Genomic DNA, 71,915 nt, shown 5'->3' on the forward strand with positions numbered 1-71,915 from the left:
CCCAGGAAACCCTGCCCCTCTCTTCTTTGAACACCTATCCTCTGGTGAATCACATTGGGCTGACCCAAGCACGAAAAAATACCAGGTTGGGTTCTCTCCAGCCTGGCACAATCATGCTTTTCTTCTTCCCTGTCTAGGACCCCACCAATGGCTACTACAGTGTCAACACCTTCAAGGAGCACCACTCTACCCCCACCATCTCCCTATCCAGCTGCCAGCCTGACCTACGCCCTGCCGGAAAACAACGAGTGCCCACAGGCATGTCCTTCACCAACATCTACAGCACCCTGAGTGGCCAGAGTCGACTCTATGACTATGGGCAGAGATTTGTGCTGGGCATGGGTAGCTCATCCATTGAGCTGTGTGAGCGTGAGTTCCAGAGAGGATCACTCAGTGACAGCAGCTCCTTTCTGGACACACAGTGCGACAGCAGCGTCAGCAGCAGTGGCAAGCAGGATGGCTATGTGCAGTTTGACAAGGCCAGCAAGGCCTCTGCCTCTTCTTCCCACCACTCCCAGTCCTCCTCCCAGAACTCGGATCCCAGCCGACCTCTGCAGCGGAGGATGCAGACTCACGTCTGAAGGAACCAGACCCATGGGAAAGGGATTGGGGAGGGAGAATAGGGCGCCCTGATGTCCAAGGGGACTGTGGGTACCATGGAGGGGACACCAGGACTAGCTGATCCCTAGGACAGCATCATCCCCCCCCCCACCATCCCACTTCAAAGCTCTAATCAAGCACAAATCTCTCTCCCTGACCATGGCATGGGAAATAATGGACAAAGAGCATAGCTGAAGGCATAGAGCCCAATGCTGGACAACCTCCTGCCCCCAGCCCATTTCCCGGTGACCCCAGCTCTGCTGCCTTCTCTTCCCACAGGTACTGGTAGCAGCTACCACTTTGCTTTAATGAAACTGGTGTCCATTCTTGGGGCTCTATCCCCCAGGTACCCATATTTCCCCATTCTTTGTTCCTGTACCCCTCTGCAGTCTTGGGGAAATCAGGAATCTCTTCCTAGCACTGTCACCCCAAGTACTCCATATCTTTCCCTGCTGTTCATAGCTACTACTTTGGAGACTGGGAAGTCAACAGCAGTCCTGAGTGGGATGCACCCCCTCAACCAACTTGGTAGGGATCCCCCCATTTCTGTTTCGTGTTTTGTGTCCATATTATTGCAATTCTGTCTTTGGACTCAACATCCCTGGATTCTGAGGCAGGGGCTGACCCACTTGGAGGCTGATGGTACTGAGAGGGAGGAGGAGGGAGAATTTCTGCACTGAAAGTAGCCCCTGCCAAAACCCACCCCTCCTTCTGTAACACAGAACCTCTCTGCGCTCCCCATTGCTTTGTGTACCCCCATAGCACAACTGGAGTTAATATAAGAGGTGTGAGAGCTTCTCTGGTCAGGATTCTTTCAATGGAAAAGTGGTGAAGGGTATTGTGAAAATGATTACATGATTACAAAGGGAACTGATTTGGGAAAAGAGTCAGGATACTGAGTGAGTGGACAGGAAGATCTGGGCATGGAATATTTCTCAGTCTCCTCCACTCTGTGGGAGTGGAGTACAGTCTGACTCTCACTCCATTTGGTTCAGGGGGATGACTATACCTTGCTCATTCTCTGTTCTTCCTGAGATCCTCAGCAGCTGGTCCATGAAAAGTGACGCCACGTCTGCAGAGCAGTCTATGTCCTTCTGCCCTGGATATATCTCAGCTTGCAGTCAGGGGCAGTGGAGCTGGGACAGAGGAGAGTAGCAGCCCCACAAGAACATGACACAGCTCAGAGAAACAGGGAGAGCTCTGGGATCCAAAAGAGGAAGCTCCCTCTCCTTTTTCAGATAGTAGAACACCCAGTATCCTGCCCCTCACGCCTTTGTTCCAGGAACAGTACTGCCAGCCACTGTGCTAAGTGCAGAGGATACAAAGGAAGGCAAAAGACATCCCTTATCTCAAGAAGTTTGCACTCTAATGGAGAGACAAGGTGCAAGCAATTATGTCCAAACAAGATAAACTGGCGGCACTAGAAAGTACTTGAAAACAGCCTCGAGGCAGAGATAGAAGGAGAGATAAGAAAGCCTAGAGGAGGAAAAAAAGACAATATAGAAGGAAAAGGCCCAGAGGGACTGTGGAGAAGCCAATAAATCAGAGCTGTCCAACTCCTCTGGACTATTCGTCAGTCACCTTTCCCAGCAGTCTCAACACCAGTTTGCTCAAGGCTTAAACATCAGCTCTTCTTGAGCAAACCGCACAAAAAGTTGAGGATAGAAGATGATTTGAGCCTTATTTATATCTCCCAAACAAGTTAGTGGGAAGCACAAGGGTGGGAAAAGGAAGAGCTAAAAAAAAAAAGGCAGGGGGGAGGGGAAAGAGGGGGCCAGTGGGCAGTCCTGGATCATTCTTCCGGGGGGCCACCCACATCCTCTAATGTGGATGGAAGCCCTGAAGTCACACATTCCAATATAGGGTGAACAAGGAGCATGCCTCCCCTCCTAAGCCACTCGTATCTCAGCTGGCAGTTGAACGAAGCATGCTCCATAAAGATTGAGTCCCACTGTGACCTCCAAAAGACAAGTCTGTCAGGAAACAAAGGCCTGCAACTGCCACCCAGCACCACGGCTACAATAGGGTCTTGCTGCCAGCCTAGCACCTCCTCACTGGATTCGAGGTGCTGGAGAGGTGTTAAGCTCCCTTTTCCCAGGCTTGCCTCCAATATAGTAAGTCTGTGGCTATTTCTACCATTTCTTTGTGTTTCCTAGAATAGCAGGCTGCAACTCTCCCATGAATGTCATACCAAATCCCTTAGCACCTGGGGCTTGGAGCTCACTGTACTTGAAGAAGTCCAGTGAAGCCATAGGGATAGAGGATGCCTCTGTGCTTCCTGCGTGAAGAAAGACACATAGGCAGGTAGGGAACAGTATTCCATTGAGATTCTGATAGATCTGGAGGTTTCCTTCTGCTTTGTACCCCAGATTTTTCTTGGGCTTCTCCAGAGCCCCTAACCATTGCCACTATCTTACCTGGCTTCTGGGGCCACTCTGCTCCACCCTCACCACCACTACCAAATAATATAAACACCTTCCCTTAGTTCAGAAGAGACAAAGGCCAGAATTTTCTTAAAGGCTTAGAAACTAAGGGAAATTGAAATAACTTACAAAAACATAGAATTGATAAGTTTAGATATCTTATCCTAAGATAACTTCAGTCTAAACCCACAGATGAACTTAAATGTCACAGCCTAAGGGGTACACCTAACTCCATTTCCTGCTCCTTGCCTCAACTCTGAGGAATCTTTAATTGAGACTGGCCCCTGCCTATCTGGCTCCCAAAGAGTCTTCCCTCAATGATCCTGTAAATACCTTTGTTGCCCTTCGCCAAGAGGTTTCTATGGCTACTGGAATCAATCAGTATTTATTGAGCACTTGCTATATGCCAGGCATTATTTGAGGCGCTGGAGAGAAAAAGACAAAAATAAAACAGTCCCTGCCTTCAAGGAGCTTATATTCTATGGAGGGAGACAATATGTATATAAATAAACATTTAAAACAAATGTAAAATTAAAGACAAGTTAAATTTGGGAAGTGGGCACTAGCAACGGGACAGGGAGGGAGTTTCAGGGGAAAAAAATTTTAAATAGAAGGTATTACCGTAGCAAAGTTTTGAAGAAAATAAGGTATTCTAAGAGGTGAGAGATGGGAGCTCATTCCAGGCAAGAACAGCCAACACAAAGGCACAAAAATAGGGTTATATGTAAGGAACAGGAAGAAAAGAGTTTGGCTGGACCATAGAGTGCAGGAAGGGGAAGGTTGGAAAGGTAGATTAGGGACAAGCTAAAAAGAGGAGCTTAAATTTGATCCATGAGGCAATGGGTAGTCACTGGAGTTTATTGAATAAGAAGGTGACACAGTCAGACCTGTGCTTTTTTAAAAAAAATCAGGTTAGCAGCTGAGTGGAGTACGGTTGGGCAGTTGAGAGACTTGAGGCAGGGAAAGACTAATTAGGAAACCACTGCAATAGTCCAAGCAAGAGGTGATTAGGATCTGAATGAAAGTGGTGGCCAAGTGTGTAAAGAGAAGAGGACAGATGTGAGAGATGCCTTGGAGGTAGAAATAGCAACATATGGCAACTGATTGGCTATGTGAAGTGAGGGACATTGAGGAAGCTTCAAACCTAGGTAACTATAAGGATGATGGTGACCTTGACAGAAATAGAGAAGTTTAGAAAGGTGTGGTTTGAGGGGAAAAGATAATGAGTTCTGTCTGTACATACTGAGTTTGAGATGCCAACAGGACATCCAGTTTGTAATGTCCAATAGCAGCTGCAGATGAATAACTTAAGCTCAGAAGAGCAATTACATCAAAATATGTAGATTTGGGAGCCATCTATGAGAACTGATGAAGTCACCAATTGAGAGAATGTGGAGAAAGAATAGAAGACAGCCTAGTACAAAGTCTTGGGGCACATTCACAGTAAAGAGCTGTACTATGTGTGAAGAACATGCAAGGGAAACTAAGGATAAACTTTCAGACAGGTAGGAGAACCAAAAGAGAGCCTTGTGATGAAAACCCAGAAGGGGGAGAGTATTCTGGGAAGAAAGGGTAATCAGCCACATCAAATACTGCTGAAAGAAGGATGAAGGCTGTGAAAAGGTAATCAGATTTAGATCTGGTTAGATAAGGTTGGAAGCCCAATTGCAGTGGGCTGAGAAGCAAATGAGAGGAGAGGAAGTGGAAACCATGTGTGTAGAGAACTTTTTATAGCATTTTGGCTATAAAAGGGAAGAGAGAAGATAGTTTGTGTGGATGGTAGGGCCTAAGTGACTTTTTTTTTTCTTCAGGATGGATGAGATTTAGGCATGTTGCTATTTAGGAGGACCTATTATTGATTTTGACCCACTTTTTCTGTCCAGAATTTATATGGAGCATTCTCTCCAGGCTAGTTCTACCTTTAAGTAAAGTTAGACTTAATTTACTTCTTTTTCTTCTTGAGAGGCAGCATAATCATAATGGAATGAACACCAAACTTAAAATACAAGCACCTGGGTTTGACTCCTGGTTCTGCTACTGACCACCTGTGTGACTTTAGTAACCTCTCTGGTCCTCACAGTTTCCTCATCTGTAAAATCAGGGACTAAGTAACCTTTGAGGTCCCTTCCACTTCTAAATCTGTTATCCTAAGTAGGAACTGGTTCTAGACTTCCCATGAAGTCATTAAAATCATTCCTAGTACATTTGAGTCCATCTGCCAATATTCAAAACCAACTGGGGTTTTTTTCCCCCTGTTTTAAGAACCACCCTCCCATTGGTACATTCCATTAAGTTCTGGTTTTGATCCAGAATACACTGCTCAAAGCTGAGATTGGCAGAAGAGACACATTCTCAACTCAATGAGCATTCATGCCTTTCCCGGCCCAAGTCAGTTTCTCTTTGATGACTCCTCCTCAAGGGCCTTCTCTCAAAAGGAGATCTTCAAGTTTTCCAGTATCACATATACTTTATACAGTAATGGACACACCAAGAATAAGAGTCTAGTTTCCTCATAAGGCCCTACATGAAAACATCACTTTATGTCCATCCATTTTTTAATTTCTTGGAGATTACTTACAATAAGAGGAACTATCAAGAATTCTTGTTTTCACTTAGGATATCCAGAAGTACTGTGGTCCTTATCACACTGTTTGTGATATTTGTCATAACTGCAATAGGATTGACCTTCCATGACACTTTCCCAAATTCTTTCTAGGCATTATGCCTTCTTAGAGTTGCTGCCACTAGGTAGGCGGAAAGTGATGTTTTGTTTTGTGGAGAATACGACAAGCAATTAATTTCTTTCCTAGCTAGGTCCACACTTAAATGTGCCTTTTCTATAAAAATAAGTCATTATCATATATAGCATGAATATTTAGGTTGCCTAATCATCTACACTTATTGTTAAAATTAAGCTAACATGCCATTTGGAGTAAGATGTAAGGAAATATCAATTCTTAGGTATACACTGGTACATTTTCTCTAATATCCATTTGACTATATCAGACTTTATTGATATATGTTTAAAGCCTTTAAATTGTCTTACTTAAATTGCTTGTTGGAATTAAGGCAAACCTCTTGAAGCTTGGGGTAGTAAAACTTCCTGACAAGAAAGAGTCACTAATAGCCTAGCATCCTCTTTTGCCTGGTGCTCTTCTCTCATTAAATATCTAATTTCTGATAAGTCTTCAAATTCTTTCCTTTATAATCATATTTTTCCATCTTTCCAAAGGTTTGAAACAAATTTGAAAAAAAGGTCACATTATTCTTTCTTCTAGTCAGGATATGGATAAACTGAAGAACTAAATTTTTTATGTAGGGAACATCTACCCGATTCCCTTTCTATTTGCTAACTTTCACTTATCGTCATCCTTTCCGAGGACTGTCATTAGCAGACAATGAAAGTTTGCACTGCTGCAGACCCTGCAATTTGATAGACTGCTTCATTTAAAAAATCATCTACTTAAACAGAATTTCCTTAAATATACCTTTTGGTCTTTTCCTCCTTTTCGAGCCATTTAAAGATAGATCATAAATCATAGAATTTTATACATTGAGTCTATGTCTGTCTCTATTCTTGCTTCTGTGTTCCCATGCTCTCTTCTCTGAAACAATGAACTCAAAGAACTCACCTGGTTTCTCTCCCTAAGGGAGGAGGATATGAAAACATTCAACCCTGGGACTAGAATCTTGAGTTTCCAAAAGGAAAAGAGTAAGGCAATCTGCTAGTCAATAAAGCCAGACTTGGTTCCCAGTCTTCCTTAACCTGAGATTTACCTAACACCCTCCACAACCTCCATATGTGTTGTCACTTTGGCCACTACCACATCAGGGTCCCAGGGGTGGCTCAGATTCCCTTAGTTATCATGACCTTGAGATAAACTAACTTCTCCCAGAATTCAATCTACACTAAGTTTGTCGTTTGTTTGTTTGTTTGTTTTTTTAAAAGCTTCTAGGGGCAGCTAGGTGGCACAGTGGATAGAGCACCAGCCCTGGAATCAGGAGGACCTGAGTTCAAATCCAGCCTCAGATACTTGACACTTACTAGCTGTGTGACCCTAACCCTGATTGTGTCACCAAAAAGAAAAAAAACAATTAAAAGTTTCTAAAGTAAATTAAAACAAAGTAAAAAAGCAAAGGATCAAGAGTTGTAGATCTAAGAAGCACCTAGCCCACATTCCTATTCTTGAATAACCTTGCCCTCCCCCCCACAAAAAAAACCCTTTTTCAATTCTTAAGGAATTTATCCCTCTTCTTATCCCTTTTCTTATTCCATCCATCACTTCTCCATTGCAGGGAGAATTTGGAGTAAGAGTTCCTCATATACCAGTCACTTAGATAATAGTATGTCTGAAAGGTATTTCCTAAGGGATATATTAAGACATGAATAAACACAACATGCTGAGGCAATATTTCTTCTCTCCCAGGAAAAAGGGCTGTTTCACCAGAGCAGGTGCCATACAACTGAAAATATCCTTCTCTATCAACTACATTGCCTCACCACCACCAGACACACAACACACACACACACAACACACACACACACACACAAGCCTGGAGTTTGCACTAATCCTTTGGAAGGGAGAGATATGGCAGTCGCTAGACTCAAGTTTAGATCACCATCCATGCTACCCTAACTCAAGTCACAGGTTTAACTTCTGGGAAAGTATAGATGAAAAGCTAAGAGTCTTGATAAAGCAAATAGACATTAACTTAGAACAGAGGCTTCTCCAAGATCTCTCTGAGGTTCACCCCTCCATCACTTTAGGAGCCTAAGTTGAGGTGACCCTCTCTACCAACCTTTGAAAATGAAGGTAGCAGAAGAAAAATTCCACATATTTTGATGTGACTCATCCATATGGATGAGATCACCCAACCTGAAGACCATCGCTCTAATTGCACAGGCAGGGGCAGCAGCTCAGGTGGTCTGGGCTGGAGTATCCTCTTCCAAGACAATTAAGAACTTGTGAAAACGTTGCCTGGATGTTTAAGTATAAACTTATGATGCTGCTATTGGAATCAGTGCTGTTTGGAGGAAGGCACCAAAGATGAAGCCACCCCAAAATAGACCTGGAACATAAATTTTGGAGAGACCTCTACACACATATTTTAATTACAAAATGAAGAGAGCTCTCATCTGCCTGCTTCATAGGGACTACTTTGACTTGGGTAGTACTTAAACCTATGGGGGAAAAAGAAAGGGGAGAAACATTAAAAAAAAAAAAAGGCAACTGAGCCAGTCTTTCTCTAACTTGTTCTGTTTGCACTTTCCCTAGGCAAACAAGATACAGAGTAATTGACTCTCAATAAATGTGAATATATTGCTTTTCCAATAAGTAGCTCATATTTGTCAGTTTAGAAAGTGAAAATAAAGTATTGTATGAAATTACAGCATTTGCTATACCTTAGAATGAGAATTTCCCTTGCTGATTAGTGGTTTAGTGATTAGCTTTTAAGCAGGTAGAGGTATCCCAAGCAACTCACTAGGTTGGGGGCTCTTAGCGTTCCTTCAAATTGTTGCTCTTCAGGTATTGCAGACCCTGCATGAGAAATGTCTGCTTTGAACGGAAAGAAACTCGGCCCTCTCTGGAAGCTTGAAATACCATAGGAGACCTACTTTTCAGAGTTCATAATCCCCTTTTTGCTTGTACAAGTTTTGGGATCATGAGACTATTTCAGTCTCCCCAGGCTGCTGTGGTTTCCCTCTTCTTTTTCCCCTTCTCATGAACAGATAGGTCTCCCAATTGGTTCAGAGAGAGAACTTACTTTCTCTGAATGATTTCACTTCAAAGTGATTTTTTTTTTCAAATCAGACTGCACGCAAGAAGCATAAGGAAATCCCCAGCACTGGACATATCCTGCAACCTCCAAATGCTCCCTATCAAGAAAAATCAGCTGACTGAGCAACAGCTTAACAGGAAACCCAACTATAGATATTTAACCACATCCCTAAACTCAACCAGAAATGAGGACATTTATTTTGGTGAAATACCAAGGAGATGCTAAACATAGTAAAAAAAAAAATTAATTCCAATTTTGTGATTGCAAACTCTTCTCCCACCCTCATCACTCCTAATAATTGTTGGGGGGTTTTATACTTTGTATGATGCTTTGTCTCTATTTTAAAAGCATGAGGCCTCAATGGATGGAGCACAGGACCTGGAGTCAGGAAGACCCAAGTTCAAATCCTACCTCAGACATTCACTAGTTAGCTTACTCATCTGTAAATAGGATAGCATCTACTGCCTAGGGTTGCCGTGAGAATTAAATGAGATAATTTGTAAAGCACTTTGCAAACCTTAAAGCACTATAAAAATGCTAGCTTATTATTGTTCTCCAAAAGCCCACAGAGGTGTTTCAAAGGCCTTGGCTTGAAAACATTGCTCAAGAGCACGCTTCTCACCTGATTATCATTGCACATGGATCATGTCACAGAGTCTCAGAGTTAGAAAGGATTCTTAGGCTATCTACTGCAATCGCTCTGTAACATATCTGAGAAGTAGCCAGGCGGCCTGTGTTTGAACACTTTCAGTGAGGAGGCCCGTACTACGCCAGGCAGCCCACGTGATTTTAGATAGCTCTAATCGGTTGAAAATTGTGTTTGTTTGTTCTTCCTTGAGCCAAGCCCTTCCCCTGCCTCTGCTGGTTCCACCCACTGTGCCTAGTTCTACCCAGCAGAAGTCTAATCCCAACATCCCTTCAAATATTCAAAAACAAGCCATCATTTGCCCCCAAAGTCGTCTCTTCTCCAGCTGTTTCAACTGATTCTCACGTCCACCATTTATGTCTCCCTCTTCTGAATGCTTCCCTGATCATCAATACATTTCTTAAAATGGGACACCCAGACCTGAACAGAATGCTCCATGTGTGGTCTGACCAGGGCCGAGCACATTGGGATTATCACTCCCACTCCCGGTCCTGGGCACTATGAATCTGTTAAGGAAGCTTGAGATCACATTACATTCCTGGTTGCCAGTTTTTTCACTGTTCCTCAATTCTTACACAACTTTAACATAACGGCTTTCTTTTAGAATCCTGTTGTTACTCAATGGCATTCATTTCATACCATACCTAAGTCTATTTTTTAATTGGACCTTCAAATCTGCCATACCTACTCCCTATGCCAATGATGTATGTTTATAATTACAGAATCATAGCATTGGGAGGGGTCTCTAACTGCTGGGCTGGAAAGAACCTTGCCAGTCATCTGATTGAAAACATGAAACCTGCCTAGAGCATCACTTCCAAAGTAGTCAGCCACCCTGTGCTCAAAATTTCCAGTGACCAGGAACTCACTGCTGTTTCTTTATCGAACTTTATTGCATTAAATTTCAGAGATACTTCCACCTCAGGCAACCCATTTCAATTCTGGGTAGCTCTAATTGCTAGGCAGTTTTGTTTTGTCTTTTCCTTATGTTGAGCTAAAATCTGCTTCTCTTATGCCCACTAACCTAGTTTTACCTTCTGGGGCCAAGCAGAGCAAATCTCATCCTTCTTTCACATACTAGTCCTTCAAATATTTAAAAACAGTGATCTGTCTAGCTGCTAATATTCTCCAGGCTAAATAGTCCCAGTGCCTTCAACCAATCTTCCATCCTCTCATAGCGTTATTTCTCTATCTTGGTCACCCTCCTCTGAATACATTCCATCCAGTAATGTTCCTTCTAAAATGTGGCAGCCAGAACTGGACACAGTTCTCCATAAGCAGTCTGGTCGCGCTGAGCGTTCAAGCCACTTCCTAAGCTTATCTACCATTCCCGGATTCTCAGCAAGGCCACCGCACCACACAGAGGCAAGCATCATTTCCAAGCACCAGTTCTGCCTCTCCTCCCACTAGGCTGGACACGGTCTTTGGGGACAAGCGGCATATTTTAGAAGGGCAAGTCTGGAGCGCAGTTTCAGCCATGAAAACTGAATCACAACAGGAGGCTATTACTACCACCCAAATGACTCTCTCCCCTAGGGATACTTTCCCCCTCCATTATTTCTCTTCTCCTACCACATTTTTGCCATTCAATTTACCCCTCCGCCGTCAGAGCAAAGCTGGGCTTGTGGATGCAGCAAGACAGGAATTAAGTGTACATTTTTATTGAATAGGCTGAGAATAAAGGGTGTCCACTGTAATAAAGGGAATGGGTGTGTTCCTTCCATCAGGAAAGGCTGCAGAAAGAGGGATGGGTCTGCTTCCAAAGAGAAGTCCTCCAGCTGCAGCAGCGAGGGTACGACCAGTAGCTCATGGGGCGAAGAGCACCCCAAGATGCACCTCCTTTCTCCCGGCGGGTAGCTGGGATGTGGGGAACCGCCCCAAAGCGAAGAAGCCCCTAACCTGGAGCCGAGACCCCCGCGAAGAGAGCCAAGCATTCGCCTTAATTTGAATGCTACCCACCCGGGGTAGGCGGAGAAGTAACCTCCTGCAGAAGCTGACCCCCAAGGAACGACGGGGAGAAGCCGCGCAAGCGCAGACCATCCAGGCTAGAGCTCTAACTGACACTCCTCCGCCTCCCCCACCACTCAAAGCCTGGTTAGCGCCCCCTCAATCTGAGCACGCATGCGTAATCATACTCCCCTCCTCCTCCCCCACCCTTCGCCTTAAGATCTCTAGGCCTTAGTTTCCTAAAACGTAAAATAAAGGGTTTGGACTAGATGCCCTCAAAAAACCCTTCCAGCTCCAAATCTATGGCCCCATTTCCCTCCTTACCCCTTCTTCCCCTCTCCAGCCCAGAAATGGAAAGGGGGAGCAATGTTCCCACAGCTCTTAGGAGAGAAGTCCTTTACAATCCTAACTCTCACCACTGGCACTGTGGGATCTGGGCAGAACATAGTCTAATTAATGCCAGACAAACTGGCAAGCGAGTCATTCCTGTAAGGCTAATTAACGGAATGGCAAAAGGGTTCACTAATCCCCAAGGCCCCCCAAATCTACTTTACATGACTGTGCATTGTAAAGCCACTGGAGGAGGCCCATTGTGACTCTGGCCTCAGGGTGCCACCCGTGCTTAATCTTCCATGGCACAGCAGACCTTCCAGGGGCACCTTGGACTCGGTCAGTGCTGACACAGCTGTGCCTTTCCTGCCTCAGGCCTAAGACTTGGAAGCTCACCCCAACAACAGATGGAAAAGGGAAGAAAAACCGTGACCCAAGTTAGCTACTTTGTGCTTCAACGTCTTTAGAACCGTTTGACCTTGACTTTTTTTGTAATTAGGGAGTAGGGTATAGATTTAAGATTTTATAGCTATAGGTAACTCCCTCCAGTAAAATGTGGAGAACCCTTCCACAGATGCCAGCTGGCTATCCTTTAAAATTTATCATGGTAGAAAGTTGCCTGGGGTTACTTAGTTTGTGACTTGTCCATGGTCACACAGGTAAGGTGCAAGTAGCACTGGTATTGGGGTCTTTTTGATGTTAAGTGCTAAAAGTCTATCTACTCCACTATTCTGCCCTTCCTTCTTACTCTGTCCTCAATGTCATTGATCTCTAAACCCTAATAGCATATCCAGTCTCCTGATCATCTTTGTCCTGGAAGCCTGCTTGGGTCCCTGGGTTCCAAGATATGACCGATCTAATTACCTTTCCTCCCTGGATGTACCCCCTACCCCTTTCCCTCTTATTCCCACCTGCCATACACTATGAATGGCAGGACTATGATTTCTAGGTGTATTCACAAGGGAAAGAGTGGAGTGAAAACTCCCTAGCAAACTTTTCTCTAGCTAAGGCTCCCCCAGGATCCAGCTCAGCTCTGTGCCTTTGGAGCATCCCACAAGAAAATGGTGTCTTTGTCCTGAAAGTGGAGGTTGGGGCTCTGTATCAAACTCTTTCTTCAGTTTATCACCTAAACTACATCTCAGCTATGCAATCATTCTTGAAAGGGGGCGGGAAGAAGAGACCTCGTAGAAGCTTCGACCATCTTCTTTCACTACAGATATGCTCATGCTTCTTCCCCCTCCCACTTCAGCCTGACTTAAGAAGCAGGGTCACAGCTTGGAGATGGCTCTTTGTGTGTGCATTTGTCATCGTCTTAGAAAGTGACTGACTATATTTGTAATTCCATCCATGCATATAGATGAATAGGAGCGTGTGTGTACATATACACTATACACACACACACACACACACACACACACACACACATGTATGTATATATATGTGTGCCTGAGTCTCTTGGTGTCTATTTTGGGAGTATGACCCAATATGTATATGTGATGTGGGGTGTGTGTGTGTGTGTGTGTGTGTGTGTGTGTGTGTGTGTGTGTGTGTGTTACACAGCTGAGGACTGTGAGCAGGGGGTGGATCTCTGGCTCACATTTAAGGCACATTCAGTAACAGACTGTGGCTGGAGTCCAGAACAGCTGTATTGCATGTGAGAGCAGCCATTACTGGTCCCAGAAAGGGGGAGTGGACTCTCCCTCCACTGTCTTCTGGATCTGGAACAAGAGGCAAACCAGGATACCAGCTGCCAACACCACGGAGGCAAAGCAAGGAGAGGGAGCCGCACCCCAGAACTTCTTCCTCATTGTGAGTAGTAGGGTGCTGACGTTCCGGATGATGTTGGCTTCCATCTCCACCCCTCTTAGCTTTGGGGTTGGAAATTAAATGGGTGGTCATGAAATAACTCCAAGAAATCTCCCCACTTCCTGAAACAGTGGGGGAGAAGGGCTCAAAGCACGAACAAAGCTCTGGTCCAGGGATTCTTAGCCTGGTTTGTGTCCTGAACCCCTCCAGCAGTCTGGTTAAGCCTATGGACCTAGTGGTTAGTGAAAAGAAAGATCTAATTTTTTTTCCCATCCAAATTCATGGAGTCTCTAAAATTGTAAACCCCAAGTTAAGTGCCCCTGCTCTGTAGTGAGTCAGGGAACCCAGTCCTTGTTCCCTGGGATCAGGGCCTCACACATACAGACCCATACCACCATCCCCACAGGAATTCTTTCCAGCCCTTCTGTCTGTCCTGCCTTAGACTGGCCACCTCCCAGACCCTGGGAAAGGCCAAGAACACAGCTGTGGGTCCCACTCCACTCAGGGACAAATCAGAACAGATGTGCAGTGGCAGAAGGCCCAGCTGGCAGCTAGCAGTGGCTGGGGGACCAGAGGAGTGGGTGGGGAGAGAGCAGCAGCAGCAGCAGCATGCACAGCCTGAGAATGGCTGAGACCAGCTGAGTCTGGAGATGGGAGTGCTGGCCCCTCCCCAGTCCTTTGCCTCTTCCAGAACTGACAAAAGGCACCTGGCTTGCACCACCTGCCCTACTGGAAGGAGCATCCAGGGAAGGGAAAGCTGGCTCCAGATATCTGACTCCATTCCACTCTCCAGAATATACTTGCCAGCTTGGGACTCTGTGAAGTGATGAGTGTGGCACAGGTGGCAGGAGAGGGAGGCAGAAGGTTCTGTCCCTACCATCCTTGTCTGTCCTGGTGCCTTGGCCCCTGGCCTTCAACCATACCCTTTGGGAAGCAGAAGCAATTGCTAGAAAGCCAAACCTGACACACGATGGGCAGGGCGGCTGTGGACACCAAGAGAGGTTCTAGGCCACAGCTCACTGCCCATGTTCTCAACAAGCTGTGTGGGAGAGGGAACACTCCCTTCACAACAAGGTCAAATATGATTGCCACTGCATTCCCAGCCCCAAGGACATTGAGAGGATGACAGATAACAACAGCTCGCAAGACAGCTGCCCCATGCCAAAAATGGGGACTGCTCCCTTGGATCTTCCAACCACCTCTCTTGAGCCCTCTGTTGCCAACCCTTCCATCCCAGCCCCACCTCACAATAAAATATGACTCCATCTTCCTTTGAGGAAAAATATTTAATGACAGGTTCATCAACCTATTTCAAAAATGGGGGCCCTCCTCTGAAGAACCCCTTCATGCCCTCATTCTCCTCCCATGCCAGCTGGGAGGTAACAGCCCCTGCCCCAAACAACATTCTCAGAATCTGCGCCCATTTCTTGGGCTGTCTGTACTCTTGAGTCCAGGCCTCAAAGGCCCCATCACATTTGTGTAGGTATAAAAAAATGGAAAAAATATTGTATTGTGCCCATGAGGGCCCTGTCTCTCTTTCCTGGGAGTACTATAGGACCAGCCCACAACTCCTTCCATGTGGCTAAGGCATCAATTCTTCCTGCCATCCCCCTATACCCCCAATTAAATAGAACATTAAAAAGTCTCTTGACCCCAGTGGGGAAAGTGGTCATGAAAGCACCAACCCTAACTCCTGGACTTGGTTCCCATACTCTTCATTAAGACTCCATGGCCTCATAGCCTGCTGGGCCCTGGACTTCATGGATACTATGTAGTCTGGGGCACTGCCCCCAACCCACTCTTGGCCAATCCCAGGGCCTTCTCCCTGTAGCTGAAGAGGATTGGGTCCAAGTGTATTTTATAAGCACCAGGATTCCCCATACCCATGCAAGAGTGGTTCCTCTGGCAATAAGATGGACAGACTGACTGGTACAATTCTTGCCCAAGTCAGAAGCAAGTAAGATTCTTGACGGCTCCAATTTCCAGCATCCGTTTGATAGCCAGGGCCTCATGAGAGACGTTGTGTTCTGATGCCTTTGGAAATTTCAAGAGAATACATTTAGGTTTCTCACACTGGTTTTTCTTTGCCCTACTCCCAGCCCCCAAGAAAAGTCCCCTCCTCACAACCATCAGCACCCTACCCCCACCCCGAGAGCTCCCTCATTCCCAGGTCCTGGCTTCTCAACAGAGAAAAGAGTTTAGGATTACAACATCAAGAGTGACCTAATGGAGAGAGTCCTGCTCTGGGAGTCAGATCACCTGGGTTCTAGTCTTGACCTAGGACTAGGTTACATTAGCCCCAAAATGGACTTCCTTTGTACCCTAGCACTATTCTGGATTCCACTCCCGAGAAACTAGACCACTTTTCTCCGAATTCCTCCTCCCCCTTCTATTCCAGGCTTATCTAATCACTCCCTCTGTGGCCTTGCCTCCCCTCTCTCCCTATCCAAAGCTCACAGGAACTGCATGAGAGGGCAGGGACCCTAGAGAAATAACTGAAACTCACAGACATAGACTTGAGAGTGATCTGCTCATAGTAGTGAATGGTCTGCTTCTTATTAGAGGAGTCTGGATAGCCAAAGCCAGCAATGTGTACCAGGTCACACAGGTGAAGTGCCAGGGTGATGGCCAACAGGCCTGTGGTGGGTTTCTAAGAGTGAGCAGAGGAGTGGGGGAAAGAGAGGAAGTGAAGAGAGAGAAGGAAAGGAGAGGTTAAAGAAATAAGGATGAAATCCTCAGAATCCAGAGTCCCAGAGGGCAGGCCTCAACCCCTGTCCAGCTCTGAACTCATTCCACATCCATGACCCCAATTCATCCTCCAGCTCCACTCTCCCTGCCTTCCGCTTCCTAGCCAACCTGCTTGATCTTCCGGGATGGTCGAATGGGCAGGCTCAGCAGTTTAGCAGCAGTGACCTCCATGAAGAAGGGGTTAAGGATCCGCACCTGCTTAGGGTTAACATCCCAGATGAGGGGGGGCTGTTTCCAGAAGCCCTTCAGCACCTGAAGCAGAAGAGTTAATGAAAAGTGGGCTTTAACCTCAGCATGGCAGAGACTGGGAATGAGAGTAAATAATGGGAGAAGCGGGTCTGAGATGAGAGATGGAGGAATCCCAGAGCAAGAGGAACCTGAAATAGGGACTACCTGCAGGGAAGAGAAGAGAGAGGCCTAGATGGGAGGCAGTGAGGGAGAACTGAAAGAAGCTGTCAGATTTTACACAGGCTGGGTCACAACATGGAGAGCAAAGACAGCTGTTCTCCATCTCTGTGGTGACACAAGCAAGTAAAGTAGCCTACTCTCCTCCCTAGAGGGATTTGGGTTACACATAAGGTGAAATGCCTGAATGGATAGGTCAGCTCCGGGTGGAGGGCTGTGGAATCTCCCAAAGATTTCTCAGAGGGGAGGGAACAACAAATCACCTTTGCTCTAGGCTTCAGGCCTGCTCAGAGGATGAGATAATCTCTAAAGGGCCCTTATCTACATGGAATTGTCTATTTCCCAGAGTACAGTATGGAGGGAACAATCTCATTCCCTTGTGCTAGGCAACTCTCAAAGCCCCAAGAAATGCCCGTGTGGAGGGATAAGAACACTGGTGGTCCAGGCCCTATATCTCGCCATCACCCATACCTACTGCAGCTTGTGGCAATCTTCCCAGCAGGTCCAAGACCTGGGCCACCAGCCTGCTAGAAGTGCCCTGGGATACTGACCCCAGGTGAAAATAAAAGTAATTACATATTGGTTTCCAGAGAGAGGCCTAAGACCTGATCATCCCATATCTGTTAATATTCCAGGCATCCAGGGTAGGGAAGGAGTGGAGGTGACTCAGATTGCAGGCCCTGATCACTAGCTTACCCTGCTCTGCAGGGTCCTTGTACTCACTCGATTTTTATCCCTCAAGATGGTCTCAATCCAGTGAAAGTCAATCGCCTTGAAGGGTACCAGGACCAAGAGGGTGTCGGGGTTGTTCTGCACTTTGGGGCTAAAGTGGGCAGACTCTGGATAGAATAGACGCATGGTGGTCTTAGATCCCACATCACTCTCGTAGCCAACCACTGGAGCATTGTTCAGCCTGAGATGGAGGAAAGGGTTTGGTCATTACTCACAAGGATTTTGCCTGTCTCCCACATTCCATGGGGCTCACAGATCTGGGGATTAAAGGGTCTTAAGAGAACAAAGCCAATCTACTCATTTCATAGATGAGAAAATTTATGCCTAGGGGCAGAAGTAACTTGCCCAAGCCCATAGAGTAAGTGGAAGAAATAGAATGTGAACCCAGGTCCTCTGATAGTCATTAGATGTCAGCACAAGGGCACTAAGGTGATCCATCAAGGATCGGGACACAGCCCCTCTTCTGTAGAGGGGCACTAGGGGACCTATGTTGCTATCACTCTCACCTCCAGGAGGAAGGAAGTGAAAAGGCATCCCGGAACACCCAACCAACCTGATGACCACGTCATATTTGTCAATGGTGTTCCCCAAAGAGCTGTTCTTCAGTCGATGGCCATTCCCCACCACCACGCACCGGAGGCACTTCAGCCTGCCACAGAGTGGGGAAGATTATCAGGGAACCCTACCTGGCCACCTCCTCCCCCCCGCCCTCCACAGCCACACAACCAATCACTAATTCCCCTTCATCAATACATCATAAAAATGTGCAAAAATCTCAACCTCCCCCCCCCATTTCATTAATCAGAATCCCCCACAGGGCTTGCTACAGAGTTACAGGGGTACCTGGCATCCAATTGGAATCCAATTCCTAAGATTGGACTTCAAGGGTGCCAAGGAAGGAGAAGAAAAGGAAGATTTAGTGGAGAGAGACAGCAAAGAAGGAGGAAGAGAAACTGAGTAGTGGAAAGGACAGCTGATGGGGTAGAGGAGAGCATTATAAACTGCAGAAATCAGAATTCTGCTCTAGGCTCTCTAAGCATCCTCCTGCTCATCTCCATCCTGTCACCAAGGTGACACCTTCAGCAGCCTATGTCACCATGGGACTGGCAGACCTGGCTCGCCTGAGAGAGAGGGAGGTTTATCCTGAGCCTGGTTCTGACCCAAGGGACCAGGTGTACAAAGCTCCCTGGGAGTGATCTGTGGCCAGGAATGCCTCAAGATGGGACAAGAAGACCAAGGGTGGGAAGGGTTATACCAGGATCAGAAACCTGTGAGCATTGATCATGACAGAGAAGTAGCTCCACAGTCCCAGACTGGAGGGGGGGATGACTGAGAGGGGGACAGAGAAGAGAAGAGAGGCAGTACTTGGTACTTCAGTGGGGACAGAGTCAGGGGGTAGGAAGCGAGGGGAGAGGGATGGTTTTTGCTCACTTCTGGATGCTCTCTGGCATGGCATGATTGGTGATGGCCAGAACCCTCAGGAGCACATCTTCTGCAAGGACGACAGAATTGGAGACGTGGTAGAAGCAGCAGCAGGGCCCCCAGCCCAGAAACCCCTTCTTACTCCCCCTTCTTTCTCCTCCACACAGCATGCCATTCTCCACTGACACATACAAAATCCCAGCTAGGCTCCTCCCTTTAGGGTCTCTAGAACCTGGGCATCTCTTGTTTCATATGTAACAACAGGAATGAAGACTGTTTAAGAACAGAGTCTGTTTTGCTTGTGTCTTTCCATCTCAAGGGACTAGGATAGGACCTGGCACATAGGAGACACTTAACAGACACAAGATGATTGAGTGACTCAGAGTGGCTCAGGGCTAAGTACCCTGGTGTCATAAAGGATAGGAAACAGGAGAGGAGGAAGCAAGGTCAAGTATGGAGTTAACAACCCTGCCTGAGTGTTTGCACTTACCGCTCCCCTTGACACCATAAGGCAGCTGGTAGGTAGATGTTGTCTGTATCCAGAAAAAATCCTTCAACTGCAAAAAGGTGGGTTGGTCTCGAGAGTAGCTACAGCCCCAGGGGGAGGAAGGGGAAGGGTGAAGTGCATCCATCCATCAGAACCAGGGCCAGGCTTCTGCCCAATACTATCCCCTTACCCACTGACAGACACACAGTTTGACACCCTCCCCTCCCTACCATTCTCAAAGGTTGCCATTACCAGTAATGGATCAATCTTCTTCACAAGGCACCTGCCTTCCCACCCTGCAATCAGCCCCATTCTCTAGTTTTGCCAATGGAGTCCCACCCTCTCCCTGACCCCATCCTCACATACTTGCCAATGAGTTGAGCAGCTTTCTTTTCCACCTCACCCTGAGGGCACTTCAGCCCTTCCATTTGGACAGGGAAATAAAAACTGGAACAGAGGGAGGGAAAGGAGGAGAGTCAGAGGCTCTCCTGCCCTTCTGCCAAGAACACTGTAAGCCTGGCACCTAAGATGCACCAACCCGGAAAGGTCCAACTAGGGCTCCCCTTAACAACGTCCAGGATATTAAGAGAATGACCCCTTGAGCCAGCAGAATGTAAGCTTCCTGAGAACTGTGTCACTTTTGTATTTGCATCCCCAGGCCTAACAGAGTGCCGCAATTCCTAATCCCCTGGTTCAGGGTTCATCCTGGATCCTGGCCAATGGAGAGACCAGCTGGCTGTCCCAGGCTTGCCCACCTATCTCCATGGGGAGAGGAGGAAAAAGAAACAATAACAGGGGGCATCTGGCACCACAATCCATAAAAAGCTTTATCTACACTATACTACACTACTAAAAATTATCCCATTTGATCATCACAGTAGCCCTGTGAAGCAGGTAGTATAAGTACCCTCACCTCCACTTAAACGAAGAAATTGAGTTCAATGACTTCTCTAGGAAGGGGAGGGGAAGGGTATTTATACAGGCATTTATATAGCATCTACTACACACAGGTCAGATACTGTGCTAAACACAGAACCCACAGTCATCTGGCTGACATACACTTCAAGTTCTCCTGGGCCCTCTGCTCTGTACCTGTCGACACCTCCATCCCCTTCCAGCTGCTCAGGGGCCAGGCTTCTAAGTTACTATAATGAAGATAAAAGCTATACTCAGGTACCACATACCTGTCTTCTCGGGAGATAGAATACCAGGCCATGACCAGGAACAGAGCCAGCATGGCCAAGATCTTCCAGCCTACAGACAGGATATCCAAAGAGAGTAGAGGAGATGGTGAGGATCAGTGCCCCAGCTCCACTTCTAAACTTATCCCACCTTCCTTCTCTGCTGACACCCTTACAACCCCAGCTAAGCAAATTCATTCTACATCAATATAAGGATATCCTCACATCTAGTACAGTACAGGGGTGGGAGTTCCCCTTCTCCCTCATTCCTGAAGGATTCAGTTGCAAGGTCTTTGTCCTACTCTAATCACCCCAGATTGGGAGGCAAGATATAAGACTGCCCACTATACCAGAGCCACCCTCTAAGGTAGGACAACCGTCCAGCGCAGATACTCACGAGACTTGCTGATCATGTTTCTCAGCAAGCAGCACGGCTCCCAAGGAGAGCTTTCATCTCGGCTGCCTCGGGCCACCTAGGAATAAAGAGTAACAGGTGTCTGGTCAGCCCCAGAAAGTTAATTTCTTGACCATTCAAGGAAACCACACTTATAGGCTATCTGTTTCCCTGACTGCCTGCCAACTCCCCACCCTGAGGAAGTATGTAACTGCTTTATTAGGGACTAGGTCAGAGGTAGGGAACCTTCAGCCTTGAGGCCACATGTGGACCTCCAGGTCCTCAAGGACCTCTTAGACTGAATCCAAACTTCACAGAACAAATCTGAAAACCTCACATCCCAAATCCTACCTTACTGACGCCTAGGTACTTTCTCACATCCCTGGAGACAAACTAAGAGAAGAGAGTAACCACCAGTCTCTACTCCACTGGACAGGAATGAGAGACAAGGAAAGGCCTTTTCCCACCCATCGGGAAGATGTGTAGAAAACAGAACTCAGGCTTTAACGTTTGTACCAGAATCCTTCCAACTTCTAGCTCTGCTTTCAGGTTATATGGCCAAATGTGGGTAGTCTCACATCCACTTTGCAGCAAGCAAGCTTCTCCAACTTTCCCCTCCTCTCCCCCATCCCACTCCATCCCCCTAGGAAGGGATCCACTTGGCACATGGACAGGGCTGCCCCCACCTTCTTTAGGGAGTTAAGCTAGTCTGGAAAGGGTTTGGTTAATGTTCCATCTACACAGATGTTTACCCAACCGTCACTACCCAAGGTCAGCTACCATTGGCCCTGCCAAGAAATGTCCAGCAGGATGGCTGGACAGAAACATCCCGACAAGTTCTCACTGAGTGGAAAACCCCAAAACAATGGCTCAAAGACTGTTGGCCTTTCCAAATTTAATGCCAGGAGGATACTCCCTGTGCCCCAAAGTAAGCACCTCCCTTTCAGCTTCCCTTCCTGGCCAGCACAATCTTATTTATTTCCTTTTGAGCTGACCAGCCCAAACCCTGTCCAGGAATTTTAGGGGATGTATAGAAGGAAATATTTAAAAACTTTCATTTATATAGCATTTTAAAGTTGACAGCTCACTTTCTAGTCATGACAACCCTCTGAAATAAGTTGCACAGGAATCAACACACACATTTTACAGCTGAGGAAACTAAGCCTGAGAGAGAAGTGTTTGGTGTATGGTCAAACAGCTAGGAAGCATAGGAACTGAGAACCCAGATCTTTCTTGACTCCAGAAGGAGAATTTTCTCACTAGTCTGCATTACCTCGCTGAACCGGTTTTGGTTATCCATTGCCTACAATGGATAGTCCTAGATGACTAATCTCTAGTCACTAGTGAACAAGCATTTACTAAGCACCTACTATGTGCCAGGCACTGGGCTAAGCACAAAGAAAAGGCCAAACTGGTCCTTGAACTCAAGGAGCTCACAGTCTAATGGAGAAGATAACATGTAAACAACAATGCACAAACAAGTTACACACTAAAAAAAATGGAGATGAGCTCAGAGGGAAGGCACTGGAATTGAGGGGGACCAGGAAAAGGCTGCTTGCCCAAAGTAGGATTTTCGTTAAGACTTGAAGGAAACTAGGAGGGAGGGATGTCCAAAAATGGGGAAAAGTCAGTGAAAATGCATAGAGCTGGGAGATGGACTGTTGTGTGTCAGGAAGATTAGGGAGATCAGTGCCACTAGATCACAGAGTATGGGGATGGGATTAAGATGGAAGAAGACTAGAAAGGTAGGAAGGGGCCAGAGGAGAAGGGCTTTAAAAGGAAAACAGAGGATCTTCTACTTGGTCCTGAAGATAATAGGGAGCCACTTAGAGTTAACTGAATATGAGTGGGTAATACTGGCCAAAAAGGATTTTCTATTTGATCCTAGAGGTAATATGGAACCACTGGAATTTGCTGAATAGGAGGGTGACATGGTCAGACTTGCACTTCAGGAAGATTCCTTTGATAACTGAATGGAAGATGACAAGGTCAATCAACAAGCATTCATTAAACAACAAAGTATGTTGCCTAGTGTTCGAGAATTTCCACAAAAAATTAAATTAAAAAAAAATTTCCACAATCAGGCCTCAATCTCATCTACTAAGACTTGATGATACCAACTTTCTCTACCAACCAGACTAGTCTACTCACTGTTCCCAACTCACTCCGTACATTCTAGACTCAGGTCTTGGCTTATGCCATTCCCTCTCCTACTCCCATTGCCCTTTCTTCTTCTCTCTGCCTACCCAAATCATAATTTGAGATTCAATTGATCCACCAGGACTCTCCCAACCATCCTTAGCTCTTTCTTGAAATCTCACAGAACTTACCATTTACTGTCTTATATTGTTACTCAAATGTCTCATAGAACAATAGTAAAAGCTCATATTTGCATAATGATTTATAAAATGTTGTCTTCATATGACCTCTGAGAACAGTGCAAATATCTTTTCTTTTTTTACAGATTAAGAAACAGGCTCGAATTTGGAAATACACCTAAAAAGTCACTAAGCTGTACATATCCACTGACAATATAATACAACTACTAGGCATATACCCCCAAAAAATAGGAGAAAAAAGGAAAGCAGTTGTACAGCAACACGTTTTACTGTAGTAGAGAACTAGAAACAAAGTGGGTACCCATCAGTAATTGAAGAATGACTGAAAAAATTATGGTTTATAAATGTAATAGAATACGACTCAATCAATCCATAAACATTTAACAAGCACCTACTATACACGAGGCACTAAATTAAGCACTGATTTAAAAAAAAAAAAGTCAAAAGACGGTCCCTTCCTTCCAGGAACTTCAAGGAACTTAAAATCTAAAGGGGGAGACAACATACAAATAAATACATACAAAACAAGCTATATACAGAATAAATAGGAAATAATTAACAGAAGTAAGGCACTAGAATTAAGAGGGGTTGGGGAAGGCTTCCAGTAGAAGGTAGGATTTTAGTTGGAACTTAAAAGGAAGCCAGGGAGGTCAGTAATCAGAGTGGAGGAGGGAGAGGGTTCCAGGCAAGAGAGACAGCCATAGAAAATACCAGGAGCCAAAAGAGGGAATATTTAGTTCATGGAACAGCCAGGAGGCTAATGTCACTTTGGATCAATGACTACGTGTTGAGGAGTGAGCTGTACAAAGACCGGAAAAATAGGAGGGGGCTAGTTTATAAAAGGCTTTGAATGGGAAACAGAACATTTTTATTTGCTCCTGGAGGCAACAGGGAGCCAATGGAGTTTATTGAGTGAGGGATGACATAAGAAATGATAAAAGAGACAGATTCAGAGAAACCTGGGAAAGCTTACACAAATTTGGTGAAGACTGAAGTGAGCAAAACCATTACAATTTATATAACGATGATAATAACACAGTAAAAGAAAGCAAATGTGACAATAACTGATCAATGCAATTACCAGTCACATCTACAGGAAACTGATGATGATTCAAAACATGATCTCCTCCTGGCAGAGAGGTAATGAACTAGAGAGGTATGGAAGGAGATATGCATTTTCATTCATGGCCAGTGTATGGTTTCATTTTGCTTGAGAATTCTTATTCGTTAGCAAAAAAGAAAAAAAAACTGAATTAGATAAGAAAATATACTTCCTTCCTTCCTCTACTCTGGCTACTGACCTCCCTGGCTTCAAGTCCTAACTAAAATCCTACCTTCTACAGGAAGCCTTCCCAACCCCTATTAATTCTAGTGCCTTCCCTCTGTAAATTATTTCTTATTTATCCTTTTTTATTTGATTTGGGAAACAGCTCTCTGGGAAAGGGAGGAAAAAGAGGGACATGTAGGGAGATACGAATGATGGAAGAACAAAAGATCCATTTTCTTTTAAAAGACAAGAAACAGAAGATCATAGCAGCAATGTGACTTATTGTCATGACTTACCAGTGGTCACACTGCTGGTATGTGTCAGGGCCAAGGTCTACTTCTCCTGACTCCTAAAACTATTGTGGATTGTGGAAGTACTTTCTTTTATAAACACTGTGAAGTACTTTATAAATTTTAAAGTGCTATAAAAATATAAGCTGTTATTTCTATAACACCAACATCATTTGTGTTCCCTACCGAATCAAGACAGTAATCCTGAAGGGCAAAATCGTATTTTGTTTCTTTTGAAGCCTCTCAAAAGCACTTCGTGTATATAAAATTACACACACATACACACACACACACACACACACACACACACACACACACACTCACACTTTATTCATTCATTTATTCATTTATTTTGCTGGGGCCACAGCTAGGGCAATGAATGCCCCTGAGAAGCTCCAGCTAAGGCTACAGGTAGAAGAAAGAGGACAAAACCCAAGCATACTAGGAGGGAAGGAGCAAAGGAACAGGGAGGCAAGAAAGGAGAGGAAACATAGCAAGAAAGGAGGGGAAGAGGAAAGCAGGAAATGAAATGGGGGAGAGGGAAAGAGAATAGAGAGATCTTCAGTTATTTAGGACCTTTGATTTCAACTGTATAAGGAGTTCCTGGTGAGGAAACTCCTTCTACCAATGCAACTCAGCAACTGGTTTGCAACTGTATGTCTTAGAGTTGTATGGGGCACAGAGAGATGAAGTAACTTTTCTAGAGTTACAGGGCCAGGATGTGACAGAAGCAAGACTTGAACCCATGTCTTCCTGACTTACTAAGAAGTGAAGCTACCTTAAACATGGTAACCTTAAAAAAAAAAAAAGTGAAGCTCACTGTACTCTCCACCACATTGCCTCTCAACGGTAACAAAGCTATAACTGCAAGAATGAACAATTAATTAACCTACATTAGCCTATATGTTTGGTGAGTGCTCTAGACCCTGGAACCAGGGAAGAGATCTGAGTTGGTGGGTCAGGGGAGACTTCTGGAATGGGCTGTACTTTGAATCCACAGGGGATGGAGGGGAAGGAATTGGCTTGGCACAAAAGAGGGACAAATTCATTCTCAAGTGAAGGCTGGGCAGAAGGACAGAACTGGCTGCAGTTTGTCTCCATCTCAAGTCCTTGGAGACGAGATTCCTGTGTCCTCTAAATATGGTAAAACATTAAGGCAGGGGTGGAGAATCTGTGGTCTCGAGGCCACAATTGGCCCTCTAGGTCCACATGTGCAGCCCTTTGATTGAATCTAAACTTCTTGTTCTGTGAAATTTGGATTCAGTCAAAGGATTGCACTAAGTGGTGTCCACTTGGTATTACAGATTATGAACTGGTTATTAATCTATGGAACAAAGGCAAATCCAAGAACAAATGCAAAGATCACAATGGTGCCCCACAGACCCGGCTCTTCCTTGAGCACTCAGGTACCAAGAACATGAGGGAGAGGTCGCAATGGGATGGGCCTGGGGACTCAGGGACAGTCCCTCTTAGAATAGGGACCAACCCCTACCTTCCAATGGGTCTTCCCAGCATGTCTGGCTCCTTCCCAGGCCAACTCTTTGCCTCAGAAGTCATTAACTCCTGGGCAAGGGCTTCTCTTTCTCATCCTTTTGTTGGCCCATTACCCCATTAGCCAATTTCTCTCCTCTATAGAAGATGAGGCAGTAAAAGTCAAAAGCCAAACAAATCACTAGATTTTGGCCCCACCAGGTTGGAAAGAACTAGATACTACTGGGATGAGCAGGGTCTGACTGGTTAACAGAATACTTCCTCTCTCTCCCAGGACAGAGATCTCCCAAATTTCTAGACTTTAATTACCCTTTCTTCCTTTAATGCCATAATTTATTCCCCACCTTCACCTAAATAAAATTCTATTATACCATTTATTTATTTGTTGTACCTGTGTTTTTATTATCATAAGGATCTTCCCAGTGTGGAAATACCCTCCACTATTGTAGAATGGCAACCATTTCTAATTTATAAACTTAGAGGCTGGCTATATGATGTATATGTTTCAATTCAACAATTTTTTTTTTTACAGCTAGGCAATGGGGTTAAGTGACTTGCCCAGGGTCACACAGCTAGTAAGTGTCAAGTGTCTGAGGCTGGATTTGAACTCAGGTCCTCCTGATTCCAGAGCTGGTGCTTTATCCACTGTGCCACCTAGCTGCCTCTCAACAAACTTTTTTTAAGCTTCTACAATGTGCATGACAATATCCTAGGCTCCAGGACACAAAGATACAGGGGGAAAAAAAGTCCTAGACTTCAAAGATCTTACATGATCCTTTGGGGATGTAACATACTCTAAACAGGTAAAAAATAAGGTAATTTGAGGAGGGGAAAGATCATTAACAACTAGGGAGAATCAGAGGTTTCATGGATAAATGGTTCCACCTGAGTAGGAGAAGGAAAAAGAAGGTGGGAAGGCCCAGAGGTGATCAAACGCATTTAAATTCAGGGAACTGCCCAAGGTGGGAAAAGAGAATAATGGTGAATTGAATTTTTTAAAAAGTTCATTGTTTTTGAAAAAGGGAAGGGCTATATCATTCAGGCATATGGCTTGGATTGGGTTTTTTTTAGTTAGAATTAAAATTAGTTATCTTCTATTGAGCAGTGAGGAGGCACCGCAATGCAGCAAAAAGAGCATTGGGCTACATCTGAGTCAGATGTCTGGGCTTAGCAAGGACAAGTTTATGAATCTCAAACCCCCAATTTCCTCATGTGTAAAATGAGCTTCCTTCCAGTTACGAAAACCTAGGACTATGACTACTTTTTTCCTAGAACTTCATGACATGCCTTGAAATATCCAGTTATTGTTTCCCTCTCCTTTTCCAACCTGAGAGGGTATCAACCACACAAAGCTGGGAACCACTGACCAGGCAAGGGAATGACTGTGAGACCCAATCTTACAGGCACCCCCACCTACGAAGCCCACCTCAGCTGAAAAAGTTGACAGTTCAGCCATCTTAGGCAGGCAAAAACCTGCCATGACTCAACCACTTGATGGCTTAGAGAAAAAAGGACACACTGGTAGCAAAATGCCATCCTTTGGAGTTGTAAACTGATTCAACCATCTGGCGAACAATTTGGAACTATGCCCAAAGGGTTATAAAACTTTGATCCTTTGATTCAGCAATACCACTATTAGGTCTGTATTCCAAAGAAATCATAAAAAAGGGGAAAAGACCCACACATACAAAAATATTTATAGCAGCTCTTTTTGTGATGGCAAAGAATTGGAAATTTAGGGGATGCCCATCAATTGGGGAGTAAATGAACAAGTTACGGCATACAAATTAATGGAATGCTATTGTTCCCTAAGAAATGATGAGCAGGCAGATTTCAGAAAAATCTGGAAGTTCTGCATGAACTGATGCTGAGTGAAGTGACCAGAACCAAGAGAACATTATACACAGTAACAGCAACATTGTGCAATGACCAACTTTGATAGACTTAGCTCTTCTCAGCAATGAAATGATCTAAAACAATTCCAAAAGACTCATGATGGAAAATGCTATCCACAGCCAGAGAAAGAACTATAGAGTCTGAATGCAGATAGAAAGATAGTATTTTCCCTTTGTTGTTGTTGTTTTTTTCTTTCTCATGGTTTTTCTCTTTTGTTCTTTCTAACTTTTCTTTCACAGCATGACTAAGGTGGAAATATGTTTAATATAATTGTACATGTATGGCCCATATCAGATTGTATGCCGTCTTGGGGAGGGGAGGGAAAAATTTAGAACTCAAAATCCTATAAAAGTGAATGCTGAAAACTAAAAATAATTTTTTTAAAAGAGAGAAAAAAATGTCATCCTTAACATTAACAAGCATGTGAAGCACATTTCATTAGGACATACATCAAGGGAATTTCACATTGTTTTAAAAGCAAATATTTCTTGACTACACAATCACAAAGGATATTATTTTTATTCCTCAAACTAAAAAAAACCGAAAATGTAACTGAACTATTTTTTAAACTTTTAAACCAAACTTTCCTCAAAAAATATAAATTTTGCAAAGGACTTCTTTTAATCAGATCCTTGTCTTTTCACTAAAAAAACACCAATATTTTCAGCCTTATCTTCTTGGCTAAAATAAGCATCTTTCACTCGTGATGGAAAATGCTATCCACATCCAGAAAAAGAACCATAGAGTGTGAATGCAGATGGAAGCATACTATTTACTCTCCTTTTCTTTTGTTGTTTTATTTCTTTTTTCTTGTGGTTCCTCCCATTAGTTCTAATTCTTCTATACATCATGACTAATGTGAAAATATGCTTAATATGAATGTATAAGTAGAGCCTATATCAGATTACATGCCATTTGGGGGAGAGGTGAGGAGAAGAGAAAAAAATTTAAAACTCAAAATCTTATGGAAATGAATGTTGAAAACCAAAAATAGATTTTTTTTTCTTTTTAAGATAAGTTTCATTTGTCTTTGTTAGGCAATAAGGTTAAGTGACTTGCCCAGGGTCACACAGCTAGTGAGTGTTATGTGTCTGAGGCCAAATTTGAACTCAGGTCCTCCTGACTTCAGGGCTGGTGCTCTATCCACTGCACCACCCAGTTGCCCCATTAAATAGATTATTTTAAAAAAAAAATAAAGTAAGCATCTTTCCAACTGGACCTTGCTCCCTAACTGCATACTATGCTAAAAAGGGTCAGTGGTGGAATTTAAAGATTGTCAACCACCCTTATAAATTTCTGACATGTTTGCCTTCCTTGCCCATACCAACCACAGCCCCGGAGTCACACACAATTATTGTCTGAGGCATAAAAAGCAAATCAGCCAGAGAAATCAACAATGATAAAATATCTACTTGATTTTCTCTAGACCCATAGCAGGCTGGAGTCCCCAGACAGGCAAGGGGACTTCTTCTGATGGGGAGGGGGGTGGGAGGAGCGGGGGCAGCACACCTGACCCCAACTGGGGCTAGTAAGGCAGCTCCCTGGAAGAAGTCTGGAACCAAGTGGCTACTTGCATCTCCTCCTTCCTGCACTGGAGCTCAGCAGAAACTACCAAATGGGAAACAGAAGAAATGAAGACAGCCCCTGTCACTGGGATTTCTGACTAGGAAAGCAGGTGATACAAAGGAGAGGATCACCAAAGCCCTCCCCAACTACAAAAAGGGAACCTACCTGTTGTCTTTATCCCAATGGCCCAGGAACTCACATAGTTGGAAAAACTGCCAACCTGCCCTATTTCATCTGTTACCTTTGGAAAGGACCAGCCCTAAACAGGTCTATCTTCCTGTTCCCTGCCTATCTCTCCAATGACACCTGCCTCCCCTACCTACCCATCTAGTACTTTGAGGTTCTCTCCCTCAGGCTCTCAAGAAAGGATCTGAGGGTCATTACTGCTAAAGTATAAATGATTCTTAACAACTTATGAAACCTCCTAGTACCATTTTCAATAACAGTAGAGTGCCTAGCACACAGCAGCTGATTAATAAATGTGTTGATTAATTGATTAAAGAGGGTCTAGGACAAATTTATCACTTCAGATATCAATACATTTAAGTAATGAATATGATAAACATGAAACTTCAATGAGAATAAGCAAATAAGCTCTCTCAGATATCATTGAGACTTGACAGGATGGAAATCATGCCTGGAATATAGTAATGGATAAATAGGACAGAATTGGAGAATCTCAGATGTAGAAAATGGTGAAAGGATATAAACAGTTCTCAGGAGAATAAGCTTCTGAGACAACTATTAATAATGATACAGAAGAATGTCCAAAGGCACTAGTAATAAGAGAAATGAAAATCAAGTTGGCTGTGGAATTTCACCTCAACACTTCATAAATGGGTAAACATGGCAAAAGATGGGAATAGCCAACGCTGGAGGGGTTCTGGAATGATGGGCACACTCTGTTGGTAGAGCTACGAGGTAGTCCAATTATTCTGGAAAGCCATCTGGAACTATGCTATGGATGTCCAAAGCATCAAAATGACAATAAAACGTCTCTGAGTTTGGCTCAGAGATCCCACCATTTATACACACACAGATCTGTATATGTACGTGCAACGCATAATATATACATATGTATACATTTTTGTTGTGTGTCCTTCGTTCTCTAAGAAGACCACAACATCAGGGAGGTGATAATGTGCAAGTGAATTGGATTTGAGTGAAGGAGGGCTGTGCGAAGTCACTAGCCTCACTTTCTCCTCCCGAGCCATCTGGGTCCAGTGGCCATATATCAATCAGGACAATTGGAGATGGCCCAGGATGCAGCAGATGCATACGTACATATACACTCAAGCAGGTCAAAAATAGAAAGTCCTCATCTATAGCAAAATATTTACAAAAAACATTTTTTATAGCAGCAAGGAACTGAAAACAAATTAGCTGACCATAGATAGGGGAATGGCTACATAAACTGTGGTGCACAAATATAATGGGCTATTACTATGCACAGGAAATGATGATTATGAACCAGGAATCTACAATGATGACAGCATCATAAATGGAAAGAACAAAAATCAGAACTGAACAACTCATAAATTACAAATGACCAAGCAGGAGACCCCAAAGAAAAGATATAAGAATGTACTTCTTTCCCTTCTTTGCAAAGTTGTTAGGTAGACCACAGAGGTGCAGCTAGGGCATTCTGTTGGAATCGGTTGATGAGGAAGCCCTTCTCACCAAGATCAAGCCCATGATCCCATAACCTCCTGCTTTCTCCAGCCAATTACCCCCACCATCACTTTCACCCTCTGTCTTTGTAATCTTCAATTGCTCCTTTTGAATGGGTGTTGACAATAGACAAACTAGGACTTGGGGAATTACCCTAATTACATTACATTAAATTACTTTAATCATTAAGTGACCATCCACTTAAATGATAACTCTTTATCTTTTATGGGGACTGTCAGAGCTGCATTCTTTAGTCATTCCGGGTACAGGGGATTTCCTAACCTGACTGGAACCATCTATTTAGAGGGTTTAACTTTGACAGGCACCAGAATAAGCAGCATACCCAATAACTTGTGCCAGCATGGAAAGAAACTTAAGACTTTTGGACTTATCTGACAACAATATACAAGAACTTTTGAGTTTCAATGGTTGCAGTGCTTTGGAGGAAATTTCACTGCAACATAATCAGATTCGTGAAATTAAAGAAAGCACCTTCCAAGGATTTACTTCCCTGCACATCATAGATCTGAGTAGAAACCGGATCTGGAAAGTTCACAACAGTGCATTCATTAAGCTTGGGTCAATCACTAACCCAGATATCAGTTTCAATGAACTGACTTCATTTCCGACATAACGACCGAATGGGTTAAACCAGCTAAAACTAACAGGCAACTTTCATCTGAAAGAAGCATCAGCAGCAAAGGACTTTGTGAATCTCAGGTCTTTGTCTGTGCCACTCACTTAGCTGTGCTGTGCGTTTTGGGGTTCTCCAATCAGGAAAAAGTTGACCCAGCAGATCTCACAGGCAGGACTGAGAAAGAACACTGCCAGACAATCATCCACTGCATTCCTGCAACAGGTGCCTTTGAGCCCCGTGAATATCTGCTGAGGGGCTGGACGATCTGTCTCACCATGTGGTTTCTTTTCTTGGTTGCCAACCTGCTTGTCCTTGTAATGACATTTGCAGCTTGTGTTCCGTGGCCTTCCTCCAAGCTGTTTATAGGTCTGGTTTCTGTGTCTAACTTACCAGTCTGTACTGGCATTTTAACTTTCCTGGATGCGTCTCTTGGGGAAGATTTGCTGCATTTGGGATCTGGTGGGAGACCGTCAATGGTTACAAAGTTGCTGGCTTTCTTGTTGAGTTTTCGTCACAAAGCGCCATATTTTTATTGATGCTAGCAGCTGTTGAACAAAGCTTATCTGCCAAGGAGATCCTGAAAAATGGGAAGAGCAACCATCTCAGACAGTTCCAGGTGGCCGCCGTGTTGGCATTTCTGTGCGCTGTGGTGGCATGGTGCTTACTGCTCTTCCACAGAGGTGAATAGTCTGTGTCTCCCCTCTGCTTCCCCTTCCCAACTAGTGAAACAGCCTCCTTGGGGTTTACCCTACTGCTCCTTAACTCATTAGCATTTCTCCTAATGGCTATTATCTCCTAATGGCTATTTACTGCAACCTGGAAAAAGAGGACCTCTGGGTGGGAGCACTCCCAGGCTAGCATGACTAAGCAAGTCGGTTGGCTCATATTCAACAACTGCATCTTTTTTTGCCCCGCTCCATTTTTCTCTTTTGCACCACTGATCACGATGACTTCTGTCAGCCCAGAGATCATGAAGTCTGTCACTTCGATAATTTTCCCATTGCCTGCTTGCTGAATCCAGTCTTGTATGTTTTCTTCAACCTCAAATTTAAGGAAGACTGGAAGTTACTGCAGCCACACATTACCAGGAAGAATGGGTCCATTTCGGTTTCCATCAGCAGGCAGGGTGCATGCATAACCCAGGATTTCTACAATGACTGTGACAAATAATCATACTTGCAGGGAAACCTGACCATGTGTGACTGCTGCGAATTCTTCCTTCTAACAAAGCCAGTGTTGTGCAAACATCTAACTACGCAGATGAGGAAGACTCAGTTTGTCTCAGACAGTTCAGACCAAGTGAAGGCCTGTAAGTGTGTCTGCTTCTATCAGAGCAAGAGATTACATTGGTCTGCTATACTTATAATATACCAATAGTTAAAGACTGGAAAACACTGTTAATAAGTTATTGTTTGTCACACCCATCCCCATGCACTTTTAAAAAGTAAAGGGATGATTTTCTCAAGAAATGTTCACTATTCGATGAGGATCCTGTTTCCAAGCACTATCCTTCCTTTCATATGGTTTTCTAACTTGAAAAACTTTTTAACATATCCAAATTGTATTCTGCTTCATCTGATTTGCAAGAGATAATGCTCATCACCATTTCCCTGTTAAGCACAAGTTAAAAAAGAGCTGTTAATATTAGAAAATTAGTTTAAAATGGGGCTTCCTATAAGGAAAAAAAAAGTCCTCGCTAATTTTGTATAGTGTTTTCAGCATTAATCTCAGGACGATGTAGTGCAGAGCTAATAAGGGAATGTCTCCCAGACAGAACTGTGAGGGGATGAGAGAAAACTAGGACACCAATAATGCATTTGTTTTTTGTTTTGTGTGGGGGTTTTGGGGAGGGTTTTTTTGGTTTTTTTAGGCAACTGGGGTTAAGTGACTTGCCCAGGGCCACAGGTAGCAAGTGCCTGAGGCCAAATTTGAACCCAGGTCTTCTTGACTCTATCCACTGTTCCCTCTAGTTGCCCCAAGGTCATCCACTACATCCCCAGCCATTGACAGTCATCTTGCCTTTAATTTGCCACTGGACTTCAATGACTCTGGAGGATAGAGTGAGGCTGACTGCTTTGCACAGCTCTGCCTCACTTAAATCCAATTTGCTCATTGTCAGGACATCACTCTCATGATGTCTTTGGTCCTCTTGAAAACAAAGGACAGACAAATTATAACCTGGCTCCCAATATCATCACTTAATGAAACTGCCCTTACCAAAATCCACAAGGACCACTCAGTGGCCTACTCAGATGTCTCCATTTTTCTTGACTCCTGTAGCATTTGACATTGTTGGCTATCACTGCCACCATCCCTTTCTGAAGAGACTCTTCTCTCTGGGTTCTCCTCCCACCTGTCGGACCCGCTCCTTCTCGGTCTCTTTTGTTGAATCCTTATCCACAACAGGCCCTCTTTAACTGTGGGCATATCCCAAGGCTCTGTCCTGGGCATTTTTCTCTCTCTTACCGACCTCATCAGCTCACATGAATTTAATCATCATGTCTATGTAAATGACTCCCAGATCTCTATTTCAAGCCCATTTAATCCCTTTCCTCAGCTCAGGCCTTCATTTCCAGCTGTCTACTGGACACTTCAAAATGGATGTCCCATAGCTATCTCAAACTCAACAGGTCAACAAATGAATTTATCTTTTCCCTAAAATCCTCCTCTTCTGAACTTCTCTTTGTCAAGACCCCACTATCCTTCCAGTCACCCAGATATGCCTCTCTCACCCATCCCACATATCTATTCACAGTTTACCTTTACAATCTCTTCCACATCTACTCCCTCTCCTCACTCTCTCAGCCACCATCTACCTCAAAGTTCTCATCTCCAAACACCTGGACTCTTATTAGAAAAGCCTCCTAATTGGTCTCCCTCACTCAAGTTTCTTCTTTTTTTCAATCAGCACAACTGATTTTTCTTAAAGTACAAATCTGACCATATTCCCCTACTCAAACTCCAGTGACTTCCTATTGCCTCTAAAAATCAAATATAATCTCTTCCATTTGGCATTTCAAGCCCCTCACAACCTGGTTCCAATATGTTCTCCCAATATTATCACACGTTACTACTCCTCTCTACACACTGGGGTTTTGTCAAACTTGCCTTCTGGCTGCTTCTGATAAACAAGCAGACCATTCCCTGCCTCCCTCACATTGCACTGCCTGGCTCTAGACTGGACTCCCTCCTTCACCTTTCTCTGAGAAGTCAGTTTCCTTCAAGGCTCAGCTCAAGGACTGCCTTACCCAAGAGACCCTCCCTAATCTCTGAGCTTCAAATCTTCTTCCACAAATCATACAGAATCTATTTCATACACATTTCCAAACTTCGGAGATATTGTGGGTTCAGTTCCAGACCACTGCAATAAAGTGAATATTGCAATAAAGCAAGTCACGTGAATTTTTTGGTTTCCTAATGCATATAAAAATTATGTTCACATTATTGTAGTCTATGAAGTGTGCAATAGTGTTACGTCTAAAAAAACCACGTATGTACCTTAATTTAAAAATACTTTTTTGCTAAAAAAAAAATGCTAACCATCATCTGAACCTTCAGCTAGTCATAATCTTTCTGCTTAGTGGAAGGTACTGTCTTGATTTTTTTTTAAGGCAATTGGGGTTAAGTGACTTGTCCAGGGTCACACAGCTAGTAAGTGTCAACTGTTTGGTCTGAGGCCACATTTGAACTCAGGTCCTCCCGACTTCAGGGCCAGTGCTCTATCCACTGCGCCACCTAGCTGCCTCTCTTGTCTTGATTTTGATGGCTGCTGACTGATCAGGGTGGTGGCTGCTGAAGGCTGGGGTAGCTGTGGCAATTTCTTAAAACAAGACAACAATGAAGTCTGTCTGCCACATCACCGACTGTCCTTTTCACCTAAACACTTAGAAGCCATTGGAGGGTTATTAATTGACCTAATTTCAATATTGTTGTGTCTCAGGGAATAGGAAGGCTCAAGGACAGGCAAAGAGCCTGGGAACAGGCTGGGTCAACACTTATCGATAAATCTGCAGTCTTATGGGCATGGTGTGTGGTGCCCCAAAACAATTACAGCAATAACATCAATGATCACTGATCACAGATCACCATAACAGATACAACAAAAAAGTTTGAAATGTTGAGAGAATTACCAAAATGTGACGCAATGAGAGTACATCCTATTAGGAAAATGGTGCCCACAGACTTACTAGACACAGGTTGCCACAAACCTTCAATTTATAAAAATGAATAAATGAAAATGCAGTATCTGAGAAATACAATAAAGCAAAGAGCAACAGAACAAGAGGTATGCCTGTAGAGATGTGCTATCCCCCTGTGCCAGGCTGCCAGAGAGAACATTTTCACTTCTGCATGTGTCCCCCAGTGCCTGGCATACAGCGGGCACTTAAAAAATCCTAGTTAACAGACTGATGTGCTGGTTGATTTTGCCAAACTGCTCTTCCTTTTGTTTCTTTTTTTTTTTAAACAAGGGATGGATGATAACTCTCTGGATGGATCTATTTAGAAATGAAGATGTTATAAAATCATTAAGACAGCAGAGGCAGATAGGTGGCGCAGTGGATAGAACACCGGCCCTGGAGTCAGGAGGACCTGAGTTCAAATCCAGCCTCAGACCAGACACTTGACACTTACTAGCTGTGTGACCCTGGGCAAGTCACTTAACCCCAACTGCCTCACAAAAAAAAGAGAGAGAGAGAGAGAGAGCAAAAAAATTTAAAATAAACAGAAGGCCCTTCCCATTCTACCAGGTCCAATTTTTCTGAATAAAAATTTCCTCTAAAGCCTCCCAACAACTGGAGATTCACATTGGGCTTAAGGACCTCATGCAGGAGGAGCCTGCTACCTTCTGGGGCCAACCTTTTTATTTCAAGAGGACTCTAAACCGTAAGACTAAACTGGCCTCTTGGAAACTTTCCCCCTCATTGCTCCTTGATCTGCCTTCAGGGACCAAACGGAAGAAATGAAATCCCTCTTCCATATGACTGCTTTTCAAGTACTTGAAGACAGCTATTAGTCTCCTAGCTTGGTTAAAAGGAAACAGATTTAGAGGAAAAGCAGAAGAAAAGTCCCATAAAGAGAAGAGAAGATTTAAGCCCTGGGGTGAGATCCCACCTCCTATGGCCTTAGGCAAGTCACATTAGCCCCAGGGCCTCCATTTCCTCACCTACAAAATCAAGGGTTTGAACTAGGTATCTCCGAAGTAGGCCTTAAATGATCCAGAAGCACAAAGGCCTTCCCTAAGAGATCTATGATCAAAATCAACAGGCCTTTTAGCAGTTTCCTCATTATAACCTGGTGAGGTGAGGTTGGTAGTGCAAGGATTATTATCCCCATTTTACAAATAAGAAAACTGAGAAGCAGAGAGGTTAGTGACTTGCCGCTGGGACAAAAACAGTAAGTCATATTTCTGAAGTTCTTTAAGGCATACTGAATGGAGAACTGGCTTCCCTGGCTTCCTTCAAGGCTCACCTTCTCACCTGACTACTCTACTTTGGGACTACTCTGCCTTTTCCACTGTGCTAAGTTAGTCCAAGTGACTCCGTGTTTAAACCTTGCTTTTCCTTTGGGCATGTGTGAAACCAGCCTGCAGACAACGTGGTCTGGAAGCACCTTGTACCTTCGTACTTACACTGTACTTTTGTACTTTCTTCATATGAGTACCCAATCAGCATATTTTTTGCCATTATACAGAAGTCATTCACTCCTGCCTATAGAAGCTTCGAGCTATTTGTAACCGCAGCTGGCCACACTCCAAAAGCTTGCTGCCTTGCTGTGCTAAAAAATTATCTCTGCCTGGGTTTGCTTTATGGACCGGAACAAGACACCACCAAGCCTGGGGGGTACCTTCTTCCTCTCCCTTCCTTTTGCATCTCCTTTTGTATGCTGTCTTAGTTCAATTATAAGCTCTGGGAGGGCAGGGACTTTCTTCCTTTTTTGGTATTTGCATCCCCAGTGCTTAGCACAGTGCCTGACACATGGTAGGCACTTAATAAGTCTTTATTGATTTACTGCTAGCGTTCTTTCCCTCTGAGGCTACCTCTAATTTATACTGTCTATATCTTGTTTGTACACAGTTGTTTGTATGTTGTTTCCCCTAGACGGTGAGCTCCTCGAGGGGAGGGGCTGTCTTTTGCATTTCTTTGTAGTGCTTAGCACAGGGCCTGGAATATAGTAGGCTCTTAATAAATGCTAGTTGACTGACTGACTGGCCTTTGGAGTCAGAAAGACCTGGATTCAAATCCTACCTCAGACTAGTTCTATGATCCTGGCTAGTCCCTTAACTTCTCTGGGTCTCAATTTCCTCATTGATAAAAAGAGGGGCTGTGCTCTCATGTCTTTTTCAGTTCTTAGTCCAAGATCCTACAGGATCACAAGATTTTTTCTCACGCCAAGCTGATAAGGTGGACAAACTCAGAGCCCAGGGCACTTTCTACCTCTCTACAACCCTTGAGAGATGCCCACTTTGTCTCAGCTGAAAGAAGACAAAAAAAGAGCTTGTCCACACAGAAGCCAAAAGAGCTAAGGGAATCAGAAAGCTCCTCCGGGCCAGATGGGGTGGAAACTGGCTATACCAGTTCCCTAAACAGAGTGAATATAGGCTGTCCAAAGGGGAAAATTTTAATCAAGATGCAGCCTGTTGTTATTATTTCTTCAGAAAAAATTTTAAATAATTTGGAATTAATAATCTATGTATGATCATTCCTTATTTGAATTTTTTAATTATTTATTTATTTTTTGTATTTTAGAGCTACATAAAATAAGTCTCCTGCCTCTTCAAATATTTGTAGACAGCAATTATATTCCCATGAAATCTTCCCGTTTCCAACCTAAGCTACCCCCATTTTTTTCAATGCTTGCTCTATGACATGTTTTCCTGACCTTTCACCATCCTGGTCATTTTCCCTCAACCATATATGGTGGCTATCTTTCAATGTCCCTCTAAAGATGTGGTTAAAGAAATGAACACAACATACTAGATGTGGTCTAACCAGCACAAGATTCTTGACTATCTCCTTTCCTTGTATTTCTGTTAGTGAAGCCTAACAAAATTGGGCAGCTAGGTAGCACAGTGGATAGTGAGCCTAAAGTCAGGAAGATTTTATCATCTTCCTGAGTTCAAATATGGCCTCAGACACTTACTAGCTATGTGACCCTGGGCAAGTCACTTAACTATTTTCCTCAGTTATAAAATAAGATGGAGAAGGAAATGGCAAACCACTCCAGTATCTTTACCAAGAAAACCCCAAATGAGGTCACAAAGAGTTAGACATGTCTGAACAACAACAAAAAAATTAATTTTTTTGACAGCTGCATAATATGACTGGCTCACAGTCCACTAAAATGCCTGGGTCAGCCTTTCAATTCAATTTGACAAAGATTTATTAAACATCCATTATATACAAAAATTCCTCCCCATTCCTGTAATTATGCAATTTATTTTTTGTATCTCCTAAGTTCGGGATCTTACATTTGTTCCTCTTAAATTCCATTGTCTTGGTTTCAGCCTCACTGTTTTGGCCTCCTGAAAGCTTTTAAAAAACCTCATGTCATACACAGCAATGTCTCCAAGTCTGTGTCATCTACAACTTTTAGAAACATCCTTCCCACCTATTACTTTAGCTAAGCTGTTGATATAATTTCAACTAGAAGATGACCAAGGACAGAAAACTGTGGTATACCACTAGAGTCCTCTCTTTGTAGGTTGACATTGATCCAAATCAACACTCTTTGAGTACAGTAAGTTGATTAATAAAACCATCTATGTTATTATATATTCATTAATAAAAGCTCCTGCCACTGTGCCAAAAGCCGCTCTCAATTTCCTTAGGCCTTAGAGTTCCATTCCACGTACTGGGTTCTTCCACACCACTCTTAGATGAAATAGCAAATGGGGAGTACTTTCCTTCAATTTAGCAAACATTTATTGCACCTACTGTGTGCAGGAGCACCTTTCTAGGCTTTGAGGATATATACACACACACACACAAAGGACAACCTCTGCCCTCTGGAAGGGACAACATATACAAAGTGTCCCACCAGGAGTATACACACATACATTCATTCATGCATACACATAGAACTAAAATATAAGGTATGGGAAGAGGTAAGGGAAATCTTCACGGGGGAGGGAAATCTTAAAGGAAGAAAAGAATTCTGAAAAAAAGGAATAACGAAGGCGTAATGGGAATGATTCACTGCAAATGCAGAGATAGAATGTAGCATGTTCAGCTCAGCAGAGAGTTAACAGGTGCCAGTTTAGCTACAACATATACTGACTGTACAAAAGGGAATACTCTGAAATAAGTTTGCCTGGAAAGGCAGGCTGAAGGCAGGTTATGGAGGGGTTTATTTAAATACTAGGCGGAGTTGCTGATTTTATTTAGAAATATTTATTTAGAAATAAGAGGGAGCCACTGAAGCTTTCTGAGCAGGGAAGGGGCATGGTCAGACACACGCCTTAGGAAGATTATTTTGGCATCTGAGTGAAGCGTAGGCTAAGAGGATAAAGAGGGAAGACAGAGGGATCAGTTAGGAGAGTATGATCCTACGTACAATCCAGGGCCTGGACTATGACACTGGCATGCTACAGATCAAGCAGTGTGGTGGTACAGTGAATTGATGGGGTGTGAAAAGGAGAGTGGAGTCAAAGTCAAACTGAAGACTGCAAATCTGGGTGACTAGAAGGAAGGTGGTTCTCACAAGAGAATCAGTAAGTTGGAGGAGGAGCAGGTTCAAGAGGCAAGATGAGGTCTGCTTGACACATAGTTAATCAGAAATGAACATCTCTCTAGGAGGTTGTCCAGCAGGCAGTCGTGATTCTGGTTCAGGGGAGAGATTAGGGCTGGGTAAGTGCATCTGACAGTCATCTGCAAAGTGACGATAGTCAAACAATCCATGGAAATGGAAGAGCTCATCAAGGGACAAAAAAATAAAATAAAATAAAAGAGAGAGGGGGGAAAAAGTGCCTAAGACAGAACTTTGGGAGACAGAGAAGCCAGGAGAGGGATGAGGAACCAGCAAAGGAAGCGGAACAGAAGCCAGCCAGGTAGAAAAGTCAAGAGTGAGTAGCCATATAACAGAAACCAAGGGAAATGAAAATATCCTTCCTGTCCAAAGCTTCAGAAAGGTCAAGGAGGATTAGTAGAGAGAAAAGGTCATAGCATTTAGCAATTAGCTCACTGACAACCTTCCTCCTTCCTCCCCAGAATCTGAGAGCACAAGTCACAACAATGCCCCTGTGCCAAAGACCACAAGGAGAAAGACAAACCACCTGGGACACTCAGGACTCTGGCTTTGGGAGCCCCTTACTTTGCCTTCATCTTCCTAACCCATGTAAAGATAGAGCTGACATGCTATAGCTCTTGAAGCTTTGCAAAGGGCTTCATACATGTTATTCGATTTGATGCTCAAAACTCTAAGAATAGATCTGTAACAGGTATTAGTAATTTCCATTTTACTGAAGAAGTGAGGTGGCACACAGTAGGATTTGAACCAGTCTCTCCAAACTCCAAGATCAGCATAGATTTTCCTCTAGGCCACAGGGCCTTAAGGAGAAGGAAGCTCCTGAACAAGATGGGTTGGCAAAATTCCCTGGCCTCACCTTCAGGGGCTGCCCCTCCAAGCAGGAAGGAGAAGCACTGCCCACCACCCTTTTCCTGAGTCATTACAAGGGATCATTTGAAAATAACAGGGAGGTGTAGAGGCATTCACCAGGACAGAATGCTGAGCTAGGAATGGATAAGACAGCGAGACAGGAAGGAGGGAGGATGTAAATACAGCCAAAACAAAGTATGTGCTGGGAATGCTGACTCAGATACCTGTCTGCTTGACCTGGCCTGGAATGGTCTGGCACCCTGTGTAGGAGATACCCAATTTCCTACACCCTGCCTCCCCAAAAAAGCAAACTCGCTGGAATGACAGAGAAGGTATATCCTTAGCTCCCTTCCCCTGCAACTCCTCATTAGGACCACTCTCTCCTGTCCTCCTCTCCCTGTGCCAGACTGACCTCAAGGGCTAGAGATAAGGTACAGGTCCCATTGTCCTTCTGAGCCCCAATGACCTGGCCTTCAGCCCAAGCTTGGCCTTTTCTACCCTGGGATTTCTTCCCTCCATCCTCTTCTCCAAGTGCCCTCAGGGAGTCAAAGGTATAACTCCTCACCCAGCCATTAGGTAGAACACCAAACAGGTTAAGCTACCCTTAGCACCAGAGGACCATCCACAGGGAATGGTCTCCATGTTTGTCTTACCCAATGGTACAGTGGGACAGGCATGCTTAAGCTTTTTTCTACCTCCTATAGAAATCTATGACTCTGCAGTCCTGGCTGAATGACAAGAGACACCAGAGTCCCGAAGCTCCAAAGTAGTTACCAAGCAACTGAGCTGCCAGAGACAAGACAAATCCCTGTACCTGTGGCCATCAATCAATAAACATTTAGTAAGCACCTACTCTGTGTCAGGCACTGTGTGTGTTAAGCACTGCTGCTGCCTCCTTCTCCCTACAGGAACAGTTCTGCAAATTATTAACCCCTACTAATAGATTAGCAAACCACCCTGATTTGCATTTCTCCAAGGAGGAGGTTTCCCAGGGAAGGAGGCTTAGTCTACCCTAGAAGGTAGTCCTGCATCAAGCGTAGGACCCCTACAATTTTTCTAAGGAAAGGCTCAGAATGAAGAGTTCCATCGTCAGCTCACTAATGTCACTGGATTTCTAGTTAGGCTATCTACAGTCAGTACCAAGTGATCATCCCAAGAATCAATGCAAAACTAGGAAAGAAGGCTACAGTCACGACATTTTCCCATTTCTGTTCCCCATCGCAATCCACCTCCAAACAGCTGGTCTCCCCTCTGACACTTACAAGGAGACCACCAACTAGTTAATGGGATCTCTTTGATACCAAAAAGCATACGTCTACCCTGGACTCTGTCCAGCCGACACCGCCCAGCAATCAAAACTTAAAGCCTAGTTTTGTCCCAGGCAAATGATTCTCCCAGTTCACACAGTCACATTCATTAATAACTAATGCTTACAAAATTTTTTACAGTTTACCATTACATATATTACCCAGTTTGATCTTCAGAGCAACTTTATTATGTAGGTACAAATATCATAGAGGCGACTTGGAGCAGTGGACAGAGAACTGGACCTAGAATCAGAAAGATCTAGGTTCAAATCCTACCTCGTCTCCTTACTAACTGTATGACCTTGACAAATCATTAACCCCTCTGTGCCTCAGTTTGCTCATTTGTAAAATTATTAAGTTGGACTCAGTGGCCTCCAACGATCCTTCAAGCTCTAAATATATGATTTCCTGACCATTATTCCCATTTTACAGGAAGGGAAAATGAGGCTCAGAGAATGTAAGTGACTTGCCTACTTTTCGCAGCTGTTAAGCAGCAGTATTAGGATTTGAAGCCAGGTCACCTGACTCCAGCCGCTTGTTATAAGGAATCTACAACTGTCTTCAGGAAGAACTACAAACACTGGGGTAGCTAGGTGGCAACGTGGATAGAGCACCAACCCTGGAGTCAGGAGGACCTGAGTTCAAATCCGACCTCAGACACTTGACACTTACTAGCTGTGTGACCCTGGGCAAGTCACTTAACCCCACTGCCTAGCCAAAAAAAAAAAACCACAAACACTCAGAGGACACACAGCTCACATAGCTCCACAGCTCCAAAGCCACCAAGGCAGCAACTCTGAGTAAGGCTAGCCAGTCAGAAGGTAAAGCCCTCACTGTTCATTTGTTGTGAGGGAAAAGTGGCAGCTCTCTTAAGTTTGAAGAGAACAGCAGAGGAGGAATGAGGCCCTCTGAGAAGGAAAACAGAGTGCCCAGGTTTCTTAAGAGCCCTTTCCCTGGGGTGACTAGCTTCACTTCCAGAGGACGGGAGTAGATGGATAAATGCCTCTTATCTACAAGCCTCATTTAATGGTTTTACGCATTTTATATATACTTCTTGGTGTCAAAATAAGAGGAGGAGCTCCCTCTTCTTGGACAGGCTCCACTTCCACCTCCAGATCCTGGCAGGGGGTAAAAGGCTGAAATGCATAAATCAAGGAAAGGTGGCTGACACAAATCTTCACCAAGCCCTCCAAGAAAGAGAAAAGGGAGATCCGTCTAGGTTATTCATGAGTGAGACAACGTAAACAGTGTGAGATCTCTCAGATGGACTGAGTGTAACAGTTTTGTAGACTGTTACAAACTCAAGGTTGGTTACACTAGCCTGAATAGGCCCAAGTTTCAAGTTCCTAGAAAACACAGGCTCTGTACTGTTACATTAGTATTAGGTAATGGCTAATGCTAAATAAGGATAAAATAGCTAGGATTGGTAGTATTATAATGAGATTCCTTGTTTCTGGGGTAGATTTTCGCGTTTTAGATTGTAAGGCTGAAATTCCTGTGCAATGGGAATTTACAGCCAGTGATGGGTGGGTGTCTCTGCGTTAGGACTATATAACCTTTGTTCTGACCTTTGTCCCTTGCCTCACTTTGCTCGGACTGCCGGACAAAGCAGATGCCCGCTTCTCGCAAGAACGTAATAAATCTTTCACTTTATACCTAGAAAATCTCTGAGTGTTATTTTTGGGTAACTGTAGCACACATTCACAATCTCCGTATCCTTCAGGAGTCTGAAAGCCTACATTGCCTGCATGGCCACACATACAAATACACATAACACAAACACAGCAACAAACCACAGCTCCTTGCAAACTCACATGTAGGTGACCCTGTACACACCTCTGCATTCATGCATGCATACACACACACACACACACACACACACACACACACACACACACATGCAAACATACAAACACATAGCTATCAACAGCAGGGGCCTCTGACGCTTTACTTTATCACCCACCCTAGGACTTACTGTGTCAGGAGCCAGCTGGGCCCCCTCTGGAAGAGAATTCCCTTCCCCCATCTCTCTACATGAGGTATTCCCAGTCACTGCTGTTGAAGCTTTTTCCTGTCTGGCTTTCCAAGTGCTCTCACTCCCTCTACCAAAGCCAGTCTGTTTGTCAGGTTGCTGGTCCCAGAAGTAATCAGCAGGGGAGCCATGTACAACAGAAGGCAACACGTCTGAGTGCCTAGGGACCTTATCATCCTCCCAAAGTTGGGGTGGAAGGAAGGCCTGATGTTCTGGTTAAAAGATCTTAAACAGGGAAAGATACCCCAAAGCCACCTCCCCAGAGAAGGGATCCAGCCACCTCAGCCAAGCCAAGCTGCTTTAGGTGTATGAGCTAAGGAAGCTCTGAGAAACTTCCGAAGAGGGGCCCTATGGTGAGCCTGGATCTCAAAGGGCTCCAGCTCGGAGTTCCTGCCCATTTTGCTGACCTCCATCCACTCTTCTCCCTGAAAGGTTCCCAGGAATGCAAAAGAAGGCTTAGGCTGCAGGGCCCAGATGAGGGGCTGAGGATGAAAGGGCTCCTGGACAGGTAGAAGCAACCATTAGGGGAACCAGGAAGATGAAGATGCCTCTGAGCGCCCCCCCCCACAGACACCCCTCACACACAATCATGTTGCTATTTATACACAACTACACCTGCACATAAACACATTCATCCCATTTGATCACAAGCAAACTAACAAACAAACAAAATTCCCCAAACTTCCTTGGTACCAACACAGACCTTAACAGTTCTGTCCTTCACCAGCTCTGCTCTCCTTTGGCTGATAGGGAATGGCCTCAGAACAGGGGTGGGGAAGTAAGGACATCCTATGGGCTGTGACCAGATAAGGTTTGGAGAATGCAGCCGAAACGCTAGATGCCAGAGAACAGGTTTGGGCCCCGCCCCCTCTCCCGTTCCCCACCCCACTAAGTCAGCCAGCTCAACCTCCCAGTCCAATGCCCCCAGACAAAAGGCCCTGGATCCTCATGGGGACAGTGCCAAAGAGGAGACCTTTGGGGTTCTCTTTCACTCACAACGCCAGACTCAACCCACAGGCAAACTGGAGGAGTAGACTAGTCTCTTCCCTCCTGCCCTGGGCTCAGGACTATATCCATCACCTCCTGCCCCTGTCCCCTCCAAACTATAAATGCCACAGACTTCAGGAAGATATTCCATCCCAGAGTTCTGTGCAGATTCAGAGCCTAACAGCCACCTAAATCAACTTAACTACTGAAAGAAATGGGGACAAGACTCAGTCCTATTTTAAAACTAAGAGTATTATAAAAGAGTGGAGAGAGCACTGAATTTGGAGTTGAAAGAACTGAATTAAAATCACAGCTCAGCCACTTACTTCCCTGGGTGAGCTGGGGCAATTCACTTAACTTTCTTGGACCTCAGTTTCCTCACCTGCAAAACGAGAAGGTTGGATTAAATGATTTCCAAGATTCCTTTCAGCTCTAAATCTCTGATCTGTACTCCACATCCCCCTCCCCCGGCAAAAAAAAAAAGAAGAAGAAGAAGAAGAGGAAGAAGAAGACAACACAGAGAGAAGTCAGTAGTTCAAGTTTTCAGAAGGACTGCAGGCTCCATCCTATAAAGTAGGGGAGGATCCCTGACAACCATCCCAGGCCATTTCCTCTTAGACTGTGTTCAGTTTCTGAGCCCCTTCAAACACCTGCCCATAAGAGCAATGGATAGGAACTGAGGGAAGAAGATTGGGGGCCCTAGAGACTAAGGGCTCCCTCTCTCCAGGGAACAAACCAATCTAGTTCTCCTTCTCACTGGCAAGTTTGTGGATACAGCTGTTCAGGAGAACTCTTTCCCTCACCTCCCTTCTCCCATTTGGACAGTTGCAAAGATAGTAGCAGGGCAAGAAGAAAAGCTTCATTGTGCTTGGGGTTTAGGGAACAGGACCAAAAGATGAGTGCAGGTGGGGGGGAGGGTCTTATACCATTAGAGGGTGGAAATGAGAAAGAGAGAAGACCTAGCAACTTACCTAAGGGCAGGGACCCCGAGCATCATTAGGCTAGAACTACACAGGACCAAATACAGAGCTCAGAACCACAGATCATTAAGTGGGAAGTGCATCAAGGTTTGGGATTGTGGGGTAGAAGACTGGGAGCCAGGAGGCACATACTAACTTCTGCCACCTAAATGAAGTCACTCCTCCTTTCTGAGTTTCAGGTCCCACACCTGTCAAATGAGCAGCTGGACTACATGAACTAAAGCTTCCTTCCAACTCTGAAATTCTATCCGGAACTTCAGGTTAAGTAGGAATCCAGTGAGTGGAAACTGGGGACCAGAGAAAGGGAAAAGGCACAGAGAAGAGTGAGTCGTAGGGATTCCTTCCTTCAGCCCAAAGAAGGAGAGATATGCCACTTCTTTTCTTTTTCAATCCTATGTTCAAGGCTGACCAGAGAACAGGGCAAAGGAGCTCAAGGAAATCTGCCAGTCCTCCTTCCTGGGCCTGCCTCTTCTCCATGCCTGCCTAGAGACAAGAAAGTCTAATAAGACAGGAAGTTGAAATATAAGCAATGCAAAGACCAAGGACCCAGAACAGCTGCCCAACCACCCAGAGCAGGAAGTGGGGCTGCTGGGGACAAAGTAAGAGTCATAGCTTTCTCAGTTTCTCACCCTTATGTCTCCACCATTCCTCCTCATCTGGTTTTTTTTCCCCTCCAGTCGGTTTCTTACCATTTCCCAATCTGTCTTTCCTATTCATCAATCTCTTCCCCCCTCTCCCCCTCCCTGATTTCCCCCATCTTGGTATCTCTCTGTCCCCATCCCTGCCTCTCCCACACCCCACCCCTCTCTCCCTCTAGTTATGTAAAAAGCCTGGAACACAGAGATCTTTGTTGTCAAATCAAATCCATACAGAGCCAGAATCAGCCAGCGCAGCTGTTTCCCCTTGGCACAGCTGAGGGGCCTTATCAAGGAGACCCCCCATGGAGGGCAAGGGGCATTGACCCAACCTCTCCTTCACCCAAAACTTAGACTCAAGAGAGAAAAATCCAGGCTGAGTTGCTGTTTGATAGCCTAAAATAAACACATCTGAGCACAAACCTGGATTTACATGGCCATGATGACATATATATGGGCATAAGGCACAACCCAGAACCAAGGAAAGGCAACATACAACACTAGAACCACACAATTAGTAACCATTAACATGGCTACACAGAATAGCTAAAGCCTAGACAAGAAAGAGCCATTAGAGAGTAAGACCCGCTCCCTCTGGTCACAATGGCTGCCCTCTCCTGAGTCCCCCAGAGCTCCCCGCTCATCCCCAAAGTGGACAGAGCAGGATTTTGTCTCCCCTCTCTAAGAGATAACCAAGAGAATTGACCAGGCTGATGAGAAGAACAAAGGATTAGCCATAACACACATCTTTTCCCATCCCTCAAAACAACTGTTAGTGAAAACATTCTATGTGAAAAGAGCTGAAGCTAACATCTGGAACTGTTGCCAACCCTTACCCTGGGCACCTCCTGAGTCCACTAGATGGCTCTGCCTCTTTCGGGGGCACCAAACCTCTCACACACTGAAGCTCTAGAGCAATTTAGCTCTCTGATGACTGTGGATCAAGTTGGAAGATGAAACACAGGGGGAGGAAAAAAAAGAGAAAGAACAGAATGGGGATGGGGGTAGGCAGGGAGAGAAATATCGAGTATCTGTGTGTTTGTTGGGAGACGAGTGGGTTCTGATGTGTAAAAGGCAAAGGAATCTGGAGGGACGCCAACACAGAACCCAAGATGGGTTATCTGTCCCGCACATACAGCCATACACAGAAGTGTCCACTGACCCCACCTTCTATCTTGAAGACACAGCTTTTGGTGCAGGGCCCAAAATAGATTACACAAGGATTATTCAAGAAACTAGGTGTTTAGCCTGGAGCCCCAACTTACTTTTCCACATTACTACCCGTTCACATACAATGTTTCAACCAAACTGGAGTATTAGCTATTCTCTGAACTTAAAACTCACCTCCATGTACCCCCTTGGTACACTTTCCTTTCTCATCTCTCTGCCTTTCAGAATCTTTCTTCGAGGCTCAGCTCAGACATCATCTCCTACGTGAAGCTTCCATCGAATGTCCCCCATAACATTTTTGAACCTTGTATTATTGTCAACTGTGTACCTGTCCATCCCCCAGCCCCCAGGAAAAGCTACGCTCCTCAAGGGTTGAGGACTATGTCAGTTTTTAAAATCTTTGTACACCCAGTGCCTAGAACAAGGGAAGACGCAAGGGAGAGAATAAACATTTACGTAGAGCATGCCAAGCCCTTTATAAATATCTCATTTAATCCTCACAACAGCCCTTCAAGGTAGACAATATTATTATCCTCATTTTACAGTTGAGGAAAGTGAGGCAGAAGTTAAGTGACTTGCCCAGGGTCACACAACCAGTAGTGACTTACACATAGAAGGCACTCCATAAATATTGCTGAATTAAGTTGAGTTGAATTGAGAAGAGATTCAGGGGAACAGTTGGAGACTTGTCTTTCTTTTATTTTAGATAAGATCATAGGATACTGAGCTGAAATCGGCAACCTTACACAATACCTAATCCAATTCCCTCATCTTAAGAAAGAAAAAACTGAAGCCTAGAGAGGCTAAGTGATTTCCCTAAGGTCACACAGGTAATAAATAGCAGAGTCCAGGCTCAAACCCACATCATCTAACTCTCTACTATACTAACCAGCCAAGCACTGCTTTTGCCCAGTAAGTCCAAATGGAGCATGTCCATAGGAGGACAACAAGGAAGTCTGGACACATGGAAAATGGGATCATGCAGAAGATAAGATTTAGGGAAAACACAAAAGCTACCTTCAAGTATTTGAGGAGCTGACAGAGAACCCTGCCACCAGCCACAGAGGAAGAATACTCACAAAGAAAACTCAAGTAGGGCATCCAGAACTCAGTTGAGTCCCTCTGACCCAAGACAGACATGCCTAAAAGGGGCATCCGCGCATGAAGCTCTCATCACCCCACGCTGGCAGAGACACTGGCCACTGCTACCCCAAGGCTGGGGCAGCTAGGCAGCACAGGGGAAAGAGTGCTGGACTTAGCAGTTAGACAGACCTGAATTCAAACCCTATCTCAGAAACTGGTATTGTCTCTTACTTCTTGTGTGACCTGTTTACTCATCTGTAAAATGAGAGGATTGAACTAGATTGCCTCTAAGGTGCCTCCCAACTCTATTCTCTGATTCTGTCTTCAAAGGGAACCTACTTAGTAACTTCTTCCCTGACCTTTTACCTCAGCTTTCTGACTAGGACTGAGACAGGACCCAGCAGGGCAGGGCACAGAGCTGTATAGCATGCTATAATCAACCCAGCCTCCCAACAAGCCAGGCTCCCTATCAGCCAAATAGTGTGCTCAGCTTCTCAAAATTTCAAATACTTATTATTAGGAGATAGTGTCATTTATTAAGAGCGCTGAACTACTAGCCAAATGTATGATCTCTGGTCAATCACCTCACGTCTCCAGGACTTAATTTATTCATCCAGGGCATTAGGATGGTCAATTAAGCCCAGAGATTCATGGGACCAGAGGATGTTACAGCTGGAAAGAAACTCAGAAATGGCTGATCTTCACTGAAGCCTAGACAGATTTGCCTTGGATAACACAACTGGTTAGTGGCAGAGCCAAGTTAAAATTCAGGTCTCTAGAAACTTTACCCATTAGGGGTCAAGATGCAGACTACCTCCCATGTTCCTCCTCTTCCCTGAGTTCCAAGTGCCCACTCCACTTGCTCTTCGAGGGAGAAAGGAAAAAAGGCATTCCAGGCAAAGCAAGGCAGGAACATATACAGCATGTTAGGCAGAAAGGTAATGAGTCAGTCTGACCATAATACAGGGTGTATACAGGCAGGAAACAAAGCTGGAGATGAAAGTTAAAGGCCCTGAATATCAGGCTATGATGTGATGGGAATATCGGATTCTAACCAATCCAGATACTGGAAGATGGGCACAGCCTACCTCCACCCCAACCTCATCTCTAGCACATGCTTCTTTTAGGCCCCTATAGGCCTGAATTAAAGCCTCTTAAAATGAGCCTGCTAGTCGTTGGGAAAGCACTCAGCAACAGCCGCCCCCACAAAGCTAGGGTTCCATAAAGATAAAGGTATGAAACAGAACAGACCTACCTCATCAGCACATACACAGAGTCTCTGTTTGTACCAAGGCCTTCCATCACTAAGCCTCTGCAGTGCAGCCAGGGCGCCTATTAGCCACAGCTCAGGGACAGGCTAGGAAGGGGGCAAGACCACCTTGCCTCTCTCCATCCCATAGGAACAACTGCTGAGCCCTAGGACATGGCTCCCTAATCCATATCTAGCTGACACCTAAGCACAGACCAGGAGTTTCTCCTCCTAGCCTGAACATACTTCTAGTCAAAGAAGCTTTGCCTAGGCCGCAGTCACTAAAAGAGTCTCATTTGCTAAGATTTGCATTGACTTATCTGTGCACGTGCATACCCTAGGTCTCTCATTTTGCACATAGCAGACACTTACTAAATGCTCATCTAATTCAATTTCATAGTGGGAGTCGAGTAATAGTGGGACAGGAAGGTCATAAATTCATTCCTTTGGGTGACAGGATTTAAAGCAAGAAGTGATCTTCAAAGTCATCTAATCAGCCCCTTCATCTTACTGATGAGAAAGCTGAGTGCCAAGTAGGAGAAATCATTTATCCAAGGTCACATGGGGAGGAGGAGTCAGGATTTAAATCCTCATCCCCAAATTCCTTACCCAGTAATCCTTTCCACAACCCCACACTCGCCACCAACAAGCAAGCAAAACTCAGGTGGGAACAACCAGATCTCAGCCGAGTCCCCTCTGACCCAAGACAGACAGGCCTAAAAGAGGGCATTCCTGAAGTAAAGCTGCAACCACCCTAATGCTGGCAGAGGCACAGGCCATTGCCACCTCAAAGCTGGGGCAACTAGGTAGCACAGAAGTGAGAGTGCTAGATTTGGCAGTCTGGAAGACCTAAATTTACACCCTGCCTCAGACACTTTCTAGCTGTGTGATCCTGAGCAACTCACTTAACCTCTCAGCCTTAGTTTTTTCATCTGTAAAATGAGAATACCAGTGTCTACTCACTGAGAAAATAAATGTAAAGAACTTTGCAAACCTTAAAGTGCTAAATAAGTGTTAGTTATTATTACTTTGGCCCCAAATCTGCTATTTCCACACAGAGACAGAGCTCAAACCTGAGCAACCATCTCTCCCACCCCTCTTTCCATTCTGTTTCTGATGGTTTTGAGGATTGGTCTATTCAGTGGTGTGGGAAGGCAGAGCCTGGAAACCCTGCTTCCTTCGTCAGAGTCGGTTGGCCAGATGGAAGCAATTATAGGAGGGCGGAAAAGGGAGAGAAGAAGGAGGAGGGGAGCCAGGAGAAAGAGAGACACAGTGGGGGGGAGTAGGAAAGGAAGAAGGGAGGGAAGGGAGCCCTACCCGATGGATAGAGGGGCTAACATTCCAACTGACTGAGCTCAGGTTATTGAGGCCTCCAGGAAGAGATTCAGGGGATGGAGACTAGAACATATGAGAAGACAATGCTGGTTCTGGTTTCCTAATCTGTGAAGTGAGGAAGGGTCAAACCAGATGTGCTCTAAGGTCACTCCCAATTATAACATTTCTACGAATTTACTATACATGCTTGGCAGAAACCCAAGCAGACTTGGGACACAGATGTTCCCAGGCACACAGAGCCACCAGCGTTAGGGCCAGGCTGGTGGACACACTAACTGGGACTGAACCTTAGGCCTTTGTATTCCCCTTTAGAGGCAGAATCTTATAATTTATACTATACCACTTGCTCAGGGAAATCAAGGGGATTGCTACCCCATACTGCAAAGGCCATCTCTCTTCCCCATCCTGCATAAAGGAGAATAGCTCCCAAATTCTCCTTGGCCTCTTGAAGCCATACCCACAAGGTCACCAGCCTCCCAAACCTATCCCTTCCCATCCTCCACCCCTAAGGATATCCCCAAACCCCAGGGTGCCCAAGAATGAAATGAGGCAGTGAGGAAAGCAGCATGGGGAAGGCATCCCACCCAAAAAACTTCACAAGCCTAGCTTTGGCATGTCCTCTCTGAGAATGCAAAAGAGGCTTTGTCCTGTGGGTCTTGGTAGGAAAACCGAAGGAGAGGTTAGAATTATGCCTCCCATCCGCCAGCACTTCTCTCCCTGATGAACCAGAAATGGAATCTAATATAAAATCCAATTAAAACAAATATTTGTAAAGTGTCTGCTCTATGCCAGGCCCTCTGCTAAAGCTGGGAGGTTGAGTACCCTGGGCCTAGCTAATTAATAGCCCCAGCTCAAAACCTAACTCAGCCCCTTATATTGGCCGGGGAGGACAACACAACTTAATTCCTTTGGATGACAGGATTTAAAGCAGGAAAGGGTTTTAAAGATCAACTATCTAATCCAGCCTCTCATTTTATGGATGAGAAAGCCAGTGGAATAAAAGTGACTTACCTAAGGTCTTATAGGTAATTTACTTAAGGTCCCATAAGTAAGCATCTGCATGGAAATCCACTAGCTAGGCCCAGATCAGATTTGAAGTCAATCCTTCTTAGACTCGAGACAAAGAAAAAAGCCTGGGACGTAAGATGTTTGGAGCCCCACCTACTGCAAAATCACCCAAGGCAACACTTAAACTCCAGACCAAAGTCTAAACACTCAAATTTATCAATGGGTGAACTGGTAGGAGGGAGGGAGGGGAGGAAATTCTCATTTATTGAGCACCTACTAAGAGCCAGGCATGTGCTAAGCACTTCATAAGTAGTCTCATTTTACCATTAAGGAAATTGAGGCAGACAGAGGTTAAGTGATTTGCCCAGGGTCACAGAGCTAAGGCATGTCTGAGGTTGAATTTGAACTCAGGTCTTTCAGACTCTAGGCCCTCTGCTCTACCTAAAGAGTCACCTAGCTGCTAAAGATGATGCAAGGGAATAAAACTAAGGCCTCTGGATGTCCAGCATCCTCTTCAAGGTCACATAAAAAGTGGAAGTCTGATTTATCATTGGCTGTGACTGTTCAAGCAGTCTTTGATGCCAAACCCAAGATCCGAGAAGAAGGAAGGAGATGGGAAGTTCTGTACATTGTCCTGGGGAGTGGCACGGAGGGACCACCAGCCAAGTGAATAAGACTTCACCTGAGATCAGACACTCACACACATCCTGGGCACCTTCGTTGAAGAAACCACAGGTACCAAGCCAAGATAACGAGGAAAGAGGAAAATAAGATTACAGAGAGAAATGAGGAAAGGCTGGCTAGTTACTTGGTGCTGTTGTTCAGTCGTGTCTGACTCTTCCTGACCCCATTTGGGGTTTTCTTGACAAAGATATTGCTGTGGTTTGCCATCTCCATCTCTTTTTACAGGTGAGGCAATGGTGACAAACAGAGCTAAGTGACTTGCCCAGGGTCACACAGCTTGAAAGTGTCTGAGGCTGGATTTTGAACTCAGGAAGACGAGTCTTTTTGACTCCACACCTGGAACTCTATTCACTGCACCACCTAGCTGCCCCTACTTACGTGGTGAGTGGAGCCTAAAGCTATGAACCAGATCTGGGGATGAGGATGGGGGGGAGGGAGGTCTAAACCCCACTTGGAGCACAGATTCTGGACAATTTTCTTTAAAGGGGGGGGCAGAATACACAAGTCTTTCAGGCCCCAGTTCAGTGGCACAGGGCCAATCAGCTAAAGAAACAGCAGAAGCACAGAACTCCCATCAGCCACTTCTGCAATGCCCCAGCAAAGACAACCCCAAGTATTAAGTGCCCTGGGAAATTTTCCCTAACTCAGTCTTTCAAGGATAAAAGTATGACCACCTCCTCCTCAATCCCTTTGGATAGATCTGTCGTGAAGTTCAAACAAGATAACGAATATAAAAGCACTTTGAAAGATAAAGTAACATAAAATTATAAATTATTAGTGGTACAATTGTCCAGATTGAACCAGACTCCAATCTACCTTGGCCTGGACCTGGGACACTGAAATGACTCTACCTCCAAGCTAGAACTATAGTATTATTTTCCTAACGAGCAAAGGGGCTCTGTGACTTTTGGCAGATTAATCAGAGAATCATAAAGAGAATCATAAAATCTCAAGAGCTGGAAAGGACCTCAAGGGATCATATATTCCCACCCCTCCATTTTATAAAGAAGAAAACTGCCAAAGGGAAGTGACTTTCCCAAGGTCTCAGAACTAGTTAAGAGAGTAGGATTAAAACCACCTCTAGTCTCCCCTTTCACTTCACTTTCTTTAAAGAAATCTAGTTCCCTCATGTGAAAAATGGGAGGGTTTGAACTAGATTAGCTCTATCTAGGGTCCCATCCAACATGTAGAACTAAAATAAAACAATCCCTCGAGTCAGAGCTCTAGGGCACCTAGGGTAGTAGGCAGGAGTCCCACTCAAAGAAGTTCTAAAGGGTGCAAGAGAGACTGCCCTGCCTTGCCCAGCCCCACTCAGGGCCACCACAGCTGCTGGAGAAAAAGATAAAGCAGAGACAGTCAAGTTTCCAAGGGAGGGGGAAGTGACTAGGCAGCCAGCCAACCACAGAGAACAGAATTGGGGAGGCAAAAGTTGACACCAAAGGGGCTAGGGCACAAGAAACTTCACCCATTTCTTCTAAGGTGCTCTTTCTGCAAAGATCCTTAACCACCACCATGGTTCTGAGTTAGGAGGGAATTTAAAGGTAACCTAGCTTAACTCCACCCCTCAATTTTACAGATGAAGAAGCTGAGGCCTAGAAGTTAAAATCAAGTAAATGTAAATAAAAGTGCTTTTCAGACTTTAAAGTGTTATATAAATATCAGTTGCCGTATTGTCCTTGCCCAAGGTCACACAGGGAAGGAAGAGAGGCTGACAAGGTGGAGGGGAGGGAAGAGGATAATCAAACCCCAGGCATTGTAAACAAAGTCCTGAGGATTCAGTTGGGTGACTGACCTCACTGGAGCCTAGGACAAGCAGGGGAAGCTGGGACCAGCAGGAGATTAGGATACATACAGGCTGGGTCACCACAGGGCAAGTAAAGAAGGAAAGAAGTAGTAATCTAGGAGCATCCCTAGCCTTGGGCTTCCTAGTGGATAGTCTGGCCAACCTGGGGTCATGAGGACCTGAGTTCTGATTCCACCTCAGGCATTTACTGGGAAAGCTAGGTGGCACAGTGGATAGAGCACTGGGCTTGGAATCAGGAAGCCTCATCTTCATGAGTTCCAATCCAGCCTCAGACACTTTGTAGCTGTGTGACCATGACCAAGTCACTTAACCCTGTTTGCCTCAGTTCCTCACCCGTAAAATGAGCCGAAGAAGGAAATGTCAAACTACTCCAGTACCTCTTACGTTGGACACACTGAAATGACTCAACGACCACAAGCTCTTACTAACAGTACCTAACCTCACAGGGTAGTCAGGATCAAATGAGGTCACAAATGTGAAGCCCTTGGCAAACCTTAAAACCCTACATAAATGATCAGCATCATCATCATTATTATTCACACCTCTGATGAAAAAAGCAGGCCCAAAGGACCCTCCACTGTCAGGAACAAGGTCTTAAAGTATATAGTGTAGAGGGCAGGTCATCTCAGCTTTGGAACTAGGAGTAGAATGGGAGGCGAATGGGAGAGGAGGGGAGAAAGGCTTGTCAGTCACTGACCCTGGTATCCACAGGGTGAAGGGTGCCCCCTCACCTTCATAGTGGATAAATGACTCTAAGTCACTCAGTCTTTACACTGAAACATCCCTACACTGCTTTTCTTACCTCAGACCAGCCTGGTCAAAGCCCTATGACTTTCCTCCCCCCACCTCACACTGTTTTCCCTTCCACTAGCAACTTTCAGTACTTGGGTCAGAAACAACTCCTGAGACCTGGCCATTCCCGACCCTTCTTATCAAAAGTCCACGATGACTTCAGGGGATATCATGCATCTCAAGACCTCCCTTCACACCGCCAGCTCTGGAGATGGGCTGTGAAGTCTACTCCAAGAATGGACCTGGCAACAGCGCTTGGAACCAGTATCTCCAGGCCCCCAAGGACCTGCTTATTTCACTTATACTGTGGTGCTGGGCAAGAGATTCAAAGACTAACCTCCTGCACAGCCTCCCACAGACTGGATCATTATATGTATATTTCCAGGAAACAAGAACTTCTGGGTTTCTGCCCAAAATGACAGCAGGGATGCCCTGGGCTCCAAGTCCATCACGGGGCAACAGCTGCTGCCAGGATTGAGGGTGTGGGAGACAATGTCACAGACGGATGTCACTATTTAGATCCAAAAGGGGGTAGCCTTGATCTGTCCCACAGCTCTCAGACCCACTGAGAAAAGAACCCATTTAAGGCCACCAAGAATCAACCTAGCTGGTGATCTCTTTAGTATGAAAGAGACAACTTCAGACCTTAAGGATAGAGTTCTGGGCCCAGACTTCAACGTTCTACTGAAACCAGAATTTTGCTGGGTTGTTTTTTTTTTTTTTTGAGCGGGGGAGAGTAAGAGGACACTCAGCCTCAGGACCTCCCTTCCCGAAAGTCCTGCTAGTTCTGGCACCATCAGTAAACCCTGCGGAGGGGAACACCAGGCTCCTGCAAATACTATCTATCCCGAAGAGGTCCCTGAGTCTTGACCATGGGTGGCCATGAGGCACGATCACCATTCCCCTTCCCGCTCTCAGGTCCAAAATGCAGGTCAAATCCAGACTTTTAGGGCACACGGCAGAGCCTTAACTTAAAGGGAGGGCAGAAGAGCCCAAAACACAGGAGTGAAGGAGGAAGCAGCGGGCAGACATGTTGGCAGACCCGAGCCTCTGCCAGGGGGGACCCCTTGCCTACCCGGACGCCTAACTCGCCCAAAACCAGAGGGGGCGGGAAGCAGCCACTGGAGCAATGAAGCCACTGCTCGAACTCTGCCTCTGTTTGAACCCCGGGAGCCCGGGCATTCAGGGCGAGTGAGCGCGTGGGCACTGCCAACCCGATTCCGGGGATCCGGGGGATGCCCTCCATCCGGACCGAAGAAACTTTGTGCAGCCGGGCGGCGGCCGCCCCCTGCCGCGGACAGCCCTCCGCCGACCCCTGGGGAGTCCCGATGCAGAGCCGGGCCGCTGTGGGGCGTCCCTCCTCCCCCACGCCGCCTCCCAGCCTGCCCGAACCGCGGCCCCTGGCCCTAGGCCCCCGACCCCTCCCCCGGGGCCCCGAGGGTACCCCTCCGACCCCTCCCCTCCCGTGCCTTCCCCACCCCTCGGCCGCGGTACTCACCCTCTGGGCGGGGCGGACCCGGCGGCCGGACAGGTCAAGGCGGGGACGCCGCTCAGATCCGCTAGGCGCCGGGCGGCCCGGCGTGGAGGAGGCGGCGGCAGCGGCTCCGGGGCCCGGGACAGGCCCGGACCGCAGCTGGCCGGGGAAACTGGGAAAGTCCGCGCCGGAGGGTACCCGGGCGGGCGGCGGCGAGCGGGGAAGGGGCTGGCTCTGGGATGGACACGCTTGCGCACACGGCCCGGAGCTCAGCGAGGAGCGCGGGGGGGGGGGGGGGGGAGAAGAGGGAGAGGAAAGGGGGAGGAGAGAGGCTGAGGGGGAGGGGAGGGGAAGGGGAGAGAGAGGAGAGGGACAGGAGGTGAGGGAGGAAAGATGGGGAGGGGAAGGGGAGATGGGAGGGACAGGAGGTGAGGGAGGAAGGAGGGAGGGGGAGGGACAGGAGAGAGGCTGGGGTGGGGAGGGAAAGGAGAGGGACTGGAAGGAAGGAGAGGGAGGGAGAGAAAAGAGGGGAGGGGAAGGGATAGGGGGAAATATTGGGAGGGGAGGGAAGGAAGAAAGGGCATAGAAGGAAAAGGAGAAAGGTGAGAAAGAAGGAGGGAAGGGATTGGGGGATAGGATAGGAAGAGAAAGCATTGGGAGAAGAGGGAGATAGAGAAGAGGAGTAGAGGAAGAGAAGATGAAGAAGGGGAGGAGACAGTATAGGAAAAAGGAGAGAGGGAGGAAAGAGGGAGGAAAGGGAATAAAGGGAGAGGAGGGATCGAAGGGAAAGGGATAGGGAGAAAGGAGAGGAAGAGAAGAGAGGAGGGAGGAGAGAAGAAGGAAAGGGAGGGAAAAGGGTAAAGAACAGGGGTTGAGGGGAGGAAGAAAAGGAGAGAGGGAGTGGGGAGGGAAAGGGAAGGGGGGATAGGGATGAGAGGGAGGGGAGGTGGAAGGGAGGAGGAGATGTTACTGCCTCAGAGACTGGGAAGATCCCCCAGGCAGGGGATCCTCCTGTGCCAGGCTGCCTTGCAGACCTGTCAGGTAGGGGTCTTCACTGGCAGGGACATCCAGGGTGTGGAACTACTCAGACTTCTCCCTTTGGAAGGAACCAGGGGTTCCTCAGCCTGTGTCTGGAGGGGAGGGGAGAGTCTTAGAGGATCATCAGCCTCTTTCCCCACTGGGGAAACCAACTCACAGAGAAGGAGTTTGTTTCCCTATATCTCCCCACGATGCAGGGTGCCCAGGGCTGGAATATAAAGTCGCCTTCCCTCTTCTTTCTTTCCTCAGTCCTTAGCACAGTAATAGTAAATTCTTAATTAGAGTATGCTGAATTAAACTGAGCTGTGCATGAAGTTCCCTGACCAAATGTAGGTGCTTTTATGTTTTGTCTATTTTCAGGAAGGGGAGGAGGAGGGGAGAATAGGGAAAGAGTTCAGTGCCTTTAAAAAAAAACAAAAAACAAGGGCTGCAAGGGCCATAGCAGATTGGGTTCTCTGTAGCAAAAAGTTCAGCCCTGAGATGAGGAGGTTGAGGCTGCCAGGCCAGAGAGGAGGGCAGTTTCTTGGATAGCTCTGACAAGTTGGGGGAGGAGATTAAGAGATGATTAAAAGAGTGGTCTATTGGAGAGGGAAGACAGCTTGGAATAAGCTCTTTATCCCATGGAACTCCCCACACACATATGCACCCATTTCCTCCATTTTTCCCGAGCGTTTTCTACAAAAAGATAACTACTTTTCAGAATGAGTTTTAGGGCACAGCCAATGTGGGCTTTTTGTTTTGCTTGCAGTACATATTTGTTACCAAGATTGTTGTTCAGTTTGGTTTTTGTTTTCACAGGAGTAGGGAATGGAAGCAGGGGATATCAGAAAGAAGAGGATCGTCGAGGCATTTTCATTAATGCACACAAAAAAAACACTCACTAGCAGGACAATGTTGAAAGTTGCATGCTGAATATATTATATACTTAAAAAGGAAAAGCAAACTACCTAATAGAAATTTTCAGTTCTGTGTTCAGTCTTTTTTTCTATTCTACTTTATACAAGGATACATTCATGCTATTACTTTCAGAATCTTTTTAAAAAGTGAAATTGAAAATAAACCTAAAATCTTAAACTTCCTTCCCCTCCTGTACCCCTGTGCTAAGGTTTAGCCTCTGCAAAGCACCACCCTTTCTGGAAGCTATTCATCCTTTGGCAAGTTAACTTTCCTAGGCCTCAGTTCCCACAACCGTAGAATGAAATTTCACTAAATAAAAACTGGTTCCTGTCTTCTAGCTCTATGAAATCTATAACATCTAAACAATTTTTACATCCCCCACCAAGTTCCACACTTTTCTGATATCCCTTCCCCTTCCTGATACTCAGTGTTCCTTGCCTCTTCCAGACCTTCCCTTTTCGTCATTCAATAACCTCACTTGGGTTCATCTAAATCACACTAAGTCTATGGTCTCCAAAGTAGGGAAGTGGCTTCATCCACTTCATCCAAAGACTGGATGACCAGCTAATCTGAAGATAAGAAGTTATGTTCCCTTGATTGGCTATTATGGGGAGGGTTAGGATAGAACATAACTACAGCACTACCCTCATGCTCTAACACTCCCCCACAACCATTCTTCCCCTTTTCTCTGTTAGGCAAGCTCCTAAATTTCCAGCTTCTGAACCAGGATTGGCCCCCTCTGACAGTTGTAATTATGTATCTGCTACTTGGACACCCACAGAGGCAGTTCAGAGGCACAGTAGATAAGAGACCTGGGCCTGGAGTCAGGAAGGCACAAGTTCAAATGTGGCCTCAGACACTTCCTAGCTATGTGACTCTGGGTAAGTCAGTTAACCTCCATTTCCTCAACTGTAATATGGGGATAATAACAGCACCTACCTCCGAGGGTTATTATGATCAAAATACTTGTAAAGCATTTAGCACAGTGCCTAGCACATAGTAGGCAATATACAAATATCCAGTCCCTTCCCCTTTCCTGCCGTAGCTGCTTCAAAGGTGTCTATGAGGACATTCCTGCCCCTCCCGCTGTACATAATCACTTCCTTTTCACCAGATCCGTTGGTGGCTGAGATGATCCAATACCACCCCCATCACTGACAGGTGAATAAAATGTCCCTTCCCCCCACCCACCCACCCATTTTCATTTTGAGTAGGACTGAGTAAGTGATACAGGCATGAATGGATTGTAGTAGACATGGAAGATCTCATGACATCATCTCTCTCCCCAACGCCACCTCTCTTCCAAACTTCCTTATTATCAGCCAGGATAGCACCATCCTCCAAGGTTCACATCTCATTCTTCCTCACTCCCACATAGCCAACCCATTGCCAGATCTTATCAATTCTGCCTCCCATAATACCTCTCACTTCTTTTGTATTTGGTTTTTTTATTATGAATTTATTTTGATTTATCAACAATTACTTCCATAAGCTTTTGAGTTTTAAATTTTTCTCCCCCTCCCTCCTTACCTCCCTCCCCAAGACAGCTGGCAATCTGATATAGGCTATACATATACATTCCTATTAAACATATTTTCACATTATGATGTAGTAAGGAAAAATTAAGAACCAATAGGAGGAACCACCAGAAAGAGGAAACAAAACACAACAGAAGAAAAAAAAATAGCAAATAGTATGCTTCAGTCTGCATTCAAACGCCATAGTTCTTTCTTTGGATGTGGATAGCATTTTCCCTCATGAGGCTTTTGGAGATGTCTTAGATCCTTGTATTGCTGAAAAGGGTTAAGTCTATCAATATTAGTCATCTCACAACATGGCTGTCATAATGTATAACATTCTCCTGGTTCTGCTCACTTCACTCAGCATCAGACCATATGAATCTTTCCAGGTTTTTTCTCAAGTCTGCCTGCTCATCATTTCTTATAGCGCAATAGTATTCCATTACATTCATATATCACATTCATAGTTATGATTACTATTTGTGTCTTTCTCTCCATCCTTTCCCCCTCCTTCATGCTTTTCTTTTTCCTTTCTCCTTTTCCCTCCTCACTAGTGTTTTGCTTTTGAGCACCGCCTCCCTCAGTCCCACCTCCCTTCTATCAGCCCCCTCCCTTTTTTCCCCCTTACCCTTACTACTTCTTCCCTCCCTTCTATCACCCCTCCTTTTCTTTCCTCTTTTCCCTCCTACTGCCTATAGGGCAAGTTAGATTTCTATACCTAACTGATTATGTTATTCCCTTCTTGAGTCAAATCTGATAAGAGTAAGGTTCAAACAGTGCTCATCTCCCTCCCTTCTTTCCTTTGGCTGTAATAGGCTTTTGTGCCTTTTCCTGTAATGTAATTTACCCTTGTCTATCTCTTCCTTTCCTTTTCTCTCAGTACATTTTCTTAGTTAGATCAGATTAATCCATTTACTTGGATCCATTTAACCCACTTGATTAGATTTTTTTTATCATTGCATCTAAGTCAATTTATACCCACCCCCTTTACGTATATCCCTTTAACATGGTGTAATAACAACGCAGTTCTCAAGAGTTACAAGTGTCATCTTCCCTTGTAGGGATGTAAACGTCCTTTGCTCTTATTAATAACATGTTGTTTCTTTCTGTCCCGCTTACCTTTTTATGTTGCTCTTGAGTCTTGTTTTTGAAGATCAAATTTTCTGTTGAGCTCTGGTCTTTTTATCAGGGAGGTTTGGAAGTCCCTTACTTTGTTGAATATCCATCTCCTCTCCTGAAAGAACTGCTCATTTTTGCTGGGTAACACCTCTCACTTCTGTTCCCTTCTCCCTTCTCACAATCACCACACTAGTTCAGGCCCTCTTTCCCTCTTATTTGGATTACTGTGATAGCCTCCTTAGCCTTAGGACTCTCAAATCTAACCTTTACACAGCAGATAAAATGATTTTCCTAAAGGACACAGCTGACCATGGGAGTGGCCTAATCAGGAAACTCCAGTGACTCTTTCCATCTCTTCCAGTGCTTCTCCTAAACCCATTCTTTATTATTATTGTTGTTGTTGTTATTTTCCGCTAACAAGCATTGATTATCTCTCCCTACTCTCTCCACTGGGAAAAAAAAAATCCTTGTCTTGCATAGTCAAGCAAATCAAATTCCCACATTGGCCTCATCCACAAACATGTCTCATTCTACTTATTTCATCTCTCACTGCTTTATAATTCAGGAGCTGAGTAGCATTCTTTGTTATCAGCCCTCCCTAATTATGACTGATCATTTCATTGATCAATGCTCTTAAGTCTTTCAAAGCTATTTCTCTTTATATTGTTATCCTCCTGATATATTGTTCATTTCACTCTGCCTCAGTTTATATAAGTCTTGCCAGGTTTCTCTGAAACTATCCATTTCATCATTTCTTTGGGCACAATAGTATACCATTCTATACATACTTCATTCAGCTATTTCCCAGTTGAAGCTAAGGTTACTTCCTGGTCTTTGCCACCATAAAAAGAGATACCATAAATACTTTCATACATATAAGTCCTTTTCTTTCTCACAATCATTCGGACAAAGGGCATGCAACTTCTGGGGCCTCAATCCAAACTGCTTTTCCTAAAACAATTTTTCATCTCTCTGTCACCCTCTAACCCTTGCACACTGCCCAGTTCTCCCAGTATAGCTCCTCTCTGGCCTTGCTGCCTCTTCTTAGGCTTGAAGACCTTACAGATAACCAGTTCAAGTATACTGTCCTCTACCCTAGGCTCCCTTGCTCCCTTGTCCTGTTTCTTCCCAGGCCCTGTCAAACCCTACCATCTGCCTTCTTCACTCTAACTTACAAGCTTCAGAATTCCTCTGAAGAAAGTCATACAAAGGTCCCAACTGGGCCCACTGCAAATCCATGTTATCTGATCTCAACAAGCCCCCTCACAGCTGCTTGATAATCCTTTTTATTTTTTCCCCCCAAATGACCCTTGGCAGTCATTCCTTCTTTCCCCTCTTTCTTTTTTTCATTTTTAAAAATGTATTTATTTTTAGTTTTCAACATTCACTTCTATAAGATTTTGAGTTTTAAATTTTCTCCCCCTCCCATTTCTCCCCTCCCCCCACAGCATACAATCCAATATAGGCTCTACATATACACCCATGTTAATCATATTTCCTATCAGTCATAGTGTAAAGAACAATTAATACTGTGGGAGGAACCTTGAGAATGAAACAATGAAACAAAACAACAAAGGAAAACGAGAGCAAATAGTATGCTTCCATCTGCATTCAGACCCCATATTTCTTTCGCTGGGTATAGATAGCAATTGCCATCTTGAATCTTTGGATTCTTGAGTTGCTGTGAAGAGCCAAGTTTATCAAAGTTAGTCGTCCCATAATGTGGCTATTACTGTATACAATGTTCTCCTGGTTCTTCTCATTTCGCTCTGCATCAGTTTATGTAAGTCTTTCCCTTCTTTCTAATGGTCTTCAAGACAATCCCCAACCTCCCACACATATACCAGAGACCATTCTCTGGGACCCCACTCCTAATTTGTGACAACCTCTCTGGAACACTGTACCAAGAGAGCACTAAGTGGTGCAGTGGATATGATGGGGTATGGGCTTTGGACCCCTTCCCCTGTGAACATCCCCATGAATTCCAGGAACCCAGCCCCTAAACTCAGATCCCTGGCATTCTGAGGCATCGGCAAATAACCTTTTCAGTTGTCCTTTCATTGTGGCTCTGACCTTCAATTCTCTGTTACCTCTAACCCAGCCCAGCCCTCTTTGTCTGTACCTAGCCCCACCCTAGACCACCCTTCCTTGATTCCATCTAGACCCACTCCTTGACCACTGTATATAAGGGTCCATCTTACACCCATTAAATTGCTCAGATTCTTAAAATCTGGCTAATAGTGCGGATTCTTAAAATCTTGCCCACCTCAACTGGTGTTTTAATAAAGCTTGTCTGACTGAAAGAAGGCTTGAGTCAAATTATTTCAAGGCAGAACCCTGAACTTCTGCCCTTGAATTTCAGGATTCCCAGCACCCCTAGATTACAATAGATAGAGCACTGGGCCTGGTGTCAGGAAGGCTCATCTTCCTGAGTTCAAATCTGGCCTCAGACACTTACTAGCTGTGTGACCCTGGGCAAGTCACTTTACCCTGTTTGCCTCAGTTTCCTCATCTTTAAAATGAGCCAGAGAAGGAAATGGCAAACCACTCCAGTGTCTCTGCCAAGAAAACCCCAAATGTGGTTAGGGCAAGTCGGACAGGACCGAAACAACTGAACAACAACTGGCAGTGAAGCCCTTCAACCTCCCCACACCAGAGGCCATACCCTGGAGGAATTCCCACAGTGAGGTGCATTTACTTTCCTGGTTGGTGAATGAGCTTTCCTTCCACTCTCCCCTCCTCAAGTTCTGAAAGTATGAACCATAAAGTCAACTCACAATTGTACCATTGTATTCATCTGTTCCCCAAAGTAACTTTCCAGACCTCACCCTGGCCATCACTCTCTTTTGTGTGTTGTTTGCCTCTTTAGAAGTAAGCTCCTTAAAGGAACAGACTATCGCTGTGTTTGAATTTGTATCCCCAGAGCTAAGCACAGTGATGGGTACATACAGCTCTTTATTAAGAGCTTTCCATTCATTGTTCCAAGTCTTCTCTCAATAAAATCAATCAACAAGCATTTATTAGGCATCTACTATGTTTTAGGTACAATCCTAGGCCCAGGGATACAAGCACAAAAAACATTCCTACTTGCAAGGAGGTTACGTTTTAGGAAGACATCAAGTAAAAATATAGGCATAAACAGCATGAATATAAAGTAGAAAAAAATTATATTTCCTTTATGGAAGACTTGAGCTTGAATTCTGCCTGACATGATCTATATAATCCTGGATAAGTCACTTAACCTCTCTCAGACTCACCATCATCTTTAAAATGTCAAAGGCAGCAGGGAGGATTGAGAAAAAATCATCCAACAGGAAAGAGTGAAGAGAGTTAAATGGAACCTGAGTGTTCCTGGTCAGCTCCAAAGATGCTACTTGGGTGTGCCATGCCAGCTCCAAATAAATAATCTGTGTGGGCCACATCATGTGTAAAGAGTAGCCTCTCATAGGATTATCATGTTCTTCCTTGTCCAGCTGAGTGACTTCATTACATCCTTTGTTTTTCTAGTGGTTGCAATGTATAATTTTCCCTTCCCTTGCCTTAGGCCCACCCTAAGTCCTCTAAGTGACTCGTTCTGGGGCTCATATCTTTCCTTGTAAAAGATCTGTAAATAAAAGCCTCTCACTTTTGGTATCATTGACCATCCTGCCTTCAATTTCAAGGCAGCTGCAATGAACTGGGTTACTTGGTTACTTGGTTACTCAAAATAAATCTAGCAAGTTCTAGATAATGTGCCCCAATGCTTTCCTAGTGCTGTGAGGGATATAAAAATTATATAAGGGCATAGAATCCAAATGAGACCATACTACACACATGAATAATTAGAGAACAATTCAGCTTAGGGGAAAATTAAATGCTAACAGGTTAGGTCTAGCACCTACCACAGCCAAGGTCTAATGTATAACACAGTGCCTTGTGTGTACTAGGTATATACAGTTAGGCACAGTGCCCCTGGCATCTGGAAAATCTGTGTAAAATTTTTTGGCCCTCCCTTTGTACCAGAGAAGAAGTCTGATTTTTTTCTTTTTCTTTTAGGGCAGTACCTTATTGTAAAATTTGAGTTAAGTATCTGGTCATTGGCTCTGTGTTCTCTGCTGGCCTTTTTGTGTCATCTTCAGCTTCTGCAAAACTCCCCCAGAATTCTAATTTAATTTCTTATGCCCCATCCGTAATATATGGACACCGTGATGGGAAAAGTCGCTATGTGGAAGGAATAACTGTAATAATATTTGTTGCTGAATTAAAGTTCAAAGAGGAGAGAGGTGAGAGACCCACTTCAACTCAATCCGGCAACAAGCATTCATGAAGTACCCGCTGTGCATCAGACACTTCTAGACAGGTGCTGTTGTTGATGTTGTTAGACCTTGGTTCTTCAAGAGCACCAGTGACAACAAGGGGGTGAAGTCTTGACTTAAGCTGTCTAATCTTGGAAGAGTTGTAAGCCTGACAAAGTTTAGCTTGTTGAAAGCTGGTTAATCATGTGTCTTTATCTACACGAAAGGATCAAATACTTCCTATAATAGTAGCTTATATTTATGGGGCAGCACTTTTTTTGATTCTCACAATATCCTTGTAAGGTAGATGAGGCAGGCTCAAAGAGGAAACAAAATCACTTGTTCCCAATCACGGACCTAGGAAGCAAGTAGTAGAGCTGCAAGGGACTTTTGAGGTCATCTGGTCCAAACTTCTTATTTTATTTACAAGGAGGAAACTTGAGGCCCAGAGAGGTCAAATGACTTATCCATTGTCACACAGAAGGCAAGAATCTAACACATGTCCTTAAATTTCAAATCCATTTTCCCACTGATTGTTACTTTCATTTGTTTTTTGTTTGTTTGTTTGTTTTTAGGCAATTGGGGTTGAGTGACTTACCCACAGTCACACAGCTAGTGTCAAGTGTTTGGTCTGAGGTGGGATTTGAACTCAGGTCCTCCTGACTTCAGGGCTGGTACTCTATCCACTGTGCCACCTAGCTGCCCCGGATTGTTACTTTCAGAGGTCAGAGATACAGGGCTTAAGTCTGAGGATCCCAAATTTTGTGCTATGTGATACTTAATCAATCATTTGCATTCTCTACGCCTCAGTCTTTCTCTCTCTCTATGAAAGGAGAAATATATCTATCTCAGGGGTATTAAAAAGTCTCTTGGGAGTAAGAAGGGAGCACTGTCATGAGGTCAGACTATATTCTAGACATGGGAGGTAAACACGGTGAGTGGAGGTCAGAGGACCTGTGGACTCCACTAACACTATTTTTCAACCATTGGGTGGTGAAGTGGGAGTTTGAGGGCTTGGGTGGGTTTTGTGGCAATGAAAAATGTATTGCCAGTTTTTTGGCTTACATCCTCTAAGTGTGCCACATTAGCATTTTGTCTCTTGTAAGAAGGGAAAGGCTCTGCAGCCATTCTCTGTTGAGGGGGAAATAAACCCAATCTGGCATCTCAGATGCTTTTTAAAAATAGCAGCCTGGAGATGGTATTTCGGCTCCTATTTTTATCAGATTTTAAGAGACTGTATGGCTAAACCAGCAAGTTGGGTTTTTCCCAGGCTTCTCAATGGCAGAGACAGTAGTTTTGTAACTGCAGAAACCTGGCTGACTCAAGCAGAGCCTTTGAGCAAGAAGGGACTTTTACAAAGTCATCTCACCCATGCCCCTGTCAATAAACAGAGTCAATACTCAAGATTAAAAATTTTATCGCTTACCTTTTCTTTAAAATCTACTGGAAAAACTGTCTCTGATGCACATTGTAGGATCTCCTTCCCTCTTTCCACCAGGAAGTCTGGCCTTAATTTTACCTTAATTCCTCGGGGCGTACCCCAGACCCTTCTCTACAGGAAAAATAGTTGTTCACTCACAAAACATTCCTCCTTGTGTGTGCCCATTGTTTTGAAGATCTCTAAGCACCTCACCACCCCACCCCTACTCCCTAGAGTCTTCCAGACACAGCTTCTATTTCCATCATCATCATAAAAACATTACATTTCAAATTTCACTCACTCATTCATTCAGGTATTTGTTCAACAAATATTTAACAAACATCCATTATGAACAAGGGCTGTATTGTATGCCAAGGGGGAATACAAAGATAAGTAAAGATATTGTGACTGTTCTCACTGGAGGCTAAGGTCTAATGGGAAGGATAAGATATGTACATTGATAGCTATAGTACAAAGTAAAAACTGTAAATATAAGGGTACTAACTGAAATGTGGAGAGAATAAAAAGATGTATTTATGGTGTGGCTATTTTTAAAAAGCATTTGATTTGATAGCGTCAATGGACCTCTGGACCTGGAATCAGGAAGACTTGAGTTCAGATCTGACTCTTCCTAGCTGATGATGCTGGACAAGTCACTTAACCTCTATTTGCCTCAGCTTCTACAACTATAAAATGGAGTTGATAATAGCACCGACCTCACAAAGTAACAATCAAATAAGATAATAGTTGTAAAAACTAGCACAATAGCCAACATTAGCACAGTGTTTTAGTACGTAGCAGGCACAGGGATAAATGCTTATTGCCTTCCCTTCCCTGGAGGGAAAAACACAGCTCCTATGGACTCTACCCTTCTCATCTTCCCCTGCTTGCTCCCTTGCACCTTCCTCCAGCGCCAGGCAATTCCAGAACCTCATAGGGCTACTGGTGGCAGCGAGAGTACCACCAGTGGGGGCACTGACCCCCTTGCCTACCCTGAGCTGCTTAACTGCTCAGGAGAGTTGAAGGAGACGAAAGTCAACAACTCCATTATTTCTGATGAGATAGAGGACCACCAGGCCTTACCATCTGAACTGCTTCTATGCCCTGAAGCCCCTCTGCACTGTCATATTAACCATGTAAATTATCTGAGGACCTCTGAGCTTGCATTTCTGTATCCTTCCACCCCACCCCTAACCCTCCCCCAACAAACTCTTAGGACTGCCCTAATTCCATCTGCCCTGGAGCAAAACTCTTTTCTTCTGTAGTCTCTTTTTGCTGTTTACATCCCCAGAACTTGGCACAGTGCTTGGCATGCAGTGAGCACTTAATAAATGCTTTTTTATTCATTCCTTCAATTAGATGCCTTATATTCACACATATAGATTATACCAGATTCATTGAAAGATAGAATCATGAAAGCAAGCTTGTTCAATTATTTTCTGAAAATTTTCAAGTAAGGTATAAAACAGGGAAACGTATGCTTGACAAGAGTAAGATCCAGCATCAGACACTTACTAGCTGTGTGACCCTGGGCAAGTCACTTAGCCCCGACTGCCTCACCAAAAAGGAAGAAAAGAAAAAAAAAGAGTAAGGACCATTATCATGAAAGATGTCCAATATGGAATACAGATGGAAAAGTGAGACTCCCTAGAAATGGTGAGGTCTTCATCACATGCTCCTGTGCTAATTGCTTGAAATCCCTGATAGCAGAGGACTTCTTCAATGCCAATTGTAACCATTACAAAGAAAATCTTGTGTGAGTGGGCCAAAAAAACCTCTAACTGATATAATGTTTTTATAATGTCTAGTCCCTTTAGTTCCATCCCCTAGTTAATACCATATTTAAGGTTGTGTTTGCATTTAATATTTTTGTAAGTGCAAGTACCATTTTTTATGACTTTAAAGGAACTGATATTGCTTGCTAGAAAAAGAATACATGCCTATGAAGTGATACTGATAAGTGAAGGCCTTTTAAATTTAAAATTAGAATCCTAGTGAAATTCTTCTCCTCTCCATATCTAGGTCAGCATTTATATGTAGAATTCAAAGAGAAAATTGTTACTCCTTAAAGCAAAGTCTCCCTTGTTCTTTCTAGAGAAGCAAACCTTGAGGTAATTGCCCTTGGCCTTGGCCTAGTTATTTAGAGAACTTCTTTGCTATTTTGTTTACTTTTTTTCTTGCCTATGTTATTGATTGAAATTTCACTATTTTGTCTAACATTCCTAAACTGCTGGGAAAATCTCTTCCTATTTTCAAAATGTTTAAAACACTCTGCTCAGCCCAAGTGAAGTATTTTTCTTTGTAGCACCCTAGTTCTTACAGATAACAGATTTCTGAATCTTAATCAGAGTTAAGAAGGATGAGCCCTCTGATCCCATGCTCATCATCCCTTTCAGCCAATCACTGACCTAGAATCCCTGGAACTAGAAAATTAAGACACCTCTAATGGGTGACAGATGTAAACCTTTTTTTCCTCCACAAAAACAGAAAGTGCCCCCCACCATCCTCACCCTCCCTCCCTTCCACTCCCACTTGCCATTTAGGATTTTCTGCCCTTTCACTCGCTTCCACCCCAAGCCTCTGCAGTCTCAGATAAGCTGGAGGAGACCAAAATCACGATCTGAGAAACAGCTCATTCCATCTCCACCTATCCAGAGACCTCTGCTGGGTAGAGAGAAAATCCTTTATTAACCCTCATGAGGTTTCAGAAGTTTTATGTCTGTGCTCTTGGTTTTTTTCTTCCCTGGTTATGTTGGGGAGTTGATCACAAAACCACTTATTTAGAGGGTTTTGTCATTGTTGTTGTTCAGCTATTTCAGTTATGTCTGACTCTTCCTGACCCTATTTGGGGTTTTCTTGGCAAAGATACTGGAGTAATTTGCCATTTCCTTCTCTAGCTTATTTATAATAAGGAAGCTGAAGCAAACAGGGTTAAGTGACTTGCCCAGGATCACACAGCTAGTAAGTATCTGATGCCAGATTTGAACTCAGGAAGAAGAGTCTACCTGATTCCAAACCCAGTGCTCTATCCATTGGGCCACCTAGCTGCTCATTTAGAGGGCAATTGTCTTTCAATGTAGAAAGTAATGTGAATAGGAGAAGCTGATCAATTCTCCTTTTCAGTAATTTTCTTCTAACCTCCCAAACAACCCTGTCTCATGTAGGAAAAAAAAAGGTAAGGCACAAAACCTTACTGTCCACACAGGAAAAATCAAGTGGATGAAGAATAGTTGTTGTCCAGCTTCTGATATTCAATTGGCTGGGCACCCCATTGAGTGGGCACATCACCACATATATCTACAGACATTACAGATGGATAATGACCTAGTTATAGAATTGAACAGAAGGAAGAGAGTGGGCTGAATTGCACTTGGGAAATTGCAACACTTTCAATGATCCCAAGCTGCTCCCTGACACAAAATCCCTTCTTTTTAAAATGCCAGTCTTTTTTCTA

At 44.6% G+C, this 71,915-nt stretch overlaps 2 protein-coding genes and 1 pseudogene across 4 annotated transcripts in view; 2 read left to right on the plus strand and 1 right to left on the minus strand.

The window, feature by feature from the left end:
• The window catches only part of KIRREL3 (kirre like nephrin family adhesion molecule 3), a 173,956-nt gene extending 172,558 nt beyond the window's left edge, over positions 1-1,398 (plus strand). Inside the window, exon 16 of the mRNA XM_021000632.2 lies at positions 138-1,398. Coding sequence (XP_020856291.2) covers positions 138-581 — 444 coding nt within the window. The 3' untranslated portion in view covers positions 582-1,398. The remainder of the gene's footprint in view (positions 1-137) is intronic.
• A 13,989-nt stretch (positions 1,399-15,387) lies between these two features.
• On the minus strand, positions 15,388-58,300 carry ST3GAL4 (ST3 beta-galactoside alpha-2,3-sialyltransferase 4). Of its 3 annotated transcripts, none has more exons than XM_021000659.2 (11): positions 58,218-58,300; positions 20,906-20,981; positions 20,512-20,581; positions 19,694-19,774; positions 19,331-19,428; positions 18,850-18,910; positions 17,972-18,067; positions 17,410-17,599; positions 16,390-16,533; positions 16,040-16,183; positions 15,388-15,567 (listed from the first exon to the last, which is right to left on the minus strand). In XM_021000659.2, the coding sequence occupies exons 2-11, from the start codon at positions 20,919-20,921 to the stop codon at positions 15,481-15,483; spliced, it is 987 nt and encodes a 328-aa protein (XP_020856318.1). In that variant the 5' UTR covers positions 20,922-20,981; positions 58,218-58,300; the 3' UTR covers positions 15,388-15,480. The 3 variants fall into 3 exon arrangements, with proteins under 3 accessions (XP_020856318.1, XP_020856319.1, XP_020856317.1); XM_021000660.2 differs by lacking the exon at positions 58,218-58,300 and adding an exon at positions 45,696-45,771; XM_021000658.2 differs by lacking the exon at positions 58,218-58,300 and adding an exon at positions 32,164-32,494.
• Positions 31,648-33,507, plus strand: LOC110218097 (leucine-rich repeat-containing G-protein coupled receptor 4 pseudogene; annotated as a pseudogene).
• Positions 58,301-71,915: the final 13,615 nt, after the last annotated feature.

This window comes from Phascolarctos cinereus, unplaced genomic scaffold, assembly GCF_003287225.1.
Source record: "Phascolarctos cinereus isolate Bilbo 61053 unplaced genomic scaffold, phaCin_HiC Scaffold_726;HRSCAF=1367, whole genome shotgun sequence".
In the NCBI taxonomy this organism is placed as follows: Eukaryota; Metazoa; Chordata; class Mammalia; order Diprotodontia; family Phascolarctidae; genus Phascolarctos; species Phascolarctos cinereus.

Coding starts and splice junctions, on each gene's coding strand:
- ST3GAL4 (XM_021000659.2), bottom strand. Junction 19,429..19,693: donor GCTGCTCAACTCATTGGCAA/GTATGTGAGGAT, acceptor CTGGGGCTGTAG/CTACTCTCGAGACCAACCCA. Junction 18,068..18,849: donor ATGCCAGAGAGCATCCAGAA/GTGAGCAAAAAC, acceptor ACTCTGTGGCAG/GCTGAAGTGCCTCCGGTGCG.